Source organism: Lygodium microphyllum, chromosome 13 (genome assembly GCF_053477565.2).
Source record: "Lygodium microphyllum isolate KBCC chromosome 13, Lygodium_microphyllum_v1.1.10, whole genome shotgun sequence".
Taxonomy (NCBI): Eukaryota; Viridiplantae; Streptophyta; class Polypodiopsida; order Schizaeales; family Lygodiaceae; genus Lygodium; species Lygodium microphyllum.
Window position 1 is genome coordinate 136,908,545 of NC_141147.1, and position 72,089 is coordinate 136,980,633.

The following is a 72,089-nucleotide window of genomic DNA, read 5'->3' on the forward strand; positions in this document are numbered from 1 at the left end:
ATCCATCCTGGACTACAATCTTTCTACTTTATCTTGAAACAACGGACATAATGTGGCCTATCTCTAGAGAACTGCCAAGTCCTGTTGAGATATAGAAGGAATCATAGGAACATTGGGGCTTGGAGGAATGGACCGTGACTGCGCCAGTTGGTCCTTTAACTGCTTAATCTGGGAAGCTTGGGATTCCAATGTATTATGAGCAGTCTGCAAAGTTGATAGTTTCGTATCTAAAAGACTCTTAAACTCTTGAGCTTCTTTGGAAATTTTCTCTTTCTCTTCCGAAACTCTAGTGACCTCTAACTGAGCCTCTGCTAACTGAATTTTCAAAGAATATATTCCTTCTCTCTGGGTCTCAATCATTTGTGTCTATTGCTCCATCTGCTTAAACAGATCGACAAGAGTGTCTTTAGCAGAGGCTAACTCTATGGTTGCCTTATGCAACTGGTCTTTGGATTGTATCAATTCTTCGTAGAAAGAAACATATAATTGTTGAACAGATTGGCAAGAGTGTCTTTAGCAGAGGCTAACTCTGTGGTTGCCTTATGCAACTGGTCTTTGGATTGCATCAATTCTTCATAGAAAAAATCATATAATTGTTGAACACAAGCTGTCACTGAGAGTTCAATAGAACTCTAGATGTCGTTACAAAAGAAAGGAATGGCATCCCCTGACACTAAATTGTTCAGCAAAGGAATTGATATTTCCAAAGAACCCTCTCGATGTGCCCTAAATAAGTTGTTGCATGTGAGGTAGGCAAGGAGGTCACTTCCAGAGGTAGCAGGAACTGTTATTGAAGGAATAACTAATGGAATTTTCTCTGCCACACGCTTCAAGCGCTTCCATTGAATGACCAATGGAGGAGGGGAATCAAGTTCCTCTATGTCAATGGGTTCTGAATTCTCTGAAAGTGGAGGCAGAGGAACTTAATCAGATGGAGGAGGAAGCACGCCCTTCTTAAGGCCTGAATATATCAAGAAAGCACATAATTATTAACCATAAGTTACATTGGTAACATTCCTTCTGGTCACTTTGACAAAATGTTGATCCATCTTCGTAAGAAGGTAAGTACTCTAGTCAATGGCAACCCCTTTTAACACCATCTTGGAAGCTGTGAAGAGCTCCTTTGACAAATAGTGAGATGGTGTCTTAGCAAACATAAACCTGTCTTGGAGAAATTGGTAGACTAGCTTTCAGAGAGGATCAGTGATCATTGAAAAAGACACTCCTGAAGTGTTGAGAGTGGAAAAAGACTGAATTTTTGACTATTTTTTGTTATTTTTGAGGTCTGAATGATTGATTTTTAATGGATTTAGAGTGATGTATGGTTGTTAATGGAAGTATTTGAGAGTGTTTTGGATGATATTGATTATGTTTTGAAAGTTCATGATGATTTTTAGTGGAGATATGAAGCTCTGTGATGTTTTGGTAGGTTTTGTTGAGTTTCTGATTGGTTCTGTATACCTTTTGTATAGCTTTTATGAAGAATGGATTGATGATTGATGAAGATTGAGATCTTTTGGAAGCTTATTGAATAGTTTTTGATAGTATAGAATGATTTAAGTATGAGTTATGAGGTTCTGATGACCTTCTGTAACCATTTGTAGACCTTCTGTAGAGCCTCTGTCTCTGCTTTGTCTCTGTATTATAACTGTACTGTAGTTGCTCTGGTACTGTACTGTAATTGTTCTGTAGACCTTTTGTGAGTGTTCTGTAGAATGTATGTGTGACTTTGGAAAAGTTTTCTAACCTTTGGAAAGGATGAATCTAAGTTCAAAAGAGCTAAAACAAGTGGAAGAAGCAGCTATTGAAAACTGAAGAGAAGACTAAGTGACAATGACAGTAGTGAGCTGTGAAAAGATACTCTAGTGACTCTTCATATCAGACATACCTCTTGGGAGGTGCATCCACGACCTAATAAGGATTATTGAGAGTTATTATGAAAGCATTGTAGTGAGGAGATGATGTACTATTGAGAGAGAGAGAGAGAGAGAGAGAGACAGAGAGAGAGACAGAGAGAGAGATAGCTAATTCTATCAAAACAGTGTAACTGTATATGAGAGATTGAGAGAGAGAACTATGGAGACATTGAAGATGAATATTATTTGATTGAGTTCCATTCAAAGATGGTATATTCTTTTGTGTTCTTTGTTCTATTGAAAAATTCTATGAAGATGTTGAAGATTATGGTTGATTCTATCAAATCTGTGTGAGATATCTACTATGATGCTGCATGAAGAATTGTTATTTTCTTTGTTTTGATGATCAAAAGAATGAAATAAAAGCTTGTTGATGTTACAAGATATATTTTCTTGCAAGAGAATTCCCTTTTCCTTGGTGTTCCTCTTGGGGCTCCATGTTTTTGATGCGCAGCCAGGGAAACTTGCCATCAACAAGCACTAGAAGAGGCTGAAAATGAAGGAAATGGCATTGTCAAGAAGAGGAGAATTCAATGGATGTTTGTAAAGTTCATTCTTCCACTGAAGAGTTGGAATTTCTCATAATCAAAGCCACTTTCCACAAGAATTTCATCCCACAATGGCGGAAACATATGACCGTCATGATGTATGTTCTATGTGGTGGACTGTTTCCTATTCCCGTTGAAGCAGCAGAAACTTGCATCTTGGTGGGCAAACTGTTTGGCAACAAACTGAAGAGTAGAAGCAAAGAGAATGACCATCCATGGGAAGATTTGGCATTCATTGAGAAGTTTCCAGACATTACAAGTGGGAGATTGTGAAGAAGCTTCAGGAGTCTTGGTCTGTAGAGGTTCGCGAAAACAAAAAGGAAAAGAGTCGGAATTTGTTTATGGATGCTCAACAGCAAGATACATGGGATGCTTGTGTACTAACAATCTTCTGTTTGTCCAATTGGCAACCCGCTGGAAATTGGTAGACAGAGTGTTTTTCACAACATACAATGTTGAAACCCTCAGAAGCTGGCATTATTATTATGACGCAACAACAATCCTAAGAAGAATGAGTTTTAATACTTTCAGAACGGAATATCTTCCCCTCTGTAATGGTTTGAAAGTTGAATTCAGAGACGTTGAAAAGAACGAAGCAGAGGAGATGTTGGCTAGAGAATCCTCCAGAGATTGAAGCCCTCTCTGATACTATCTTGTTGAATCCAACCAACTGGTTGAAGCCAACCCCCTGATGAATGACGCAATAAAGAGGCAAGCGTTCGAACGAGCCCAGAGGTACGTGAGAAGAGAGAAGGCAAAAATCAAAGCTGAGAACGAGCTCGCAGTAGAAGCCTCCTTTGACACCTTAAAAGAACTCTTTACATAAGTCCCCATGGCGACTCAAGGTCCCCTTCCTAGTCAGATTCATCCTGGAAATATTGATGACAGGCCAGCAAATGTAGTCCCATTGCCAGTTTTTAAGGGAGAGTACAATGAAGACCCTGATCTTCATGTAACAGAATTTATGGTAGCATGTGTGGCTAATAATGCCAAAACCCCTGAGCATTGGTTAGTGATATTTCCCGCCACTTTCAAAGGCGTGGCGTTTCAATGGTATGAGAGACAAGCAGTAGAAACTTTTGGCACATGGGATGGCCTTCATCACTAAATTCAGGCGTGAAGGTTTTGAAGAGCGGATGCGAGAGGAGTTCATGAACCTAAGTCAGTCCTCTGGAGAAAGAGTGAAAGCTTATGTCTCGCGAATGAAATCCATCCTGAAGAGATGGACTAACCATCATTTGGATGAAGGCATCCAGAAAGGAGTGTTTCTTAGGGACCTACAACTAGAAGTTCGCAAGTTTGTGGAATTGAAAAGACCCGTCAATCTGCAAGCTGCAGTGGAAGGTGTAAGATTGTATGACAAAGTTGAAGCAAGGCTGTCAATGACTCCAGGAAGAGGAGTCTTACCTCCTCCCATGCTTGGAATGGTATACCCACCAAATGCAGTCCCAGGGACAGTTCCCTATCCCTATCCCCAGATGCAAACAGTGCCGCTGTATAATGCACCTAATCTAGTGTGGTCACCGCAGACGACAGTGCCTTAAATGATGATTCAACTACAACAATAGTGGCCTCAAACAGTTCCTTCAATGGTGACTCAACAATAGTGGAATCCTACCAATTGGAATCAACAACCCCAAGTCTCAACAGGAGCTCTAAATCAGAGCCAGAACAGAGGACCTTCTGGATTGACCCAACCAGTTTATGCAGTAATTACAGAAGCTTTCCAAAATCCTACTACAAGCACTTCAGGAGGTGAAAATATGAAGGACTATTTATCCAACTCAGTTGCAAGTATCAAGAAAGAGCTTCTGAATGTGATTACAGAGCTGCTATAGACGCTGAAGGTGAATACCGCCAATATATCCACTCCTATGGGAGTTGGAAGAGATGTGATGCGCTCTAATACATGGTGTGAAAAGTGTCATCAAATAGGACATTTAGCCACTGAATGTACCCGAAAACCAACCATTCCTAGAGCCTTCTGTTCCTACTGTTTGCGAAAGAACCATACAGAGGATATTTGCTCTCTGAAAGAGATGCATGAACGAAGACAGAAGGATGAAAATGCAAGATTCAACTTGTTGGAATCCAAAATGACAACACAGGATATTGGACCAAAGCCTAGGGAATTCGGTCCTAATTTTGGTCCAACGAGGTTTCCCTCTCAAAGTTACAGAGGACGATAGTCTGGCGGTGGTCAGAGATCAGAGGTGGAATGTTATAGGTGTGGAGAAAAGAGACATATCTCCCCAAATTATCCAAACCCTAGACGATCTGTGGATTACAAGCCCTTATGTAGCCAATGCAAAGGAGAAGGCCGCACTGCAAAGGACTGTCTAAGTCTAGTCCCTATAAAGGCCAATACCACTGATAGCCAACAAAAGGTACAAGAGCCTGCCTTCAATTTGGTAGAGTTGGAAGTTGCTGCTGTTACGCACACCAAGAAGAAGAAACCAGTGGTTCAAAATGAAAATGAATCTTCTACCAAGACTGTGAAGTTCAACCTATCAACAGAGGGATAGAGCAGTACAGAACAAAACAGTGCAGTATAGAGCACTGTAGTGCCACAGAGAGCTACAGAGACAGGACCAGAGGTCCAGGAGATAGATAAGATAGAAGCACTTCCAAAAATAAAAGAAGTGACGATGATGCAATTACTAGAAGAAAAAGAAAAGATGAAAATGGGTGTAGCTCCCTTCCCCAGCAGGCTGGAAAAGCCTGTGGATCCTATCAAAGATTATGACTTGGTCAAAGATCTAGACACTTTTAAACCAAACTTAACATTCCGACAGTTGCTGATGATGTCTCCTAGCTGCCGAAAGAAATTCAAAAGCATCTTGACAAGAAGACGTGGACTAAGGATTGCTACTTCAACAGCGACCAAGACCAATAAGGCTCTAAAGCCTGTAAAGGAAGTAGATGTGGCTAATGCCTTCCTAGATCCTGGAACCCCAGAGATTAGTGTATGGATAGAATGATACTTTATCTCAAATGCATTGATTGATGGAGGCTCATCAGTCAACATAATGACGGATGTGACAATGAAGGACTTAGGGTTGTAAGGAATTCAACCTACACAGTGGCTTATCAGATTGGTGGACTAAAAAACAACCCTTGTAGGAAGAGACTATTGACTGACATATTTAGTGGTCAAACCAAATTTTTATGGGACCTCATACCCTCTGCTGCTGGGAAGACCTTGGCTTTTTGAAGGAAGAGCCAGGACGGATTGGTTCAAAGGAACCCTAACCCTAGACAGAGGACCCAACAAAGCGGTGTTAAAGCTGTATGGATCGCAAAAAGGCAATGGATCCACATCCATTGAAGTCATAACTGACTCCTCTAATGAGGTAACCGATGGTACATCAGGAAATGAAGAAGCTGTTAAGCAAATCTTTCCTAAGAAAATAGAGGCACAGTCCCTAGCAGTGGGCACTGTAAGCCAACTGCCACGGGATGTAAAATCCTTGTCCATGGGTGAATACCTCCTACCTCAACTAGAATCACCTTCGAAAATCACCTCTGATAGTGAAATAGAAGCATGGATGTATTATTCTCCCTGTTACATGACAATCACATAGATAGACCAGAGACAATACAGAGACAGTACAGAGCAAATATAGAGCGGCTACAGAGAAGAGACAGAGCGGATACAGAGACAATTATAGAGATAGTAGCAGATACAGAGCCAGAGCCAGAGCCAAAGGTAGAAGCAGAGTTAGAAGCTCTGATAGGAGCCAAAGCAGATGAAGAGGCAGAAGATTTGTTCGTCTCCTACAGACAAAGAGCCTCCAGAGAAAGAGGATAAAAATGATGAGGAAGAAAATGAAGCAGATTATGAAAGTGCAAATGAAGAATTTCCTATGATAGAGGATGATCTTTTTGATGTCACTACAAAGACCTCAGAGGCCAAAGATCTCAGGGTATTGGATGGAATGACCATGACTATGGCTCCATTTGGGTTGATCAATGGACCACTTTGTATACAGAATCTGTATAAGCAATGGATTAAAAGCATAAAAATTAAGTTCACTAGTGGCTCTTGTTGCCTTGATTGTTCAGTCCAAAGAAAATATGATGATGATGCCCCTTGTCAACAGAAGCCAAAGTCCTCAAAGCCCCAACCTCTAGCAGGTCTGTGCTATGTGACATTCCTGGACGCATCCTCGAAAGATGAATCCCTAAGTCCAGAAGAAATTACCACTCACACCGAAGCAAACAAAGCTCTGATCCCCTTCCAGCAACCTAAACAGACAAATGAGTCATCTGTACAGAAGGAGGACACGGGTTCTAGTGGGAATACTACTCTCTTGAAAGAGTCAAACCTCTATCCAGAAGCAATCCGTGGGACATTTATCTGCGAAGTGGAAGGTGAAAGACAAGTAACATTCCTGGATACTGACGGTACTGAACGTCACTTGAAAGTGGGTCTCAATCTTCCTGAAGAAGAACTAGTAGTCCTGCGAGACCTACTCAAAGAGAACTTAGATGTGTTTGCTTGGTCATACAAAGACCTGAAGGGGATTGATCCCACAGTATGCCAACATCACATTGACCTAGAGCCCGATGCCAAACCTATAAGGCAAAGATAAAAACGGATGAATCCTAATTATTTTGCTCTGGTGAAGGCTGAATTATTGAAACTTCTTGAAGCAGAGTTCATCTATCCCGTGGCTAACAGTGAATGGGTTTCGCCCATTGTGGTAGTACCCAAGAAGAACGGGAAACTTCGAATATGTGTTGACTTTCGAAAGCTCAATTCGAAGACGAAGAAGGATCATTTTCCAATCCCTTTTACAGACCAACTATTGGACACAGTGGCAAGCCATGAGCTGTATTCCCTCGAATGGATTCAACGGATATAACCAAGTCCAAATTGCAAAAGAGGACTAATCTAAAACAACCTTCACCACAAAATGGGGGACTTATGCTTATAGAGTGATGCCATTTGGACTCTGTAATGCTCCTGCCACCTTCCAACGAGTAATGATGGCTGCCTTCCAGAATCATCTTTATGATTTCATTGAGATGTATCTTGATGACTTTTGTGTCTATAGCTTGATCCATAAGCACTGGGGACACCTAGAGCAATGTTTTGACAAATGCCGAGACTATGGGATCTCTCTCAACCCCGACAAATGTGTATTTGGCATCTCCTCGGGAGTTCTTTTAGGCCATATTGTCTCTGGAAAAGGGATTGCAACAGACCCAGCAAAGATTGAGAAGATTGCCGCCTTAACAGCACCAACAAACCTCAAGCAATTAAGAGGATTTCTTGGCCATGTGGGCTACTACAGAAGATTTATTGCACATTTTGCAACCAAGGCAGCTCCTCTACACAAGCTCCTAAGGAAAGAAGCTGATTTCCTTTGGACTGATGACTGTGAAGAGGCCTTTAATATCCAAGCACCTATTTTGCAGCCTCCTGATTGGACGAAGGAGTTCCATGTGCACACAGATGCATTAGTTGAAGGGCTAGGTGATGTCCTATGTCAAAAGGGCCCCTCTAAATTAGATCAACCAATATATTATGCAAGCCGAAAGTTCATTGATAGGGAACAAAACTATACAATGACAGAGCTTAAGTGCTTGGCAATGGTATTTGCACTGGAGAAGTTTCAACACTATCTATTGTCAACGCATTTCAAGTTCTATGTGGATCATGAAGCCATGTCCTTCCTAATGAACAAAGCATATGTTAAAGGACGACTGATGAGATGGTTGCTCTTATTCCAAGAGTTCAACTTTGAAGTAGTCACTAAGCCTGGACGTTCTCATATCCTAGCCGATCATCTGTCACGAATCCCTCAAACAGAAGAAGAGGAACAGGATGATTCAGACCTTCCTGACGCTTCCTTATTTCTAGTCGAAACAATTACTCCCTGGTAAGCAAACATAGCCAATCTCCTAGTAACTCAACAGTATCCTCCTGGCATCTCAATCCGTGAGAAGAAGAAGCTTTTGTTAGAATCAATCCCCCTACACCTTGCTAGGCGGTGCCTGTACAAGAAAGGCAAAGATGAAGTGCTGCAAATATGTGTTGTTGGAGATGAAATCGGCATAGTATTGAAAGCATGCCATGACGAACCCTATGGTGGACACTTTGCAGGAGAAGAGACAGTCAGGAAGGCTCTGTTAGCAAGATACTGGTGTGGCTGACCCTCCACAAGGATGCATATGATTACTGTAAGAGATGTGATGCTTGTCAGCAAATGGAAAAACCCACCAAAACAAGTGCCATGCCACTTCAACCTATTCTTTCCCTAAAGCCGTTTGAGAAGTGGGGGATTGATTTTGTGGGTCCCATTGATCCATCTACCAGACAGAAGGAGAATAGATACATTCTAGTATGTACGAATTATGCCACAAAGTGGTGTGAAGCTAAAGCCCAATTAATTGATCCCAATTAGTTGCCCCCACTAACTTAACCCCTAGTTAGTTTTCACCCCTACTAACTGAACCATGGTTAGTTGCCTACCCCACTAACTAACCCTGGTTAGTTAGGACTTGACTAACTACCTTAACTTGACTAACCCCATTAGACTAACCTAATTACCTGAAGACTAACTTAGACTAACCTAATCACCCCTGACTAACCTAACTAGATCAGACTTGACTTACCCTGACTTATCTAGACTAACCTGACTTAGTTGACATGACTTGACCTCACTTATCCAACTAACCTGATTTACATCATTTAATTGATTTAGTTAATTTCAAAAATTCATTTCAACTCAGAAAAATTACATAAAAATTTCTAAAAATTTCCCCCTATTTCTACAATTATTTGAACTATTTGTAAGGTGGAAATTATAACAAAAAAAAATTACAAAAAATTAACAATCTGAATATTTATTTAAAATTACATAAAAAATGGATAATAATCATTTAAAATGAGTAAAAATTCAAAAATTAATTTAGAAAAATTCCAACCACCCCCTATCCTTTTTCCATTAATTTCACAATTAAAGATATTCCATAACAAAAAAAAAATCTTTGAAGCCACAAATCCCTAATTTTAATACTACACTTCATAAAAAATCATTTAAAATCCTACAAATCATCTGACCATCATGGTTGAATTAACATAAATTATGGACACTTCCTACATGGTTGAAATTTCATTTTTCCCCTTCATCACATATCCATGTGCTATATATCTTGATTTCATTATTATTATTTTAACAACAAACAAAAAAAACAACAAAAACAAAAATAAATCACAAACCATAAAAACAAAAAAAAAACCAAAAAAAAAACAAATAAACCAAACCACACTATAAAAACAAAATAAACACACTTAAAATAAAAAACAAATAAAATACAAAATTAAAAATTAAAAATAAAATAAAAATCAACAAACACACTAAGGTGTTTTCTTTTTTGTTCAGTCAGTGGTCTTAGATTTTGTTTGACTAGATTTATTGCTTTTGGGGGACTCCTCCATGCGCCTTCAGGCCATTGCATACACACCCCTACCAAGTATTTATTTTGTGTGATTTATTTATTTTCATTATCCCTTTAATCACAATTAATTGCTAAAATGAACTATTTATTCACCCACCTTTTCCATGTGCATTTGAGCTAAACACACAATTTAATAATTTTAAAATCAACCAGTCGTTCACTTTGCACGCGTTACGTACGCTTAAGAGGCACCTTAATTTGTAATAAAAATGAACCAACCGTCACGAAAAAGCATGTGCTAGCAAAAAAGCGCTCCACATTACTATTAATTTTTAATTAAGGAATTTGCATTTAGAGACCCAGTCTGGGAATCGTAGTCCGAGTTGCGTTAAAGCACAGTTTCACCATAATAATTTGTAATTAAAATTTTAAGAAGGAACCGTCGTTTTCTTATTAAGATTTATAATCTAATAAAATGTCACCCATCGTTACTAATTTCTTAAAATGAACCCTTCATTAAAATAATTCCACCTCACTGCACTTTTTTCCCTTTTTAATAAACTTGCTTCGTGGGATGGGCGTGTAAAAATCTTTTAGTTGACACTGATGGTGGTCAAGGTTATGGTCCAGTCTTGAGGTACATTTTTATGGTAGTCTGATTTGTCTATGTGTTACGATTATGGGTGCGGTGTGAAGTTCTTTCTTTCTTGCCTGATATGAAGATTTGGGTGCTTGTTTGTTGCATCGCATGAAGTTTTCGGTCGCATATGTGTTGAGGTCATGCAGAATTTTTTCTAGGAAGTGTATTTTCTGGGGTGGTAAATGGGTTAGTTATATCTATGTATGTATGTGTGTCCTTCTTTTTGATTGATTTCTTTTTTATAGTCCTTTGGTTATTTTGCAGGCATTCTTTGTGACTGTCTGTGTTGTGGTATGTGTATTTACTATCTGAATGGTGCCTCACGCTCCTCCTCATATCCAGTATGTCCCACTTGTTAGTAGGGATTACTCTTCCCTACTGGCTTTTGAGCCTATAGCGAAAGCAGGACTTGCGACTTTCGTGGCTGCTTCCTTCCCCTTGATTCCAGAAGATCCATCCATGTGTGATGAGTTCCTTGCCTCATAAGCAAGAAGTCAGGACTGGCCCATGGTACTTCCATGACATGGACACCCCGAGGGTTAGGTAAGGCTTTGTCTCTTCCTACAAAGGAGAGCCCTTTGTTACAGCTAGACAACTATTCTCTAACGATGAGATTTTGAAGCTGTTACATAAGCAGACCAAGGAAATTCTGGATGTCAAGAAAGTGATCAACACTTCATGAATCTCTTTTTCCATGATCACTGATCCTGTGTGGAAGTTTGTCTGCCAGTTCCTCCAAGACAAGTTTATGCCTGCCAAAACGCCATCCCATTACTTGTCCAAAGAGCTCTTTACAGCTTCCAAGATGGTGTTCAAAGGAGTGGCTATTGATTGGAGCACTTACCTCCTTACCAAGATGGATCAACATTTCGTCAAAGTAACCAGGAAAAATGTTACAAATGTCACCTATGGATCCTACCTGTATGCTTTATTGACATACTCAAGCCTAAAGATGGGTGTGCTTCCACCTCCTCCATCTAATCCAGTACCTCCTCCATCACCTTTAGAAGAGTCCGAACCTATTGATATAGAGGATCTGGATTCTCCTCCTCCCTTGGTCATTCAGCGAAAACGCTTGAAGTGGGTGGCAGATAAAGCTCCTTTAGTTACAATTCTTGTTACATCTGGCAGTGACCTTCCTGCTTATCTCACATGTAACAACTTGTTCAGAGCACATAGAGAGGGTTCCTTGGACATATCAGTCTCTTCATTGAACAGTCTAGTATCAGGAGATGCCATTTCTTTCCTCTGTAAAGATATCCAAAGTTCGACTGAACAGTCACAACCTATGTGCAACAGTTGTATGCTTCCTTGTATGAAGAACTGATGCAGTCCAAAGACCAATTGCATAAGACAACATCAAAGTTAGCCTCTGCTAAAGATACACTTGCAGATCTGTTTAAGCAGATGGAGTAACAAACCCAAATGATTGAGACCCAAAGAGAAGAGATATCTTCTTTGAAGATTCAGTTAACAAAAGCTCACTCAGAGGTCCCTAAAGTCTCAGAGGAGAAGGAGAGGATGTCTAAAGAAGCTCAAGAGTTTCAAACTCTTTTCGATGTAAAACTCTCAGCCTTACAGACTTCTCATGACTCAGTGGAATCACAAGCTTTCCAAATCAAGCAGTTGCAAGACCAATTGTCTGTTCCTCCAAGTCCTAATGTTCCTCTGATCCCTTCTCTCTCAAAGCAGGACTTGGCAGCTCTCCAAAGACAGGCTACCTTGTGTCCTTTATTCCAAGATAAAGTGGAAAGATTATAGTCTAGGATGGATCTGCTATGGTCTACATTTGAGCCTTTCCAGGAAAATGTTCCTCCGGACCATTCTTTCTTTGTTCACTATCAATTGCAGAAGTTGGCATTTTACTTACATGAAGCTTTCAACGATGGATCTTCCTCTTCCAGAGGATGGTTGGAGTGGGGCTTGGTCTCTTGAGTTGCTGACAGAAGTGGTCCGTATGGTGTTTGAAGATTCTGTGATGACGGATACCATGTTGCTGTTATATATGTATCTACGGAGTGATCTATTGATTCCAGATGAAGTAGATATAGCCTGGTATGTGGGGGACGTGGTTTTACAAGCTATTTTGTATGTCAACTATTTGGAGTTACGAATAGATGATATATTCCAGAGTTACTCCTCCAAAGTGGCTGCTTGCCCTGACAATTCCTGGCACTCCATGATTGATTCTGTGGTCTTAAATCAATGTCAGAATACAGCTTCTACTTATGTACAAAGCACTAACCAATTGAGGGTGGATCTCTTAGCTCACCTTTCCAAAAACCATCCATTTAATTCAACCTTTTTTTATGTCTATTATAGAAGATCTACCTTAGGTCCCTCTGTTCCTAGCTTATTGTACTACCAACAAATAACTCACCATTATGATACCTATCTTTTCCTTTATCAAACCAATTCAACGGCAATCTTACACTTTCTTTTCCAACCTCAATATTTTCTTCAAATTCCCATATTTGCCTATTGTTCTTTTATTGAAGATAGAGTATTTTCCCCTTCTCCACCATGCCCTTCTCCATTTATCCATGTACCTTCTATCTTTCCTATTTATCAATTGACACCCTTCCTAACTAATTCCCTAAAATTTTCAGCCACTCTTTCTTTAACTTATTCCTCCTTTTATGATTTTTCCTACCCATCTCTTCATCCTCTTTTACTTATTCCACTTCCATCTCCTGCGACTTCTATCTCTCAACCCCCTCAGTTGGTTAGTAAATATGAAGGGTTTGATCAGCAAATTCCCAGAAGAAGAGGATGGAGCTCGACTGATTCTCTTACATGACCTCAAATTAACTGGCTAATAATTCCATGAGATTGGACAACTGACAGTCAAGCATACTAGAATTATCTTCATTTTGCTCACCAATATTCACAATCTCTAGATCCTTCGATGAGATTGACAACTCATTTTGCTTGGTATCTAGCATACATGCATAGGCATTCCCATAATGATCAAAAGGCCATTCAAAAACTTTGTATGAATGTCAATGTGAACATTGACTTCCACCAGTTGGATGTCCTGTATTTTCATGCCCTATGTCTACCTAGCAGATACCTTGTTTTGCTAGAAAGGATGTGTTGCTACAGTTCTTTCAAAATCCTCCAAAGACATTTGTAGATGAATCCTTCTCTATGGATCGTTTTCGAAACCACAAAGCCTTCAAAAGGGATCATCTTCATTGATGCCTTTGCAATGTATTTTGGATGATTCTTAATGATATATATCTCTTTTTGGAGGTGTCATTCAGATGGTTGTATTAGTGTTTGTGTAGATAATGTAATATTTGTATATGATGAGTTCGTGCTGATTGAGAATAATTTGTTCAAGAGCTCTTTTTAAACGATTGATGGTGGATGAAAAGCCTATGCTAGAAAGATGAAGAGAACCTCTTATATCATTTACAAATTTATTATGGCTTTTAAATGATTAATCAGATGAGTTATTGAATAATGGGAGTTTTCCTTTAGTAGTATTTTCTATCAGATACAGGTGATAAGTTGGGGTCGTGGTTTAGAAAGATTATTAAAGATCCTACGGAAGATAAAACTGAGCTATTTAATGAACTTATATTCTTCTTTTCCTTAGGTCGCAAGGACGCTTCCTTTCTAAGTGTGGGGATATGTTGAGAGTGAAAAAAGACTGAATTTTTGACTGATTTTTGTTGTTTTTGAGGTCTGAATGATTGATTTTTGATGGATTTATAGTGATGTATGGTTGTTAATGGAAGTATTTAAGAGTATTTTGGATAATATTGATTATGTTTTGAAAGTTCATGATGATTTTTAGTGGAGATATGAAGCTCTGTGATGTTCTGGTAGGTTCTGTTGAGCTTCTAATTGGTTCTATATAGCTTCTGTTTTGTTCTGATTGTCTTCTGTATGAAGCATGGATTGATGATTGATGAAGATTGAGATCTTTTGGAAGCTTATTGAATAATTTTTTATAGTATGAAATGATTTAAGTATGAGTTATGAGGTTCTGATGACCTTCTGTAACCCTCTGTAGACCTTCTATAGAGCCTCTGTCTCTGCTCTATCTCTGTACTGTAATTGTACTGTAGCTGCTCTGGTACTGTAATGTAACTGTTTTGTAGATCTTCTCTAAGTGTTCTGTAGAATGTATGTGTGACTCTGGGAAAGTTTTCTAACCTTTGGAAAGGATGAATCTAAGTTCAAAAGAGCTAAAATAAGTGGAAGAAGCAGTTGCTGAAGACTAAAGAGAAGACTAAGTGACAATGACAGAGTGAGCTGTGAAAAGACACTGTAGTAGCTCTGGTGACTCTTCATATCAAACATACCTCTTGGGAGGTGTATCCATGACCTAAGAAGGATTATTGAGAGTTATTATGAGAGCATTGTAGTGAGGAGATGATGTACTATTGATAGATAGAGAGAGAGAGAGAGAGAGAGAGAGAGCTAGAGATAGTTAATTCTATCAAAATAGTGTAACTGCATATGAGAGATTGAGAGAGAGAACTATGGAGACATTGAAGATGAATATTATGTGATTGATTTTCATTCAAAGATGGGGTATTCTTTTGTGTTATTTGTTCTATTAAAGAATTCTATGAAGATGTTGAAGATTATGGTTGATTCTATCAAATCTGTGGGAGATATCTACTATGATGCTGCATGAAGAATTGATGTTTTCTTTGTTTTGATAATCAAAAGAATGAAATAAAAGCTTATTGATGTTACAAGATAGATTTTCTTGCAAGAGAATTCCCTTTTCCTTGGTGTTCCTCTTGGGGCTCCATGAAGTGTTAATCACCTTCTTAACATCAAGGACCTCTTTGGTCTGCTTCTGTAACAACTTGAGAATCTCGCCATTTGAGAATAAATATCTGGCTGTAAACAAAGGGTTCTCCTTTGTAGGGAAGAGACAAAGCCTTCCCTAACCCTCTAGGTGTCAAAACCATGGAAGTACCATGAACCAAGCCTGATTTCTTACTTTATGACGCAAGAAACTCATCACATAGGGCTGGATCATTTGGAATCAAAGGGAGTGAAGCAGCCACAAAAGTTGCAAGGCCAGCTTTCGCAATATGCTCAAAAGTCAATAGGGAAGAATAATCCCTACTGATCAATGGGACATACTGAATAGGAGGAGGAGTGTGAGGCGCCATTCAGATGGAATATACACACCACAAACACAATCACAGAGAATGTTTGCAAAATAACAAATAGCTATCAAAAAGAAATTGATCAAAATAAGCACACACAAATGTAACCAACCAATTGACCACCCCAAACAACCCATATCTTAGAAAAAAATTCGACATGACCCCTACACATAAACGACAGAAAGCTTCATGCTATGCAACAAGCAAGCACCCAAGACCCCGTATCAGACAAAAAAAAAACTACAGACCGCACCCGTAATCGTATCACACAATCAAACCATAAACCTCAAAAACCTAATCATGACATAACCAGAACTTTGATAAACATTATCAGCTTAAAAGACTATACGTACCCATCCCACGAAGCGTATTTATTAAAAAGGAAAAAAAGTGCAGTGAGGGGAGCGATTTTAGTGAAGGATTCATTTTAAGAAATTATTAACAATGGTTGAAATTTTATTAGGCTGTAAACCTTAATAAGAAAACGACAGTTCATTTTTAAACTGTTAGTTACAATTTATTAATGTGAAACGATGCTTTTAATGAAACTCGGACTTCGATCCCCAGACTCAGATCTCTAAATGCATATTCATTGATTAAAAATTGAATGTGTCTGAAGCGCTCTTCTTTTTCAATGTGTGCATTTTTTTGTGACGACTGGTTCGTTTTTATTTAAAAATTAAAGTGCATCTGAAGCATATGTAGTGTGTGCAAAGTGAACGGCGGGTTGATTTTAAGTTATTAGAAAAATGTGTGTTAAGCATGAGCGTGCGTGAAAAAGTGGGCGAATAAAGTTCATTTTAACAATTAATTGTAGTTAAGGGATGGCCAAAATAAATAAAGCACGAAAAATAGATACATGGTAGGGGTGTGTATGTAAGAGACTGAGGGATCACTGAGTAGTCCCAAATGCAAGGAATCCAACAAAAAAGCAAAAACCACTGACCGGGCTGCGTGTGAACAACTGTGTGTGCTCAGGGACAGCACGCACCACCTCATGGAGAAGACCAAATGCGTGTCCTCGTGCGTGAACACCCGCAGGCAGCTCCCGTACACACAAGCACACCTGGACACCCGCGCAAACACACGTAGATACGGAACCACCGGGCAGCAAGTGGCCTGCGTGTGGAGGGTGGGGGTAGAGTGGTGTAGGGGTAGGAAAGGGGGCTAGAAGGGGGAAAACTGGGGTTAGGTTAGAGGGGGGTTAGGTTAATGTGACCAGGGTAGGTTAGGTAAATGAGGGGTAGGAGAGGTAACTAAGTCAGTTAGGTTAGCTAAGGTAGGTTAGTTAGCTAAGTCAGTTAGATTAACTAAGTCAAGTTAGTTAGGTAAGTCAGTTAGGTTAACTAGGTCAATGTGACTAACTAAGTGAGTAAACTAACTAGGTTAGTTGGTGAGAAGGAGGGAGGATGCGGAAGGAAAGGAGTAGTGGAGGGAAAGGAAATCGACAGAAGGGGAGGCGAAAGGAGGGAGAGGGCAATGGTGAAGAGAGAGGGCGATGGGAGGAGAAGAGACGATGGTGAAGGAGGGGAGGCGATGGTGAAGGAGAGGAGACGATGGAGGAGGGATAGGGCGATGGGAGGGAGAGAGGCAATGGTGAAGGAGAGGAGACGATGGAGGAGGGAGAGGGCGAGGGTGAAGAAAGAGGGCAATGGGAGGGAGAGAGGCGATTGTGAAGAAAGAGGAGAGAGGCAACGATGGAGAAGGGAGGGGGCGAGGGTGCGATGAAGAGAATGCGGCCGAATAGGTAAGTTGGTTTTTTTTAAAGGGTGTTCTTTTTTTTTGAATGATGGGGTGTGGAGTTGCCGGTGTTTCTTTTTTTAAATTAAATTTAGTATTATGGTTTTTTGTTTTTGTTTCTTGGGTTTTTGTTTTTTGTGGTAGGGGTGAATTGTTAGGATTGTTTGTTTTTTTTTGTGTTTTTTTGTATTTTTTTTGTTTTTCTGTTTTGAAATCCATTAAAAGGTGAGCGCACCCCTGACCCATGCACAAGCGCTGGGGGGGTTGTGATAAACCTGCACTCATTACGCACTCAACACGGCACAGAAAGGTAACACGATATGAGCTCAAGGTATACTCTTGTATTATTCAATCCAAAAAGCGGGACAACATAGACACATCCCAGGACTACACCCTCGTGACACCGCACATAAGAGGGTTCACCACCACTGGGCATAGGGAATCATACGTAGAGTGTAAACAAGGCAGGGCTTTGAGTCACTACTACTCCCTATATAGGTGCAATTGGTAGCAATGGCATGGTATAGCTACAAAGCCCTTACACTCGCCCTCGCTTACTAGATTACTGACCTCAACAATCTAAGGGTAGCGTTTGTTATTTGACTCATCCGACATCTTAACGCAGCTTTTCCTATCAAGCTGGTCAGTGTCTGCCGGTCTAAGGGACCACCAGGTCTTAACACAGTCTATGCTATCAGACTGGCCAGTGTCTACCGCACTAGGACGTTGGGGCTTTTTATTTGATGGAGTTATTTTTTGATGATTGCTACCATGCAGGTCCACCCTCGACTCGATTACATTTGAGCAGTGGGGGCACGTGTGGGGTCTATGCTTGAGAACCGCATTATTTGTTGAAGTACTGGAAAGGCTCAAGGGTTGTTGGAAGGAGCCGGGGGGTTCTCCTCGAGCCAAAGGGTGCAGGCATCCTTTCCATGTTCGCAGGCCTCCACTTCTGAGATCCAAGTGGCCTCCTTGAGTGGACGCCCGCGCCACTTGGTGAGGTATTCGAGGAAGCCTCTTTGTTCCCGGTGTCGGAGAAATGCTTCTACTTCGAAGGGACCGTTGGAATGGAGCATTGGTACGCACCGTCCCCATTGGTTGTCAGGATAGAACCTGCACAGAAGACGAGCATGAAATGCATTATGAACACAAACACTGTCTGGCAGGTCCACCTTGTAGGTGACTTCGTTCAGCACTTGAGTGATGCGGTAGGGTCCATAGTAACGGTGATTGAACTTGGGGGTCATGTTTTTGGGAAGTGACATATTCTTAGAGCTCACTAGGACCATGTCTTCTTTGGCAAATAGTACAGCCTTTCTCTTTTTGTTTGCTTGCTCTGTCATGGTGATCTTGCTCTGCTCTAGGCTTTGCTTAGCTACTGCATTGCGGTCTCTCCATTTCTTCAAGAATTCTTCCACATCTTGATCTTCCGCTTTGGCCGCTCCGGATGCTAAGGCCAATGGTGTAATGACTTCTTTTCCTGTTGCTAACTCGAAGGGGGTGTACCCCGTTGCCGAGTGTATGGAGCTATTATAGTGGAATTCCAAAACATCAAGGTACAATGCCCAATCTTTCTGGTCCACTCGGGCATAGCTTCGGGGATAATCTTTGATGCCTTGGTTGACACGTTCTGTCTGTCCATCTATCTCTGGGTGGAAGGATGATGAGAATCTCAATTGTGTTTCCAGAGTCTTGAAAAGTTTCTTCCACATGTCGCTCATGAATCTTCCATCTCTATCTGATACAATAGCTAGCGGTAAGCCATGAAGTTTGAATACATGTGTGAAGAAGAGGCATGCTACCTCCTTGGCATTCAGTGGTGGTTTGGCTGGGATGAAGTGAGCCTGTTTGGAAAAATAGTCCACCACTACAAAGATGATTGTGTACCCATGGGACTCAGGTAGTTCCACAATGAAGTCCATGCTGATGATGTCCCAAGGGCGGTTGGGTACCGGTAATGGCTGTAGTAGACCTGCTGGTCTTGATCGTGGTGCTTTGACCATTTGGCAAGTGGGGCAAGTTTTGATGTAGTCTATTACTTCTTCCTTCATGTTTGGCCAGAAGAACTGCTTCCTAAGGGCCTCCAAGGTTTTGCTTTGCCCTTTGTGGCCTCCAATCTTGCCATCATGTATCTCATGCAGTATGAGTTTCTTCAACTCCACATTGTTGGGAATATACAATCTCTTGCATGGAAAGAGAATACCTTCCTCTAAGGTATTCCATGTGGGGTCTTCTCTGCTTCCACATCTTTGATTATCTTGTGCATTTCTTGGTCTTGCTCTAGGGCCTCTTTGACGAGTTCTATGAAGTTGCTACTGACCACACTGACAGCTTTTAGGTCAGCTTTCCGGCTCAATGCATCTGCTATCTTGTTAGTGGAGCCGGGCTTGTGTTTAATCTCCAAGTCGAATTCGGCTAGGAAGTCTAGCCAGCGGGCTTGCTTTGCCGATAACTTGGGCTGAGATTGGAAGTATTTGAGGGAGATATTGTTGGTGAAGACGACTGTATGCTTGTCTTGAACATAATGCTTCCATTTTCTAAGGCAGTGTATGACTGCCAACATTTCCTTCTCATGCGTGCTCCACCTTGTTTCAGCACTGGTGAACTTCTTTGACTCATAAGCAATGGGGTGACCCTTCTATACCAGGACACCTCCTATGCCGTAGTTGGATGCATCTGTGGAAATTTCAAAGGGTTTGGTAAAGTCTGGCACCTTTAGGACGGGAATTTAGCTCATGCACTTCTTCATCTTCTCAAAGGCTTCCTGTTGCGCGTTCCACCATGTAAAAGGGTGATCTTCCTTGGTGAGGTGGGAGAGAGGGGCAGTGATGAGGCTGTAATCTTTTATAAATCTTCGGCAAAACACTGTGAAGCCGAGGAGCTCCCGCACTTCTCTTACATTCTTGAGTACAGGCCATCTTTGGACGGCTTCCACCTTCTTAAGATCCACTTTGATTCCATCTACTCCTACAATAAAGCCTAAGAACTCCAACTCTTTCACTGCAAACTCACATTTTTCCGGCTTGGCATATAACTGATACTGCCGCAGTTTCTCAAAAACTCGGCGTAGGTGCTGCTTATGTTCTTCTAATGTTTTGCTGTAGACTAGGAGGTCATCTATGTAGATAATGACAAAGATATCTATCTCCGGTCTAAAGACTCCATCCATGAGGCCACAAAATGTGCCTGGCCCATTGCTTAGGCCGAATCCTAGTACTAACCACTCAAAACTACCATATCGGGTGCGGAATGCTGTTTTGGGGATCTCTTCTTCGGCTATGCGGATTTGGTGGTATCCTGATCTAAGATCAATACGGCTAAAGTACTTGGCCCCGTGTAACCTATCTAAGAGGTCTTCCACTAGGGGCATGGGGTATTTGTTTTTTATGGTGATTTTGTTAAGGGCCCTATAATCTACATAGAGTCTGAGTCCCCCATCCTTCTTCTTTACAAATAACATTGGGGCACCAAAGGGAGATTTGCTAGGGCGGATGAATCCTTGTTCTTCTAGTTCATGCAGTTGCTTCTTCAGTTCCATTAGTTCAGTGTGATTCATGCGATAGGGAGCTCGAGCTGGTGGACAGACCCTGGGATTAGCTCAATTTTGTGGTCTACATCTCGCCTAGGTGGTAGACCTTTGGGCAGCTCGGCTGGCATCACATCTTTGAGCTCTTCCAGTATTTCTGCCACCTCTGTTTTCTTGTTCTATTGTCTGGGTTTCTTGCCACTTTCTTCTTCTTCAATCGGTTGGATCATACATAGATAGACCATATCTCCTTGTTTGACTGATTTTTCGACCTGCTTGGCACTGCAAGTCATGATACGTGGCCTGATAATGGTCCCCTGGACCGGTGCACTTTGGTTCTGGCCCTTTGGTTGGGTTGTAGTCTGTTTCATTGTTTGGCATGATACTCCTGGATTATTCTCCTTCATTTGCACTTTGATTGGGGTCCTGCCAGCAGGCAGTTGCATTCTTTCACATGGTACTCTGACGCCTTCTCCTTGCATATCTAGCATCATTTCATTTATACCTTTACCAAACATTGCAATGACATACTTGTCATAGAATTCCAATCCCAGTATCACTTCAAAATCATCCATGGGGATTACTAAGAAGTTGAGTTTCGCCTTCCACTTGTCGGCTGCTACTTGGACTGCAAAGACTTGTTTCACCTCCTTGGCTTCTCCTTGTGCGAATGTCACTGTTAATCCTTCTGGGGCCTTCGACAGTTTTAATCCATGTTTTGCTGCACACCCTGGTGTCATGAAGTTGTGTGTTGCTCCTGTGTCCACCATGATAGATTGGTTGCCCTCGCCCACTCGGCCTTTGATGTATAGATGGTGGACTGCTGCTACTCTGGCTGCCATGCATTGGGGTCGGGCACTAACTGACCCTACCCTTGGGTGGTCCATGCTTTCTTCACTCCCATTAGGGATTTCTTGGATTCACGATGGTTGTAGTTCTTCTCCTCCATATGCACTAGTTGCATTCACCCTTGATCCACTTGACGAAGCTGTATCTTCTATTGGGCATTTATTTTGGTAGTGTGGACCCCCGCACTTGAAGCATCTGATTCCGACGGACGGGCCTGGGGGTCTCCACCATGACATGTTTGATCCTGACGGCCCATACGATGTACTAGGGGTTGGCCTATAGTGATTGTTTCCCCATCTCCCTACTGCTCCTCTTGGTACTAAGGCGGTTTGTGATACGGCCGTGGTGGTAGTGGTGTTTTGGCTCGTTGTATCTGTGAATGCCCCTCTAGGAGCATTGGGCCTCTGGTTCCATGAGTTGTTGTTCTTGAAGGTGTTGTTGAACCTATTTTGATTCCCTTGTGCTGTTCTTCTACCTTCCAGGTCCACCAGTCGTTCGGCCATTCTCATGGCTTCTACTAAGCTTGTTGGCTCCTGTCTCTCCACATCTCTTCTAGCCCATTCTTGCATCCCAAACAAAAATCCATGTAGCTTAGTATCTGTATCCATGTTTGGTAGCTGCAGCATGATCTGCCTATATTTGCTGACATATTCTTTCATATTTCCATGTGTTTGCTTGAGGTTCCTCCATTCATCTCTCACTTTGAATTTCTCTAGCTTTGGAATAAAGTAGTCCTTCAGTTCTTCCTGGAGTTCTTCCCATGAACAGATTGTGTGGCCTTGCTCTTGTTCTAGCGGGTACCAACTAGCAGCGTCCTCCTCCAAGTAAATGGCTGCCACCTCCGCCTTCCTGTCTTCGGTAATTCGTTAATACTTTAAGTACGTATCCACCTCTGCGATCCATTTCTTCAGAACCAAACCATCTCTCTCTCCCTTGTACTTGGCGGGTTGGGGCATCTTGAATTTTCCATAATCATCTTCTGAACTACTGCTATCTTCCTCTTCTTTGCGATGGTGCTTCTTCTCCTTCTTCTTGTCTTTCTTTTTGCTTCCTAATTCTACTACTTTCTCCTTCTCCTTCCTTGTATCTTGCGCCCTCCTAGATGTCTCCTCTCTACTCATTCTATCCATCTCCTCTTGCATTTGGTGTCTTTTCTCCTCTTCTTGTTGTTGAATCACCCATTCTCTATAGCCCTGCTCTACTTCTAGTTTTTTTCTCCTTTCTTCCTCCTCTTCTTTCATCTGCATGTTCCTCCATATTGATTCTAGCATGCTTGACATACCATCTAACTGTCTTTCTAGTCTGGCCACCTTCTCCTCTTGGGCCACTTTCCATTCTTGCCCCCTACTCTTCTTCCTCTCCTCCAGTGTTGGGAGGGTGACGTTCTCCCTTTCGTCCTCCATGTGGTTGGTGGTGGTGTCGACGCGGGGAAGCCGCATTTCGCCTGTGGTGGTGTGGGTCGTGCCGCGGGGAAGCCGCGTCATGTCTTCAAATGGTGGGATGTCGAGGTTGGGGCATCACGCCAGGGCGACGCGTCGGGGGGGCGATGCGACGTGGGGTGACACGACATGGGCGTCGCGCTGTGGGTCGTTATGACTTCGATCTCTTCGGGGCACTGGATCTTTCCTTCTGCTTCCGTGAGCACTCATTCACTCCGAGAAAGAGTTGCTCTGATACCAAGTGTGGTAAACCTGCACTCGTTACGCACTCAACACGGCACAGAAAGGTAACACGATATGAGCTCAAGGTATACTCTTGTATTATTCAATCCAAAAAGCAGGACAACATAGATACATCCCAGGACTACACCCTCGTGACGCCGCACATAAGAGGGTTCACCACTGGGCATAGGGAATCACACTCACACGTAGAGTGGAAACAAGGCAGGGTTTTGAGTCACTACTACTCCCTATATAGGTGCAACCAGTAGCAACGGCATGGTATAGCTACAAAGCCCTTACAGGGGAGGGGGGAGGTAAAAAGTTTTACATCAGCGGGATCAGATGGGGCGGCGATGGTGACACGTGAGGCACAGAGGCCACAAGGGCGGCCCAAGGCGCTTAAAACTAAAAACAAGCGCGTTCACGTGTGACACAAGAGACGTGGCCACACAGTAAGAGGAAGAAAAATTAATAAAACCCAAACAGTACATCGGATCGAAAGACCGTAAAAAAGAAAAATGTGCCGGGAGAAAAGGGAAAGATGACATAAAATTGTAACACGGGTTTCGGGGCAAAATCAATGTGTTCACATGGAAAAAACACGAAAAACAGCTCCAAAAATACATACAAGGATTAACATGGAAAAATCTACTCGTCGGAACGCAGGGCAGAAAGAAGGAAAAATGTGCCAAATAATGTGCCCGACAAACCTATAATGGCAACACACGATTGCGACCGAGAGAGGACGCATTCACATGGAAAAAACCCAAAAATTGTATCCGAAAAGAGATTCGAAAATTAAGATGGAATGAGCCGTGCACCAGAATAGAGGACAGTAAAAAGGAAAAATGTTCGAAAAAATATAACCATCGGGACTATCACATCAAATCGCAGTTCGATGGGGTTAGAAGGCATTCGCATGGAAGAAACAAGAAAATGGTGCTAAAAAACACCCAATAAAATTAATAACAAAAAAATTGAATGGCGAAATAGGGCAGAGAAAAAAGAAAAATTGTGCAGAAAGGGTGGACGGACAAGGCGATCCAGTCAGAATGGAATTCCAAAAAGAGTAGGGTAGGTTCACATGGAAAAAGAGCAAAACAATGCACAAAAAAACATGAAAACTCGCAAAAATTAATAACTGACAACCCGTTACAGCGAAAGGACAGGGTGTAAAAAGGAAATGTGTCCATGGGAAGGCGAAACGTGGGATTTGTTTTAGTCTTATTTTCTGCCCAATTAATATTATCTAATTGAATATTTTTAGTTTGAGTTAAGACAGGGCTGGTACATTAGATTATTGTTGGGAAGCGAGAAGGATGTGTTCACATGGAAATATATCCAGTGAGCGAGAATCGCTTCAAAAATTAATAACTCAAAAACGGTAAGCCGGAACAAGGAGATGTAAAAAGAAAAAGTATGGCAGTCGAAGGGAAGAATTGGGTTATGACATTAGATATCAGGTCTAGTGAATGGAGGATGCATTCACATGGAAAACCGTCCATTTTACGATAAATGCTTTAAAAATTAATAACGCAAGAACCATTAGTCCTCGGAAGAGAGGTTGGTAAAAAGGAAAAATGGGTAGTTCGAAGGGACAAACAAGACTATAAGGTTGGATTTGGAATCGTTCATATGTAAAACGTCAAAACAAGGGATAAAGGAAAATAGGGAAGGAACGGCCCAAAGGGTGGGGTAAAGTTAGAAGGGTGGATGGGAAAGGGACCCCATGAGGACAGAAAGAGGTCATGGCATACATGCATAATCAACTTGAGGCATATGAAGGAGGGGGTATGCTTATCAGACGCGTAGGGACATGTCCCCACACTTAAAACCTTAACGGACATAGTAGATTGATCGACATGGCCACAGATTTGTCAACCGACTGGACATTGGCATCCCCACACTTAAGACATCACATACACTTGCAAACAAAAAAGTAGGGTTAGGAACACTTGGCCCATTTCGCGTATGGTCGAAGGAACCGTCACTACTACAGAAGGGTTGGAGTCAGCTGCAGGAGAGGTATCACAGCTCGCTCCAGCATTCAGCCAGCATGGCAGGGACCATGCAGCAGCACCCAGGGAGGTAGCTGGTTGATGAAGCCTGTCGGGGTAGGTGTCGTTGACGAAGGATAGTCACTCAACTCATTGGCACTCAGATGGGATGAGAGAACAGTCGCTCACTCCATAACTTACATCACTCGAGTTAATATTGATGAAAACCCAGATCTCACATGTGATTTAGGAATTGACGAGGGGGTGGTGCAGAGGGAGTATGCCAGGGTGCACAATTGATGGTGCATCAGTGCATCCAACCTGTCTCGCATAGGTGCAAGCAGGAAGGCCAGAAAGCCTTGCAGTACCGTGTACAGAACAGAGTGATGTGTCATGTGCTGATAGCAGAGACCCATCCCGTGGGTGCATAGGGAAATAGAAACGTACCTGACTCCAATGGTCGTAACATCCCTCAATCCTCACCTCTCAATACTTAATTGATGAAACATTTGTCACACTCAATCCACCATCTCTCTCACGCTCTATTGACAGATATAGAGGACAGCCATTCCTGAAACCCATTGATGTAATCCTCACCGTCACTTGTGCAGAGGTTGTATGCCTTGTGCGCTTTTGATGGTGCAACAGTGCATCCTGCACTGTGCTGGCATACAGTGCAAGAAGGAAGGCTAGGGAGCCTTATGGTGCATTGCACATGAATAGATCGTACGTTGTGCATTGCGATGCCCATCCCATGCGTGCAACACTCTGTTCACACATCTCACCTCTCATTTGATTTGAAGGGAAAGACTGGTCACTCACCCCACCCTCTATCTCACTCGCTGATAGACACAAAGGGCAGCCCATACTCACATCCCCATCCTGTTAGGATGAAAGCTCACATCACTCAAGGGGTTGGGGATGAAAAGCATGTCAGATGTTGTTGTCATAAGGATCTTGAAGATGAGATGTACCACCCAGGGAGGCGGCCAACAAGTCTAGTACTTCAATGATTTGTACGAAAGATCGTCTGTTAAGAAGAACAAACAGACTGATATTGCAGAGACAGTACGCCAAGGGAGGTGGCTTCAAATTACTTGTTGAAAAGGTGTGGCTACCTGATGAATCAGTTATCCTGAACTGCGGGATGTTACCACCTTTTCCACAGTCAGCTTTCCGCCCAAGGGTGTTTCTGCCTTTTCTTGGAACGAGGCCTGTTATGACAGGGAATTTCTTCCTTTTCTCCCATAACAGTTTTGTTTCTCTCTCTCTTTTTTTTCTTTTTTTGTTAATAAAGAGAATGGTAGAAATACCATGTGTCAGGACCAACCTTGCCACCGTTATTGGATCAGACGAGAAGAGAACAAGGTGAGGTTGAGAGGTATCTGTGAGGGGCTAACAGAACGAGACCGCCTCATGAGGAGAATCATAAGGGCTATCAAAAGTACGAAGAGAAAGACAGTGCGACACCCAAAAGAGGGAGGGTAGGTCAACTGTGATTGTCAAGATCCCCAAGGAGGAAAGTACTTCTTCAGACGATAGCCATTGATCAGGAAAGGATCATTAGAGGCATCAATGGTCTGCACATGAATAGAGCCGTTAGGATTGATAGCAAGTACCTTGTATGGGCCCATCCACCGTTGTTGAAGCTTACCAGAAAACTTGCCAAATCTTGAATCATAGGCTAGGACAATATCACCTTCTTTGAACTCATTGTGCTTGATGAAACTATCATGATAGGCCTTGCGTCGCGCTTGAGTGGTTTTTCATACACTGTAGGGCCATACACTATATCTCATCCAAGCATTCCAAGTGCAGGAGGCGGCGTTGCAGTGACTCATCATTTCCCAAGCGTTCTTTAACTGCCACTCACAAAGAGGGCAATTCCAATTCAACAGAGAAGACGGCTTCTATACCATACACTAGTTGGAAAGGGGTCTATCCTATAGCTGCCTTATGGCAGGTTCTGTATGCCCAGAGGGCCTTTGTAAGTCGATCATCCCACTCGTGATGATGTGCGGCAATCATTCTTGTCAAGATCGAGCAGAGGATTCAATTGGTGACTTCAACTTGGCCATTGGCTTTGGGGTAATAGGGAGTGGACTTGCGATGATGGATCTTATATAGCTCTGTCAGCCCCTCCATGATTTTATTAAGAAAATGAGTACCTCTATCACTTACCATCTTGAAGGGATTGCCAAAATGGGTGATAATATTTTCGTACATGAACAGGGCTACGATGTTACCATCGTCCCACTTCAAAGCTTTAGCTTCACACCACTTTGTGACATGATCCGTAAATACTAAGATATATATGTTCTGCTTCCGTCTGATGGGTGGATCAATGGGACCCACAAAATCAATCCCCCACTTCTCGAACGACTTTAGGGGAAGAATAGATTGCAGTGGCTTTTTGGTACTTGTTTTGGTAGGTTTTTCCATTCCCTGACAAACATCACATCTCTTACAAAAGTCATGTGCATCCTTATGGAGGGTCAGCCACCACCAATATCCTGCTAACAGAGCCTTCCTGCTTGTTGCTTCTCCTGCGAAGTGTCCAGCACATGGTTCGTCATGGCATGCTTTCAATACTATTCTGATTTCATCCCCTACAACACATCTTCGTAGCACTTCATCTTTGCCTCTCTTGTACAGTGCACCGTCTAGCAATGTGTAGGGGGCTGATTCTAACAGAAGCTTCTTATTCTCATGGCTTGAGATGCCAGGAGGATACTATTGAGTTGCCAGGATCTTGGCTATGTCTGCATACCAGGGAGTAACTATTTCAACTAGAAACAAAGAAGCATCAGGAAGGTCTGGGTCATCATGTTCCTCTTCTACAGTTTGAGGAATCTGTGATAGATGATCAGCTAAGACATGGGAACGACCAGGCTTAGTGACCACTTCAAAATCTAACTCCTGGAATAGGAGCAACCATCTCATCAGTCGTCCTTTAACATCTACTTTGTTCATCAAGAAGGACAAGGCTTCATGATCCACATAGAACTTAAAATGCGTTGACAATAAATAGTGTCGAAACTTCTCCAGTGCAAACACCATTGCCAAGCACTCAAGCTCTATCACTATATAGTTCTATTCCCTATCAGTGACCTTTTGGCTTGCATAATATGTTGGTTGATCTAATTTAGAGGGTCCCTTTTGACATAGAACAGCACCTAGCCCTTCGACTGATGCATCTGTGTGCATGTGAAACTCCTTCGTCCAATCGAGGGGCTACAAGATAGGTGCTTGGATAAGGCACTGTTTTAGGGTATTAAAGGCTCATTCACAGTCACATCAGTTCAAAGGAAATCCTCATCTTTCCTTAGGAGCTTGTGCAGAGGGGCTGCCTTGGTTGCAAAATGTGCAATAAATCTTTTGTAGTAGCCCACATGGCCAAGAAATCCTCTCAATTGCTTGAGGTTTATTGGTGCTACCAAGGCGGCAATCTTCTCAATCTTTATTAGGTCTGTTGCAATCCCTTGTGCAGAGACAATATGGCCCAAAAGAACTCTTGATGAGACGCCAAAGACACATTTGTCGGGGTTGAGAGAAATCCCATACTCTCGACATCTGTCAAAACGTTGCTCTAGGTGTCCCCAATGCTCACGGATCAAACTATAGACACAAAAGTCATCAAGATACACCTCAATGAAATCATGAAGATGATTCTGAAAGGCAGCCATCATTACTCGTTGAAAGGTGGCAGGAGCACTACAGAGCCCAAATGGCATCACTCTATAGGCATAAGTTCCCCATTCTGTGGTGAAAATTGTTTTGGATTGGTCCTCTTCTGCAATTTGGACTTGGTTATATCCGTTGAATCCATCCAAGAGGGAATAGAGCCCATTGGTCTGTAAAAGGGATAGGGAAATGATCATTCTTCATCTTCGAATTGAGCTTTTGAAAGTCCACACATATTCAAAGTTTCCCATTCTTCTTAGGTACAACCACAATGGGCGAAACCCATTCACTGTTAACCACGGGATAAATGAACTTGGCTTCAAGAAGCTTCAATAATTCAGCCCTCACCAGAGTAGAATAATTAGGATTCATATGCCTTTGTCTTTGCTTTACAGGTTTGGCATCAGACTCTAGGTCAATGTGATGTTGGCATACTGTGGGATCAATCCCCTTTAGATCTTCATATGACCAAGCAAACATGTCTAAGTTCTCCTTTAATAAGTCTCGCAGGACCACTAGTTCTTCTTCTGGAAGATTGAGACACGTTTTCAGGTGACGTTCTCAGTATCATCAGTATCCAAGAACGTCACTTGCCTTTCACCTTCCACTTCGCGAATAAATGTCCCACGGATTGGTTATGGATAGAGGTCGGACTCTTTCAAAAGAGTAGTGTCATCGTCTGATGTTCCACTAGAACCAATGTCCTCCTTCTGAACAGATGACTCATTTGTCTGTTGAGATTACTTAAAGGGTATGAGAGCTTTGTTTGCTTCTGTATGAGTGGTGATTTCTTATGGACTTAGGGATTTATCTTCAGAGGATGAGTCTAAGAATGTCACATAGCATGGACCTTCTAAAAGACATGGCTCTAATGGCTCTGGCTTCTGTTGGTAGGGGGCATCATCATATTCTTTTCTCTGGACTGAACGGTCAGGGTGACAAGAGCCACTAGTGAACTTAATTTTTATGCATTTGATACATTGCTTATTCAGATTCTGCATACTTTGTGGTCCATTGGTCAACCCAAATGGAACCACGGTCATTCCCTCCAACACCCCGAGATCTTCAGCCTCTGAGATCTCTACAGGGCCATCAACAAGATCTTTCGCTGTCAGAGGATATTCTTCATCTGCACTTTCATAGCTTGCTTCGTTTTCTTCCTTATCATGTCCATCCTCTTCCTTTAGAGGCTCTGTCTCTACTTCTATAGAAGCTCTGTAGTAGGAGAAGAACAAATCTTCTGCCTCTACGTCTACGTCTACTTCTGCTTCTGTCTCTGGCTCTGTCTCTGTTACTGTCTCTGCGACTGCCATGTAACAGGGAAGAGAATAGTATATCCATGTTTCTATTTCACTATCAAAGGTGATTTCAGAAGTCAATTCTAGTTGAGGTAGGAGATATTCTCCCATGGACAAGGACTTTTCTTCCCTTGGTAGTTGGCTTACATTGCCCACTGTTAGGGACCATGCCTCTATTTTCTTGAAAAATATATATTTAATAGCCTCTTCGTCTCCTTATGTACCATCTGTTATTGTAGGGGAGCTACGGAGCTCTAACCCAAGACCTACGGACTGCTTATTGATCAAGCGTTTCAAGCCGAGCGGCCATGGCTACCTCTCACATAGCCAACGTACAATGCCTACCTTGCGGGTGTAGTGAGCTTACCTTGATGCTCGATCGAGTTTCCTCCTCTCTCTCACACTCCGGTAGCTCCATGATCCTTGTGGCAAGTTCAAGCAACCTCAAGCCCTCTCCGTCAAGCTCCATCCTCCATAGCCATGCGAGATGAGAGAAGAGAAGAAGGGAAGGAAAGGTGAAGAGAGAAGATGGGGAGCTTCTTCTCCACGATCCCTCACTCTCACACACTCACTCCCTCACACTCCCTCAATCCCTCACTCAAGGACAAGTAAGAAGGTAAGAAGCAAGAGAAGAGGAAGAAGAAGCTTTAGCCACACCCAAGAATGAGCTTCTCATTCACTTTGAACTTTATATACCTGCCCTACCTTTTGGGCGGTTATCTACACTTTTTACATGGTCGGCCATTAGCCTAGGACCTCTTTTCCTATTTCCCACCGTTCCCACCCAGCTTATTCCCACTATTGCATACAATTTGCACAGGAGTGAGCTCGGTGCTCTTTTTTACAAAGGTTCGAAAGTGCCTTCATATCTAATGGCGCACTTTTACTTTTTTCTCTTTTTTTTTTGAGGCGACATCGTCGTTTAAATCATTCAAATTTTCGAGCTTCCATTTTTTCGCACCTCTGCTCCATTTTTCGTTCCTCTGTGCTGTGGTAAACATTACCCCCTCCTAGCGAAGTGCCAGTCCCGTGGCACTGGGGTGGGGGACAGCAACAGCGCTGGAAATGATACTAAGTGGGATTGGTGGGTAGATGACCCTGATAAGATGGTCTTGCTAGGAAAGAGACATGATGGGGTGGTGATTCGTGATAATTTGGAGAAGTTCCGGCTCACTTTGATCTTTTGGAAGGTGCTCGGCCTTTATTACCCAGTTGGAGTCAGCATTGGCGATGACTGTCATAATCAGGGCTCCATAACTATGGATAAACACGGGGTTCCAAGGTCTATGCCAATGGTGGGCCCCGTCTGAGTTAAAATGGCCTGCAAGAGAAGGTTTTGCACTCCCTAAGGGGTGTGTCTGCCTTTCGGTGAGGTGTAAGTGCATGTGCAATGGAACTGGGAGATGAGTCGAACCTTGGGCAAGCCCTTGGTAATGTCTCACACTTGAGGACCCAGTTTGTGCATTGTTGGAGATGCAGTGCAGTGCAGAGCTTAGGGTGACTGGTCTGAAAGTCCTGCCCTTGATGTGCCCTAAGCGTGAAGTGGGGAGAGGGGCTAGGGATGAACCCTAGGTGTAGTGAGCAAAGTTTTTTTTTTTGGGCAATATACATAGAAGGCCTTTGGCTAGTGCCAATCACCATCAGCCGAAGCGCGGGGAGGTCACAGGCATTGGGAAGAAAAGGCACGGCTTTGGAGATATTCTTTAATTGCAACTCTGGCCTTCAGAGGTGTGGATGACAAAAAGGGATGGTTACACCTTGTGAAGCGGGTGTCATTCATGTTTTCTAAGAGTTCCAAGTAAAAGGAGGGAAGGAGGGATGCCCTCATCATTAATCTAGTCATAGCGCTACTATCGATTCCTAGATTGATGTCAAAAAAGAGGGGGGAAAGTGAGCTTCTTCAGCGGTAGGCTTCTATATTAATAGGAATTTGAGCAACCTAAGATAGTTGCAGGTGGTTAGGGAGGCAGGATCCAGGCAGGAGGAGAAGTTCGCGAGGAAGCCGGTGATGGATGGAAGGATATCCTGTTGTCTAAAAACTAAGCATTCCTCGGGAATTTGGGCATTTACATTATATATTTTAGGAAAATCAAAATCCCCATGAATGGTGCGGTCATAAGCCACCCCATGCCGACAGGGGTAGGGCATGTAGGAGGGGTCATTTCGTTCCTCGGGGAATGAGCTGCAGAAGGCGGTCCAGGCGTTGAAATTGGCATCCCAAATCCTCCTCCGCCACTTCGGCTGTGCCTCATAGCCTTGGATGGATTTAGAAATCTAGTTCATCTTATCCTTCCCAGTAGTCTGCAGACTCCTGCCTCCACCTGGTCATAATTAGGCTCCTTTCTTCCACCCATCTATTCGCTAGGTCATTGGCTAGATCCTTGATTTTGGATAGGATACTGAGCGACAATGCCCGGACCAGCGAGCATGGGTAGGAGAAGGACATCTCAAAAGGCCTCATCTAGAACTCCTAGTCACGCCAGATGACCAATTCTTGCGGCCAATCAATGGGGTTGGGGTCCCTTCCTAGTAGTACTAGCTCGTCAGAAAATTGTCTGGGTATGATCGGGCTCTGCGTTGTGCATCCTCTGCCAGCTCCTGCCTCCTTCTTGTGCCACAATGCACTCCGGCATGTGGGCATCTTCAGGCTCGTCTGGTGGGAGGTCTAGTAGAGGGGGACTGGGCGCTTTCCGTAGTTCTTCGTTGGCCTCTTAGTCCGAATTTGGGCCTTCCTCGGTATCTTGTTCGGCCATGGCTGGGATTGTTTGCGGTGGTGGTGCGGGCGGTTTCTGCTCTTCGAATCCCAGGTCCTTGAGCTCAATAGTGGAAAGGCTGACACTACGCAGGTAGCTGAATTGCTGTTCCTTGGTGAGTCCCGTGGTGCTGGTGGGGAGCTCCCATTCATGAAAGCAATACCTTAGCGCCCGTGTAGTCAATTCCAGTTTTCTTCTCACCCTTTTCACTGAATCATTGCCCTGTGCTTGGGTGACATGTAGCACGGTGCTGAGAAAGGCTTGCCTTTGTGCGTGGGTGCATACATTGGCTGCTTCAACTCTAAATTTGGCAAGCATTCTCTCGCACTCTACCACCGCCAAGCGCTCCGTTAATTGCCTGATTCTGTCAAAGTTGTTTGCTTCCCAAGCGTTGGCCCTTTCATCCATCTTTTTTCTTTCCTCTTTCATCACACTCGCCAGTGTGGTCACCACCTGTTGTTGTTCGTTCGTTAAAGCCCAGAGTTGGTACCACTCCCTGGACTTCCGAGTCAATTGTTCTTCGGCGATTTTCTTCGCTTGAGTTGAGATACTGAATTTGTACTCTGCCTCATCGATTCGTTCTGATCTTTCCTGTGCTAGCTACCCGTGGCTCTGGATCTCTGCAAGGTGCAGTCTTCATTGCATGAAGGCCATGGCCATGAGGGCCTTAGTGTCTTCCTTGGCAACTTCCAACGGACCTTGCAGTAGTTGTACCTCTTGTTGTTGTTCTTGCACTTCCGTTGCAAGGGTTGTGGACCGGCCCCATGCTAGGAATTCTATCTCTCTCTCTAGCCTATTTTGCTCCTCGGGCTCATACTGAAGCTTTGCCATGGTGTCCCCCTGCCCCTCACTCGGTTCACCTTTTTGAATTGCCAATAGTCCATACCCCTCCAGTCTAGCCATTCTCTGCTCTAGGTCGGCATACTGCTACACCAGCAACTTTAAGCTCCGTTGCTCGGTCACCAGGTTTTGTTCTTCGTCCTCTAGCCTTTGTCGTAGGGTGTCCTGGGCCTCCTTTTTTGCCTCCAACTGGTCTTGTAATGCCTTGACCTCCCTTCGCCGGTTAGCCTCTTTCTTTGAAACTTCAAGCTTCAGGGCCGCTGAGGTTTCCCTTTCCTTTTCCAGGTCCAGTAGGGCCACCTTCTTTTCCTCCTTTGTAGCCTCCAGCTACGCTAGGAGCTCAGCCATGTAGGCATCGTAGTCTGCTCCCAGTGACAGGGGGATGGGAGTTGTGGTGGTCGATGCTTCGAGTTTTTGCCATTTAGGGTCTTTCATGGATTCAGCATCAGTGGTGGTAGGTCTTTTCGCTCCAGGTTTTGGGACAATCTCTGTCACCTTATTGATGAGCATCTGCATCATGCTCATCAGTTGGGCCGTGTCCAGAGAATGCATGGGCTGTGGGGCATTTGGGGTGTCTATTGGCGTCGGCACGAAGGAGGGAGGCAGGGGGTGTAACAACGACTTTCCCTTGCCTGCGATCATCGGGGTTGCCCTCATGCTACCACTCACTTCGGCTTCATGGTGAGGACCATAGGGGTTGATTTCTTTTGTTCTGTGAGTTTCTTCAACAGACTTGCAAGTGGCCTCAGCCAACTCGGCCAGTTCCTTCATGCTCAGCTTGTGGGCTTCCTCTTCTGCCCTTCTTTGTCGTTCCTCTTCCGCCCTTTTTGACTCCTCTTTAACTCTTGCGAGTTCTTCCTCCTCCTCCTTCCGCAATTGTTCTTCCAACCCACATGACTCTTTTCGAGCCCTCTTCACCTCGGCCTGCTTCCCTTTGCTCAGTGTCTTCGCCTTCTTTTGGCCCTTACCGTCCTTCATTTGCTTTTGAGGCATGGTCTTTTGCAGGGGTGGTACTTCATGATCTCCTTCATCGCTAGCCGTCCTTTCGCTCAAGCCTTCCTTCTCTCGACGTGGTGAGCCTTGGTGCTCAATCTGCTCTCCCTCCATGCCGGCACCCTTGATGGCCTCGTCAATGATTGTTGTAACTATACCTCCGTACCTAATCGTAGAGGCCTTGATGGCAGGTTTTTTCCTCATGGATCGTGCGGTGGAAGCTGGGGATTCTCCACCGACTGGCGTTGCGGCTAGAGCTAGAAGGGCGGCTGAACTCTTTATATTCTTCTAGATGAAACTGTTCCAATCCACCTCCTCTGGGACTCCTACCGCAATGCTTTCCAGCAGTGGCACACTGATCCTATTCATGAGAGCATTGTATCTCTGGCTGGAGAAGAGAGAATGGATCATCTTAGCCTGCATTCTTGTCGCCGGGTCTGGAATGTCGACTAGACTAATTCCATCAACCGTATGCACATCTTCCTTTTTGACTCCCAGCATGGCGTACACATCCCTTTTTGGGCTTCTTTCTTTTTTGGGCATGAGTCCTAGGGCTCTTTCGACAGTGGCTGCATTAAGGGGCACCTGTACCCGTCTTTCTTGATTACCTTCCCTTACCATGACCGTGCTACAGCTTCGTCCTTCATTGAAATTTCTCAAGAACTCTATGCACGTGATGTAGTCTATAGCATGCCTTACTTTCTCTATGTACTTTTGGAGGATGCATTTGTCCACCAGCTCACTTACAGCCGGCTCCTCCGAGATAGCTTCATCTAGATTCATAGTATGCTTGAAAGTGAATTGGCTGAATCCCCGTGTTTCGATACTGATTCCATATTTCGTCATCTCTGCTTCCGTAAATGGAAGTCTGCCTTGTCCTGCCATGGTAGGTGCCTGTCATTACCCAAGTCAACGTTAGAGTTACGATTTGATTCATTCCTAGCATATTCCAAGAAAAAATATGTGTGCCAGTTTACCGGGCAAATTTAAGGAGATGAAACTTTTTAGAAATAATTAACAACCAACATATTTTCCTCCTTGCTTTCTTTCGTATTTGAATTTAGTAGAGCGTTGTTAGCCTTTACACTTTTGCTACATCACTTGGTCAGTCCCTTGGTTGTCACTGGCTCTTCCCCCCTATTTTCTAAGTGGCACGAGGAGGAGGGAAGACTCACATCGGCTGTGTGGGGTGAGCTACTTGGCCATAAGCCATGTATGCAGGTTAGGGTTGTATTCAAACTGGGCATGGTGATCAAGTTCACATGGTTGCAGGGAAGCTTGAGTGATGTAGGTTAAAACGTCATGAAAGATGTATCCTGAGTTGAGGCGACTAACAATGTGCAACTCCTCCTCTGTGAGGAATTGGTCAATGTACAGATGGGCCAATACCTGATCATCTAAGTGTAGGTTGCGTGTAATGGCCATAACTCTGAATGAAAGAGGTGCCACGTACGTAGGGTCACGTTCAATTGTTTTGATTGCCCTCCTTTGCTCAACATTAGTCATGATCTGCCGGCCTTTTTTCTCCCATTGGAGCCGTAAGGCGTACAATAGTTGCATGAATGGAGAAGCAGAGCTAGCAAGCTGCACAAGCTCCTCCAGTTCACGTTCCAGCGTAGAGCGAGCGGGCTTGCAATATGAGGTGACTAGTCATCTAAGAACAGCTTGTTCCTTCGAGATCTCTCCATTAACGATTAGCTTGGCCGCAACTTTGGGAAACTTGATGGTCATGAACTCGTAGTCCTCCCAAGTGCATAGCAACGAGCGAACATCAGAAGTGAGGGGTTTGTCAAGAAGTCCTAGGTCAAGTCTCTCGTAGCTTCTAGCGAATGTAGTAAAGGTGTCGTCCAACTCCTTGATGCATGTCACTACGTCATCCCCGGAAGTCACAGCGAGATCCTTGGATCGTCTTTCGTATGAAGGTTTCAGACTTGTTGGTGGCGATGGAGCAGTTGGGCTAGACAGTAGTGACTCCCTTGCAGGCGCCGTTAATGGGACTGTGCACTTTGGATCATTTGGAAAGGCTATGGGGGGCTCCCGTGCCATAGGGAGCGTGCTGCAATCCATTCGAGCGGGCATGGGGGTGTGCACCTCCTCTGACCTAGAGGGTGCTGGATCATCCGGTTTGGGACACTGAAGGTGTTGGGTGGCCTTAACCATCACCATTGCTAGTTTGACGTTCCTTGCAACTTGTACTTTGCCTGTGCTGGTATGTTCAGCTAGAGTGGGGTTGCCCACAGTTGGCTCTTTTGGGTGTCTGACCTTAGGCACCCATATCCAGGGGTTGCCCTCATAGTATCCTTGCGCTCGCAAGAGATCTTTTGGTATCCATCGTGGCGTGGCGGTGCGCCCATGTCGATGGCGCCTAGGTTGCCTCTTAGGCTGCGACTAATAATTTTTGCATTTAGAAGCGTGTTTCTGTGGTCTACCAGGAGGCGGTGCTCGCCGTTTCGGCACCCATATGTGTGTGGGCTCCCTGGCCATGTGGATGGCTTGGGTGGGTTTGCTTCTGGCGGTTGGGGTACAGGGTAAGATATCCATACCCTTCAAACCTTAGGCTTAGTTGCGGGGGTCTCCATCAGTGGCTCTGCAGTTGTAGAAGGCGCAAGATGGCCCTTGCTGAAAGTAGTTACTATACGCACATTGCCCACGGTCAGGTGAATGCGGTCTAGGTTGTAGTCCACATTGCAGCTTTTCTACTTTTTGAAAGTGCGCCCTAGTAGTGATTTATCACTAGCCCCCTTTTGTGTTTGGTAACACATAAAAGATGATTGGGATACTCCCAGACTCGACGGAGACAGCCGCTCAGCATTTCCCTAAGAGAGGGTAAGTGTTGCCCCCAAATGGGCTAAGTTTCACGTTCGTGGGCTATAATTTAGGCTGACCAATGCATGTCCAATGGTTGTGTGTCAAGACATTACGATCGGCCCCTTCATCAATTAGGGCATCAAAAGAATATGTCCGTTCTGTAGTGACCGTGATTCGAATGTAGGCGAGTGCCACTGCTTCTTCATCGTGATTGGTTAGTTCGGTGATTGTGACCACACAGATAGCGACGGGGGTTTTGCGCATTGGTGGTTTGTGCAGTAGATGGGAAGGGGGATAGTACTTTTTCTTGCAACTGCCATTGAAGAAGCCTATTCCTTCCCCTTTGAGCATCTCCAACTCGACATTTCCCGTTCTGCTAATTGCACGCACCCGGAAAGGCCCCAACCCTCGAAATTTCATCTTCTGTTTGTGCCCTTTCACGAGTAGAGTAGTACAAGGTCCCCGTGATCAAAGTTGCGCTGGTTGATGTGCTTGTCATACCACAGCTTTTGTCATGCCTTTTCACAGATTAGAGCGTAGGTGGCTAAAAGCCGAGTTTCTGTGAGACGCTCTAGCTCCTCTAAGCGGTTAGTCCAAGTCTCTCTTCCCTCCCAATGCTCCTGCGCTGCTATTCTTAAGCTAGGGACGAAGAATTCTAGAGGTAGAATGGCCTCTGTCCCGTAGGTCAGCCTAAAGGGTGTTTACCCGACAGCCGTCTTATAAGCCATCCGATAAGCCCACAAGGTGGCCATCAGCTTATTATCCCAGTCTCTTCGTGATGTGGACACTACCTTAGTAAGCACGTTGACCAAGATTTTATTTGTGGACTCCGCTTCGCCATTTTCCTGAGGGTAGTATGGGGAGGACCTTCTATGAATGATTAAAAAAGTTGAGAGCAGGTGGGATATCACTTCATTAACGAAAGTGTGTACCTTGATATCCCACCTGCTCTCAACTTTTTTAATCATTCATAGAATGTCCTCCCCATACTACCCTCAGGAAAATGGCCAAGCGGAGTCCACAAATAAAATCCTGGTCAACGTGCTTACTAAGGTGGGACAACCAAACCGTGAAAAGACCTGTTCCCATAGGAACTTCGCAGTGATCCTAGTGTTGTTCCTTCCGGTGGCTCGTGCCTCCACCCACTTTGTCAGGTAGTCTGTTGCCACAATGATGTAGCTCACCTGGGAGTATTGAGCTGCTGGACTGATAGGTCTGATGAAGTCAATGCCCCATTTTTCGAAGGGCTGTCGAGCTATTATGGGGGTTAACTCCATCTTATCTTTGTGCATGGGCATCTTAGTCATCTGGCACTCGTCGCAATGTTTGACGAACTTAGCAGCGTCTCAAAATAGGGTGGGCTACTAGAGTTGGGATTGTAGTACCTTATGGGCAGTCGTGTCCCCACTAAAGTGTCCGCCAACTATCCCGCCGTGTGCCTCTCTCAATACATCATGCATCTCGTGCTCGCACACACATCTACGTAGCAGCCCGTCCTGTCCCAACCTATAGAGTTGACCAGCAATTAGTTGGTATGGCTGGATTTTTAAGATAAGTCTCCTTAGCCTGGCTTTCTCAATAGGTCTCTCTGGCAGGCCATTTTCTAATACTTGGACAACATCGTCTGCCCAGTAAGGCATCAAATCAGCTCTAAACAAGTCTCCTTTGCTGGACAGGCCAAAGAGGTGTGCGTCCGGTAAATCATCAGGGATGCCTTGGCTAGCAGCTTCCCCTGTGGGTATGCGGGAAATGTGATCCGCCATGTAGTGCTGCTTTCCTTTATGCACAATCACTGAGAAATCAAACTCCAGCAGGAGAAGTAACCACCTTGCTATGCGACCTATGGCGCATGGCTTATTCATGAGACACAGCAGGGCTTGATGATCCACGTAAAAGACAAAGGGTGTGGCCAACAGGTAATGCCTAAATTTATTTACAGTGAACATCATGGCTAGCCCTTCCCTTTCTGTAGTGGAGTAGTTCATTTCTGTTTCGATGAGCTGCCTGCTAGCAAAGCTCACGGCGTAATCAAGACTACGTTCACCAGGCTGGCATAGAATGGCTCCGATAACAAATTTGGAGACATCTATGTGTACATGGAATGCTACACTCCAGTCTGGGGCTCGTAAGATTGGTGTAGTGGTGAGAGCCTTCTTTAACTGTTCATACTCGCATTGGCATTCCTCAGTCCACTCAAATACAATCAGCAACTTGTACAATGGTCTAGCAATCAGCGCGTAGTTTAGTACAAAGCGTCGGTAGTATCCTGTGTGGCCTAAGAAACATTGGACGCCCTTGTAATTGGTGGGCAGTGGGAGGTCGATAATGGCCCTAACTTTTGAGAAGTCAATGTCAATGCCATTAGGTGACACTACATGCCTTAGGATGCATCCATGCTTCACCCAGAACGGGCACTTCAAGGGGTTTAGCGAGAGTTTGTATAGTCGGCATTGTTCGAAGACAACTCTTAGCCTCTCTAAGTGTTCGGTCCAACTAAAGTGTATGCATAGGTCGTCTACAAACACCTCTAGCTCGCGTCGCAACATATCCTTGAAGATCGTGCACATTAATCGTTGGAAGGTTGCAAGAGCATTCATTAGCCCAAAGGGCATAATGATGTAGGCAAAGACACCCCACTCCGTGGCGAAGGCAGTCTTATGCATGTCATCAGGATGCACTTGCACTTGATTGTAGCCTAAGAATCCATCCAGAAAGTTGTAAGCTTCTTTGCCTGCTACTCTCTCCAGCATGTGCTCGGTATATGGCAAAGGATAGTTGTCTCTCTTCATAGCGGCATTCACCTTCTTGTAATTCATGCACATTCGAATCTTGCCATTCTTTTTCATAACAATCACTATGGGCGATACCCAATCTTTGTACTTGATCTCATATATAAATCCCGCCTTCATGAGCTTATCGGTCTCTTCCTTCACCACATGAGTGTGTTTGGGATTCATAGGGTAAGGTCGCTGCTTCATTGGCACCGCTTCTGGGACCATGGGAATGTTATGGATCACAACCCTAGGATCGACTCCTCTCAGTTCCTCCAAGGACCAGGCGAACACATCGACATACTCTCGCAGAAGAGCAACCAGTCTAGCCTCCTCCTCCTTGGTCAGGTCATCAGCAATGAACACGGGTCGAGGTTTCTTGCCTTCCCCTGCCAGGTCGACTTCCTTGACCTTGGCGGGTCCCTCAATTGGTTCCCTGGCTTGCCCTTGTCTCTTTGCTCCTGGCAAAACCACCACTCTATCACCCTTCTTAAACTTCGTGAAGCGTTTGGGTAGGTCCTGTGGTTTCTTATGCTTCTCTTCTTTTGAGTCTCTAGTTTGCTTCTTGGTCCCCTCCTTAATCCCCTTGCGCCTTAAGTGGACTAGCAAGTCCCCTTTAGTGCGTCTGACCTTAGAGGGTTGGGGTATTTTGGGATCACTCTCTGTACTGACTTCAGACTCCGAGTTAAACTCGTATCCCTCGCTTGAGGAAGGGGTTTCGCCCGGAGGTCATAGTTCAGTAGATGTGACTTCGTCTTTAGTATTGGGACTACCAGCGATTGTGCCACCCCTGCCTGCTCATAATCCATAGCTCCCACTTTCTCCAGCCAGGTCCTATCGCATTCCATCCACACAACTCCTTTTCCATCCTTTCTTGCTTCGGCCTAGAGTCTTCCTCGATCTGCTCAATTGCTCTCCCTTCAGTGTCATAATCTATCATGTTAAACCCTTACTCACTCTCATCCATCTCAGAGCGATAGTGCTCGTACTCCTCATCACCAAAATCTTACCCCTCCGACTGCTCATCATCCCCTAGGTTTTCCTCTCCGATCTCCTCTTCGTTGATGATTAAAGCCCAGTTGTATGGTAGGTCAGATCGTGCACTTTGGTCCATTCCCATTCAGGCCGAGCCAAGAGATAGCTTAGGGGTTTTAGATTAGCCACTTTGCTGCCTTTCAGTTTAGTGGTTAGGTACCCTATGATTAGCTCGAGCTTGTTCGTGGGGATGTGGAACGAGACCGGTCTCCTTGGATCCTGCGAGCTTCCCGCCATCATGCAAAGTGGCACAGTGGGTTCCTCTGCTCGCATGCTTGGTGACTTAGCCACTTGCTTATACAACTCTTCCTCATCTGAGAATGGCAAGTCAATGGTTTCCAAGACATGCATCCAATCTCTCTCGTCCTCAGGGCAGGGAATGTACTTGGTCAGCGTCCCATGAGGCTTGCGTGCTTGGGCATCACCTTTTAGTATGGTTGAGATAGCATCGAGGTTGGATAGGGTAGTCTTCCATGTGTTCATCTCAACCCTTACCGCTTCCGTCCTATTCCCCAAGAATATGAGGTTGTTTCCCCAGTGTTGCCAAGAATAGAAACAACCAAATTTAGTAAGCACAATCAGAGTACAGAACTTACTATTTTTAGAATGACATCCCTATTTTTTAGGACTAGCATTTTTAGGCTAATTCGAGGCTCCTAAAATTTAGGGACCTCCTAAAATTTAGGGATCTCCTAGAATTTAGGGACCCCCCCAATATGGGTATCATATGAAAGCTTTTTCCGTGTACATCGCAAAAATGGTATCCGAATCTTCATGTGACTTTCCTATACAAAGAAATGTGCATTTCAAGCTTTCAGCCCATACATGCACATTATACAAGCATTTCATGATCATGCCATCTTGTTGATTGTAACTGTCTGTTCTGGTGGATCTAGCCCACACTTCAAGGCATCAATCCTTTCTGTGTGCGAGTCTAACCCTGATATGCGTGAGTTCTAGTCACAGGCGCCCAATCGGGTCATATAGGTGGAAGTGTGAACTATCTTTTCTCTAACCCACCGTGTGGGTCCACCATAACCTGTGACCACTCATCAGTGGCCAGCTCCAATGCACTTTTCTTTATATCTAATTAGTGCAAAGGCAATAAATTTAATAAATCATTATGTAGACAAATTAATGAAAAAGGATACAAATTCTGTTTCTATAGAGTTGTGACAATTTCTCACTAAATTCAGGCGTGAAGGTTTTGAAGAGCGGATGCGAGAGGAGTTCATGAACCTAAGTCAGTCCTCTGGAGAAAGAGTAGAAGCTTATGTCTTGCGAATGGAATCCATACCGAAGAGATGGACTAACCATCATTTGGATGATGGCATTAAAAAAGGAGTGTTCCTTAGAGGCCTACAATCAAAAGTTTGCAAGTTTGTGGAATTGAGAAAACTAGTCAATCTGCGAGCTGCAGTGGAAGGTGCAAGATTGTATGACAAAGTTGAAGCAAGGCTGTCAATGACTCCAGGAAGAGAAGTCTTACCTCCTCCCATGCCAGGAATGATATACCTACCAAATGCAGTCCCAGGGACAGTTCCCTACTCCTATCCCCAGATGCAAACAATGCCACACTATAATGCACCTAATTCATTGTGGTCATCACAGATAATAGTGCCTCAAATGATGGTTCAACCACAACAACAATGGCCTCAAACAGTTCCTCCAATGGCGACTCAATAATAGCGGAACCCTACCAAACTGGCCCAAGTCTCAACAGGAGCTCTAAATCAGAACCAGAACTGAGGACCCTCTGGATCGACCCAACTAGTGTATGCAGTAATTATAGAAGCTTCACAAAACCCTACTACAAGTACTTCAGGAGGTGAAAATCTGAAGAACTACTTATCCAACTTAGTTGCAAGTATCAAGAAAGAGCTTATGGATGTGATTACAGAGCAGCTATAGACACTGAAGGTGAATACCACCAATATATCCACCCCTACGAGAGCTAGGAGAGATGTGATGATACGCTCTAATATGTGGTGCAGAAAGTGTCATCAAGCGGGATATTTAGCCACTGAATGTACTTGAAAACCAACAATTCTTGGAGCCTTCTGTCCCTACTGTTTGAGGAAGAACCATACAGAGGATATTTGCTCTCTGAAAGAGATGCATGAATGAAGATAGAAGGATGAAAATGCAAGATTCAACTTGCTAAAATCCAAAATGGAAACACAGGATATTGGACCAAAGCTTAGGAAATTTGGTCCTAATTTCGATCCAAGGAGGTTTTCCTCTCAAAGTTACAGAGGATGATAGTCTGGCGGTGGTTAGAGATCAGAGGTGGAATGTTATAGGTGTGGATAAAAGGGTCATATCTCTCCGAATTGTCCAAACCCTAGACAATGTGTGGATTACAAGCCCTTATGCAGCCGATGCAAAGGAGAAGGCCACACTGCAAAGGACTGTCCAAGTCCAGCCCCTGTAAAGGCCAATGGTACTAATAGCCAACAGAAGGTACAAGATCCTGCCTCCAATTTGGTAGAGTTGGAAGTTGCCGCTGTCACGCGCGCCAAGAAGAAGAAACCAGTTGTTTAGAACGAAAATAATTCTCTTGCTAAGACTGTGAAGTTCAACCTGTCAATAGAGGGATAGAGCAGTACATGACAGAATAGTGCAGTACAGAGCACTGTAGTGCCACAGAGAGTCACAGAGACTGTCCCAGAAACAGGACCAGAGGTCCAGGAGATAGAAGATACAAAAGCACCTCTAGAAACACAAGAAATGATGATGATGCCATTGCTAGAAGAAAAAGGAAAGATGAAAATGGGTGTAGCCCCATTCTCTAGCAGGCTGGAGAAGCCTGTGGATCCTATCAAAGAATATGACTTGGTAAAAGATTTAGATACTTTTAAACCAAACTTAACATTTCGACAATTGCTGATGCTGTTGCCCAGCTGTCGAAAAAAATTCAAAAGCATATTGACTCGAAGACGTGGTCCAAGGATCGCTTCCTCAATAATAATAAAGTCCAACAGAGCCGCAGAACCTACAAAGGAAGTAGATGTGGCTAACGCCTTCCTAGATCCTGGAACCCTAGAGATTAGTGTATGGATAGAAGGATGCTTTATTTCAGATGCATTGATTGATGGAGGCTCATCAGTAAACATAATGACAGATGTGACAATGAAGGACTTAGGGTTGCAAGGAATTCAACCTACACAGTGGCTTATCAGATTTGCAGACCAAAGCAGAATTAAACCATCGGGTATCCTTCCATATGTAAAAACAACACTTGCAAGAAAAGATTAATGGCTGACCTATCTAGTGGTTAAACCAAATTCTTATGGGACCTCATACCCTCTGTTGTTGGGAAGACCTTGGCTTTTTGAAGCGAGAGCCAAGACAAACTGGTTTAAAGGAACCCTAACCCTAGGCAGAGGACCCAACAAAGTGGTGTTGAAATTGTATGGATCGCAAAAAGGTAATGGATCCACATCCATCGAAGTCTTAATTGACTCCTCTAATGAGGTAACTGTTTACCATAGCACAGAGGAACGAAAATTGGAGTAGAGGTGCGGAAAAATGGAAGCCCGAAAATTTGAATGATTTGAACGACGATGTCGCCTAAAAAAAAAAGAAGAGAAAAAAGTAAAAGTGCACCATTAGATATGAAGGCGCTTTTGAACCTTTGTAAAAAAGAGCGCCGGGCTCAATCCTGTGCAAATTGTGTGCAGTAGTGGAAACAAGATGGGTGGAAATGGTGGGAAATAGGAAAAGAGAGCCTAGGCTAATGGCCAGCCATGTAAAAAGTGTAGATGACCGCCCAAAAGGTAGGGCATGTATATAAAGTTCAAAGTGAATGAGAAGCTCATTCTTGGGTGTGGCTAAAGCTTCTTCTTCGTCTTCTCTTGCTTCTTACCTTCTTGCTTGTGCTTGAGTGAGGGATTGAGGGAGTGTGAGGGAGTGAGTATGTGAGAGTGAGGGATCATGGAGAAGAAGCTCCCCATCTTCTCTCTTCACCTTTCCTTCCCTTCTTCTCTTCTCTTGTCTCACATGGCTATGGAGGATGGAGCTTGACGGAGAGGGCTTGAGGTTGCTTGAACTTGCCACAAGGATCATGGAGCTACCGGAGTGTGAGAGAGAGGAGGGAACTCAATCGAGCATCAAGGTAAGCTCACTACACCCGCAAGGTAGGTATTGCGTGTCAGCTATGTGAGAGGTAGCCATGGCCGCTCGACTTGAAACACTTGATCAATAAGCGGTCCGTAGGTCTCGGGGTAGAGCTCCGTAGCTCCCCTACATTTTGGTTCTGTTGCCGGGACCAACAAAATCGAGCTTTGAGCGCCACATGCATCAGATTGAGCATGGCAGTAGGGTTTGCAGCTTGAACTGGTGCTCGAGATAGTTAGGAGGATTAGGAGGTTTTAATCCCTGGAGCAAGTAAGTATTTTGATTTGCTGCTGAATGTTAGAGTAGGACCATCTGTCTTTATTTCTGTTTTTGATTTCTGTTGTAATAGGTTAAGGATAGGATAGAAAAAAGAAGGGAACAGAAGGGTTTTGCTGCTACTGGAGACAGGGAAGTTGGGGCGCAGATTCAAACATCTGGCTATTGGAGTGTATGAGATTAGTCTCTGAGTCTACAACAGACTAAGGGAGGTAATAAGGGGCCCAGGAGACCAGGGTACCCACATTTGACACTGTGTTTTCTGAGAAGACTATGAGCCTGAGAGCCCGGGAGAGAGCGAGAGAGGGAGAGAGCTGCGGGAGATCGTGAAGTGCTGACCGATCGAGCGCCCCATCGCTTCGAGGTATGCCAGATGTTTCTCTCTGTTGCTCCCATTGATTTGGAAAGTGTGGCATGATTTGATAGAATAGACATTGACCTGAAGGCGCCGTGTGCAACTTGCGGGCCATCGGTCATGCCGTCGGACTAGACCATCCGATTTCGAGATTCGGACAACCCGACTCCCATAATCGGACCAGTTGAATCTGACTCCTATAATCGGACCAGCCCACTAAGTCGGGCCACGTGTCCGAGTCCCAGACTTGAGCCACTCGACCCATTGCAGTGGTCAGACCATCCCCGTCCGACTAAGGGAAGCTGGACCAGAGTAAGACTGGACCCGCCCGTTCGATTCCTAGAATTGGACCAGCCCGTCCGATTCCCAGAATCGGACCAGAGCACCAGAGCTTGAATAGAAGGTGGTTCACCTAGGCCACAGTCCTGGGTACCCTGGTCACGTCTCTGATCCCCCAGGGAATCCAATTTAATCTTGGAAGTTGGAGACCAGACAAGGTGACCGAAGATTCACCCCGAATAGCTAGACACCAGGTAGACATAATTTGGAATTGGACGTGATGTTCAATGACTAGTTAACCAACTAACCAACCCTGAAGCAGAATAGGGAATGCAGCAAGGTCTTTCTGTAAGACTTTAGATTGGCCAGAGCCTGCACCAAGAGCCACATCAGGCCACAACAGTAGGTAGTGGGGTGGAGTCTACATCAGGCATTTAGTGCATCCTCACCTCACCTTTTGATTTTATCACCTAGGGTGCACTACAAGGAAGGGAAAAGCCTCCTTCCACACTGAGCACTAGAAAGCATGAAGCACAAGTTGTGGATAAGATTAATGACGGTTTCTAGTAACAAGGAGCTTAATAGGAAACATAATAATATCAAGGAATCCACTACTAGGAGAGGATCCCAAAGCATAGCGGGCTACTAGGAAACTCCATTTGTAGGGCCCTAAGAGGACACGAAGATCCGAAGGACCACAACATAGAGAATCGGATGCTGCTAGAGCTACTCAAGTTGATCGACGACCTAGTGAAATGGGAAGTGGAAGCAATGTCAGGATCCCAAGGCGGACAAGGAGAGGACCGACTGGACTTGGGAGAATTTCCAGTCATGGTGCAGGAGTTAGTCAACGAGTATGACTTGCTGGCGAGGACGGTAGTTCAAGGTAGGCCAGTAGAGGAAGTGGTAGTGACCCTAGAAGAGGAATGAAAGGTGATCAGAAGGGTGCTAGAGAGCATGATCGCCTATAACCACGAGCAAAAGACTAGGAAACTTCAACAAGACGTGGATATGTACGAGGCCCAGCGCGTGCTAGCCTTAGCTGGAGTAGCAAAGGCAGGACCAAATGTGGAGAGAGAGCATACAGTGGAGGCTGACTTGTCATTAAGTGAACTGGTAGCCAGGCGGCTCATGGACAACACGTCCGCCGCTGAGCAGGGCGTGGCAGCCTTAGTCACAGCCTTACTCTCAGGATTAGGGGTCACACAAGGGGCAAAGGGGCAATCTAGGATCCCTATAGTGGCGAAACAACTGGACAAGTATGAACCTAGCAACGACCCATATAGCTTTGTGGAGCAGTTAGAACAAGTTTGTGAAGCAAATGGCCTCACAGACCCTGCACAACGCTCCCAAGCTTTTGGGCTGTGCTTAGGTGATAAGGGAAGGGTGTGGTACACTAGCCTGGATGCAGCCGAGCGCGGGAACTTTGCCCATCTTAAGGACCACTTTATCAAGAGGTTCTCTGAGACAAGATACTCTGACAACCTCATCGTCCGCTTGATGAATGTTAGTCAGAGAGAAAAGGAGGACGTAAGAGACTACGTCACACATGTATGTAGCCTCTTCAAGAGGATCCCGGCCAATGAGCGACCTAACGAAAAGGCTGTGTCTACAGTGTTCATGAATGGAATCTGTAGCAAGGAACTCTACAAGGCCTTGGCTAGTAACTCCACCCTACAAAGAGATGGGCTAGCTAGGGTTTTTGATGAAGCAATAAGGGTAGACGACCAGCTTAGGGAGTGAAGCATGAGGAACACTAGTCGGGACGATACATGCGAGAGGGCTTCAAAGCAGTCAATGATATCGGGTGAGAGAGAGAGCTCTAGCGCACGGGATAAGGGAAAGGGAGTCGACCAAGTCCAGGACCTAGCTGAGGTGAGGATGGAGCTTGCACGTTTGCAAGAACAAATAAGGAAGCCTACGCGAGCTCATGTGCAATGTATACACTGTGGGGGGGAAACCACCTTCCAGCCGAGTGTCAAGATCCTAGATCTAGGTCCTATTCGAATTGTGGTAGGTTTGAACATGATGCGTTGCACTGCAGATTGCCCAGGAGGTTTTCATATGTGCAGCAGTACAACCCTCCTTACTTAGGCAACAGGCCATCTAACTTCCTTGGCAGGGGAGCCCAACTGGCACTTCCAGCACTAAACGACACGAGACCAGCCATCCCTAGGCTAGAGATAAACCCAACAGGCATACCCAGACCACCAGGACCCTACGTAACCCAACCACCGAGTGATGCTCCTGTTCATTATGTGGAGGAACCTAGTGAAGAAGAGAGCTACGTAAACCCATACATCTCCTATGACGAGGAAGGCAATCCAGTCCTGATGGACTATCAACCGGTGCCGGTGACGGCGCTGGCAGAGGAAGAGGTAGAGGCTTTGGAGGACCAAGCCAGGACCCAATGTCATGTTGGACCTACGGTCATCCAGGCCATATATCATCACGTTGCCTAGAAAGGGAACAGGAAAATCAGGACAAGGCTGACCTTCGATGCGCCGAATGTGGGATCACGCACTTGCTTCCTGACTGCCCTAGGTGGAAACCATCAGCCAGTCCAGCTAACGTGTCCTCTGTGCCCTTGGGGCTATTTGGGGTAGAGACCTTTGGTGGGGAGGACACACCCATCCCACTGCATGTCATGACAAGAGCGCAAACAAGATGAACAGGCATCTCACTACCTGGGCCAAGTAACCTGGATGTAGCCTTACTAGGAAAGAAAAGCCACAGGAGAAGGAGAAAGAGAGCATATGCAAGGATCACTCTTAAGACTGAGGAAGCTACAACCTTAGTGGTGGGAAGGGGGGTCACAGATGCTGAGGCAGAGACCTCCGCCCCCAAGACGACGGAACTAGGTAGTGCCAAGGTGGGGGAATACCCTCATCCCAGGCAGAAACTCGAGGCTGTCGCCAAGGTAAAGGAGTGGGTCAAGGATGCCCAAGAACACCTTAAAGATGTAGAATCCATATTGGAGGATCCAATGGAGGACCTTTCTAGTGCATGCACACCAGATTCACCATCACGACCTCCATTGGGGAATGCGCTAATGCCACGAAAGATGCCACAAAGGCAAGACCATGGAGAAGCTTATCAACAAGCTAGCCACGACATGTGGCCGAAGAGTGGTGACCAAGGAGGAAGCCAACTACCCAGCAACCTCCTCACCACCTTAGTAACCACCCTAGTGACCGTTAATTTGGGAGACCTGCTTTGGCAGCACCCTCCATTGTGGCGAGAATTGAGGCACTGGGTGGAGGGGAAGGGGGAGCATGCTGCCACTGAGTTGCACGAGCAGGACGTAGTCACGCAAATTCCAAGCCTAATGCTGCACTCGGCTCCAAGGTCACTACACATCAACGCTTTCTAGGAAGGCACAGAGATGCATGCAGTCCTACTTGTTTTAGCCTTAGGGGACGCAACATAGAAAGGAATTGTGGACACCGGCGCAGGGGTCAGTGTCTTGAGCCACGCAGTTCTACAGACCTGGGGAAACCCACCTGTGAAAGCGGCTAGGTTTAATGTTACATTGGCCAACCGAATGAAGGTTAGACCATTCGGGGTCTTAAAAAACTAGCTAGTGAAGATCGCAAGGGTGTAGCTTTCTGTAAATTTCATTGTCATGAAGGGAGTGGACTACGACATACTGCTAGGCCGGCCATGGATGAGGAATGCACGAGTGGTTGAAGATTGGGTGGAGCCCCAAGAGGAACACCAAGGAAAAGGGAATTCTCTTGCAAGAAAATCTATCTTGTAACATCAACAAGATTGTTTATTAGGTTTTATATGATCACAATGAAGAAAATAACACTAGGCACAACAAATCTTCATGCAGCATCATGTAGATCTCCCACGGATTTGATAGAATCAACCATATTCTTCAATATCTTCACAAAATCCATCAATGTAACAAAGAAAGCAAAGGAATACACCATCTTTGAATGGAAATACATCACATAGTATTCATCTTCAATATCTTCATAGTCTTCTCTCTCAATCTCTCATATACAATCACTCTATTTTAGTAGAATTGGCTATCTCTGACTCTCTCTCTCTCTCTCTCTCTCCATCAATAATACATCATCTCTCACTACAATCTCTCAATAATCACCCTCAATAATCCTTCTTAGATCATGGATACCCCTCCCAAGAGGTATGTCTGATATGAAGAGTCACCAGAGCCACTATAGTGTCTTTTTATAGCTCACTACTGTCACTTCACTCCAGTCTTCACTTGAGTCTTCAGCAGCTACTTCTTTCACTTCTTTTAGCTCTTTTGCACTTGTATTCACCTCTTTCCAAGGCTAGAAAACTTTCCCAAGCTACACTCTCATCCAAAAGAACACATACAGAAGCATACAGAACAGTCACAGTACAGTACCAGAACAGCTACAGTACAGAACAGAACAGAGACAGAAGCTCTACAGAAGACCTACAGAAGGTTACAGAAGGTCATCAAAACCTCATAACTCATACTCAAACCATTCCAAACTCTCAAAAACTATTCAATAAGCTTTCAAACAATCTCAATATTCATCAATCATCAATTGGCAAGCTCAAGTTTCAAATTCAAGGCTACAGTGACGAAGATACCTTCTGTATTGGAGACCTTGATGGTTGCGATGTGATTCTTGGCATGCCCTGGAATCATAGAGTAGATTCAACCATCTTCTCTCAGAAAAAGAAGGTAGAACTCACCAACAAAGGCAAGAAGTACGAGATCCAAGCTGGAGTTTCTGGAGACACCATACCTATGGTAAGCCATATGCAAATCTCTAGAGCAATTAAGGATTGTGTTCAATGTTGTCTGCTTTATGTCACTGATGTAAAAGATAATATGAATGCTGAAAACCAAGAGCAACTTCAGCTCTTGGAAAAGTATAAAGATTATTTTTTGGAAGATCTTCCTTATCAGCTTCCCCCAGAAAGGCCAGAAGACCATCATATTGATATTATTCCGGGTAGTTCTCCTCCTAATATAGCACCATACCGTGTGAGCCGTCCTCAACAAGAAGAAATCAGAAAGCAAGTCGAAGACCTACTCAACCGTGGGCTAATTAGGCCAAGTAGCTCACCATTTTGTTCACCGGTTCTTCTTGTTCAAAAGAAAGATGGCACATTCAGGATGTGCATTGATTATCGAGCCCTCAACAAAATCACCGTGAAGAATCGGTTTCCTATTCCCAGAATTGACAACATTTTGGATCGTCTAGGAGGCTCAAAGGTTTTTAGCCGCATTGATCTAAAGAGTGGTTACCATCAAATTAGGGTAATACCACAAGATGTACACAAAACTGCTTTCCGCACTTCATACGGTCTTTATGAATTCTTGGTGGTTCCTTTCGGATTAACCAATGCACCAGCCACCTTTAATCGAATGATGGAGCGCATCTTTAGAGAGCATCGACAATATGTTGATACTTTCTTTGATGATATTCTTGTCTTTAGCAAGAATGAAGAGGAGCATCATCAACACTTGGAAATTGTTCTACAATTACTACAACAAAATCAACTCTTGGTAAATGGTAAAAAGAGTGAATTTTTCATGCATAAAATAAATTACCTTGGGCATGTCATCTCTTTTGAAGGGATTCAGATGGATCCTGAAAAGATCAGGATAATCCAAGAATGGCCTCATCTTCGTGATGTACATGAGGTGCGATCGTTTCTTGGCTTATGTTCTTATTACCGCCGCTTCATCAAGCATTTTGCACATATGGCTTCTCCACTTCATGACCTTACAAAGAAGAAGATCTCTTTCCAATGGAAGGAAAAAGAGAAGGCAGCCTTCATAAGGCTGAAAACAGCTCTTACTTCTGGACCTGTTCTTATCATTCCAGATCTGGTAAAACCATTTGTGGTGGAAGCAGATGCTTGCGGTGATTGTATTGGTGCAGTGCTAAATCAAGAAGGCCATGCCGTAGCCTTTGAAAGCCGCCGTCTAAATGATGTGGAGAAAAGGTATGACATTTATGAAAAGGAGCTCTTAGCAGTGGTTCATGCTTTAAAGATATGAAAACATTATCTTTTAGGCAACGAATTCCTTATTAAAACCGATCATCAAAGCTTGAAGTATTTCAAGACTCAAAAGCATTTGCAGGAGAAACATGCAAGATGGGAAAATTTCTTGTCTATGTTTCATTTTCAAATTATGTACACTCCAAGGAAACAAAATGTAGTTGCTGATGCACTTTCTAGAGTACCTCGCATTGCAACTATTACAGTGGCTCATCATGAAGATTTTCAAACGATGAAGAATACTTATGATGAAGATACTGATTTTGCAGCAATTTGGTCAAATTTACAGCAAGGAGGTTCTCATCCAGATTATTCCATCAAAGATGGTTACCTTCTCATGAACAATCGCCTTTGTGTCACTCTTCCTATTCGACAAAAGGTGCTTAAAGAAAGTCATGAACCCCCTTATGCAGGGCATAGAGGGAGGGCAGCCACTCTAAGTGCAATTGAGCGCTACTTTTATTGGCCAACATTATGAAAAGATACACATAACTTCATTGAGGCTTGTCTGGTATGCCAAAAATCCAAATATGATAGGCAGAAGATTCCAGGATTGTTGCAACCTCTTCCAGTGCCCAAAGATCTATGGGAATCTATAACAATGGATTTCATCTCAGGTATTCCAAGAACACCTCAAGGTCATGATATGATTTGGGTCATAATTGATAGATTCAGCAAACAATCACATTTTATTCCATGTCATAAAACATTGAAATCCGCACAAGCTGCAAGACTTTTCATTCAACATATCTTCAGATTACATGGTATGCCTTCTGAGATCATTTCAGATAGAGACTCCAAATTCACAAGTAACTTTTGGCATGCTTTATTTGAGAATTTGGGAACCACTTTAAAGTTCTCCTCATCTTTTCATCCTCAAACTGACGGCCAAACAGAGGTGATGAATCTCACTCTTTTGGATATGTTGAAAGCTTATGTTAGTGAACATAAGTCACAATGGGAGAAATATCTTCCATTATTGGAGTTTGCTTACAACAATACAGTGCACTCATCCACAGGGAAAGCTCCAAATGAAATAGTACAGGGTAAAGTGATTCCCCCTCCAATTATTCGCACTAAAGATAAGATTTTTGCTGCTGATGAGTTTGCTTCAGATTTAAAAACCACAATGGATCAAGTTCGAGCCACTATCAAAGTTTCCCAAGAGCGACAAAAGAAGCAAGCAGATAAACAAAGAAGACCTTTGGCTTTTGAAAAAGGTCAATATGTCTTGCTAAAGTTTGATAAAAGCAGGCTCAAACAAGGTTCTGGTCAAAATTCATCTTTTCCAAAGCTCTCCAGTAGATACTTTGGACCCTTCAAAGTGATTGAGAAAATAAATGAAGTTTCTTATCAACTTGAGCTTCCTACTCATTGAAAAATACACAATGCTTTTCATGTAAGTTTGCTAAAACCTTATATAGGACCAGAACCAAAGGAACCCATTACTGAAGATCCCCCAGAAGTTGAAGAAACAGAGCAACTCTTGGAACCTGAAAAGATTTTGTTTCTCAAGGATCGAACCACGAGAAGTGGCCTTGTGACACGAAAATTCTTGCTAAAATTCAAGAATCTACCCACAACAGATGCACAGTGGGTAGATGAAAAATTCATGAAGGATTACCCAAATATTCTACAACAATATCAAGAAGCTTTTCAGCTGAGGACAGCTGAATAAAAGCCAGAGGACTGTCACAACTCTATAGAAACAGAATTTGTATCATTTTTCATTAATTTGTCTATATAATGATTTATTAAATTTATTTCCTTTACACTAATTAGATATAAAGAAAAGTGTATTGGAGCTGGCCACTGATGAGTGGTCACAGGTTATGGTGGACCCACACGGTGGGTTAGAGAAAAGATAGTTCACACTTCCACCTATATGACCCGATTGGGCGCCTGTGACTAGAACTCACGCATATCAGGGTTAGACTCGCACACAGAAAGGATTGATGCCTTGAAGTGTGGGCTAGATCCACCAGAACAGACAGTTACAATCAACAAGATGGCATGATCATGAAATGCTTGTATAATGTGCATGTGTGGGCTGAAAGCTTGAAATGCACATTTCTTTGCATAGGAAAGTCACATGAAGATTTGGATACCATTTTTGCGATGTACACGGAAAAATCTTTCATATGATACCCATATTGGGGGGGTCCCTAAATTCTAGGAGATCCCTAAATTTTAGGAGGTCCCTAAATTTTAGGAGCCTCGAATTAGCCTAAAAATGCTAGTCCTAAAAAATAGGGATGTCATTCTAAAAATAGTAAGTTCTGTACTCTGACTGTGCTTACTAAATTTGGTTGTTTCTATTTTTGACAGTATTCAACCCAAAAAGGAAGGCCATAGAGAAGAGACAAGTGTCAAGACACCTGTCACACAAGTTTCCAAGTGTCCCACCACTTGTCACATCTCATGACATGTGGCTGGACACTTGTCTTGTGCTACTCCACTTTCCCCTTTTGTACTAGCTCTCCCCTCTCCTATAAATAAGAGCTCGTTTTTCTTCATTGATCATCATTTTTCTTTGCTGTAAACTCATGTACAACACCCACAAATAGCCAGAAACTGGTCCCATCCATCCCCATCATCATACCCCACTTCTCCATTATCAAATTCTTCCATATTCCCTCTTCTATCACTGTTGTTTTACAAGATAGCAAGCCTGTAAATTCATTATAGCACCTCCTTCTTGAGCTCTTTCTTCAATTTTAGCTACAAGAAGCAAGCTCTATCCATGTACTGCTGATCAACGATGGAGAAATGCTGAATTCCCCTTTTTCTTCTCTCATACTGTAAAGAAATCAGTTCTTATCATTGCATAATAGATCATGCATGTGTGTTTGTACATCTTTGCATGATCTTGTGAGAGTGAGAATTACTTATTCTCACTCTCGAGTTGATTGTAACTGAGCTCTTCCCTAAGGGACTTGGGTTGAGCAGAAATACATTCCTTCGGGGTGGGGTTGCCCATCTTCAACCCTCAATCTTGTCTCCATTACTTTTACATTTTCATGGCTGTAATTTTGTGAGTAATTTTTATTTTCAGCTTTAAGTGTTCATTCTCTTTTATATTAAATCTCGAAAACAAGCAAATATCATAATTGTTAAGCATACTACGTTGTTCGGGGCGTTTACAGAAATGCCAACTTCAAGTTGTCCCATGTGTCAAAAAGTACTACTGCTTGTCTCTCATACCACTGAAACACTACACCTTTGAAAGTGGCCGAGAATATTGCTAACCAATGCTCATGGATTCTAGCATTGTTAGCCACACATGCTACCATAAACTCTGCTATATAAAGATTAAGGTCTTCATTGTACTCTCCCTTAAAAATTGAAAATGGGACTACATTTGCTAGCCTGTCAATCATCAATATTTCCAGGATGAATCTGACTAGGAAGGGGACCTTGAGTTACCATGGGGACTTCTGTAAAGAGTGCTTTTAGGGCGTCAAAGGAGGTTTCTACTATGAGCTCGTTCTCAGCCTTGATTCTTACCTTCTCTCTTCTTATGTACCTCTGGACTCGTTCTAACACTTGCCTCTTGATTATTCATCATGGGCTTGGCTCCAACCAGTTGTTCAGTACTCAATAGAATAGAATCAGAGAGGGGCTTCAGTCTCGAGGGGATTCTCTGGCCAACATCTCCTCTACTTCATTCTTTTCAACATCTCTGAATTCGGCTTTCAAACCACTACAGAGGGGGAGATATTCCGTTTTGAAAGTATCAAAACTCATTCTTCTTAGGATCATTGTTGTGCCAACATTATAACAATGCCAGCTTCTGATGGTTTCAACAGTGTATGTTGTAAAAATTACTCTGTCTACCAACTTCTAGTGGGTTGCTAATTGGATAAACAGAAGATTGTCAGTGCACCAAGCATCCCACGTATCTTGCTGTTGAGCATCCACAAACAAATTCCAACTCTTTTCCTTCTTGTTTTCGTGAATCTCCATTGACCACGACTCCTGAAGCTTCTTCACGATCTCCCACTTGATTATGTCTGGAAACTTCTCAATGAATACCAAATCTTCCATGGATAGTCATTCTCTCTGCTTCTACTCTTCAGTTTATTTTCAAACAAATTTTCACCAAGATGCAAGTTTCTGCTGCCTCAACAAGAAGAGGAAATAATCCACCGCATTGAGCATGCATCATGATGGTAATATGTTTCCACCATTATGGGATGAACTTATTGTGGAAAGTGGCTTTGGCAATAAGAATCTCCAACTCTTTAGTGGAAGAAGGAACTTTGCAAGCACCCATTGAATTCTTATTTTCTTGGCAATGCCATTTTCTTCATTTTCAGCCTCTTCTAATGCTTGTTGATGGCAAGTTTTTCGCGCACCAAAAACATGGAGACCCAAGAGGAACACCAAGGAAAAGGGGATTCTACTGCAAGAAAATCTATATTGTAACATCAACAAGCTTTTATTTCATTCTTTTGATGACCAAAGCAAAGAAAATAGCAAATCTTCACGTAGAATCATAGTAGATATCTCCCACGGATTTGATAGAATCAACCATAATCTTCAACATCTTCATAGAATCCATCAATAGAACAAGGAACATAAAGTAATACACCATTTTTGAATGGAAATCAGTCACATAATATTCATCTTCAATGTCTTCATAGTTTTCTCTCTCAATCTCTCATATACAGATACACTGTTTTGATATAATTGACTATCTCTGACTCTCTCTCTCTCTCTCTCTCTCTCTCTCTCTCTCTCAATAGTACATCATCTCCTCACTACAATACTCAATAATGACTCTCAATAATGCTTCTTAGGTCTTGGATCCACCTCCCAAGATATGTGTCTAATGCGAAGAGGCACCAAAGCCACTACAGTGTCTCTTCATAGCTCACTATTGTCACTGTCACTTCAGTCTTCTCTTTAGTCTTCAGCAGCTACTTCTTCCATTTGTTTTAGCTCTTTTGAACTTAGATTCATCCTTTCCAAAAGCTAGAAAACTTTTTCAAAGTCACACATACATTCTACAGAACACTTATAAAAGATCTACAGAACAGGAATAGAGCAGAGACAGAGGCTCTACAGAAGGTTTACAGAGGGTTACAAAAGGTCATCAAAGAACATCAAATCCTCATAACTCATACTAAAACCATTCTAAACTATCAAAAACTATTCAATAAACTTTCAAAAGATTTCAACCTTCATCAATCATCAATTCATGCTTCATACAAAAGAAAATCAGAACAAAACAAAAGCTATACAGAATGTATCGGAACCAATCAGAACCTATCAAAACATCACAAAGCTTCATATTTCCACTAAAAATCATCATGAGCTTCCAAAACATAATCAATATCATCTAAAACACTCTCAAAAACTTCCATTAACAACCATACATCACTTTAAATCTATCAAAAATCAATCATTCAAACCTCAAAAACAACAAAAATCAGTCAAATATTCAGTCTTTTTCCACTCTCAACAAGCACCTTGAGGGCTGTCGTATCACCACTGAAGTGTCCTCTTGTAATCCCACCATATGCCTCTACCAGTACGTCATGCATTTCATGCTTGCACACACATCTACGCAGCTACCCGTCTTACCCCAGTTTATAAAGTTGACCTACTATCAAGATAGGGTTGGATTTTAAGGATGAGTCGCCTAAGTCGGGTCTTCTCGATAGGTCATTCAGGGAGTCTATGCTCAAGCACTTGGACTATGTCATATGCCAATATGGCATCAAATCAACTCTAAATAAATCTCTCTTGCTAGACAGGTGAAATAGATGCACATCTGGAAATTCGTCCGGGATACCATGTCCAACAGCTTCTCCTGTGGGTATGCAAGACATATGGTCAGTCATGTAATGCTACTTTCCCTTGCGTACCACCACAGAGAAGTCAAATTCTAAAAGAAAAAGTAACCATCAAGCAATGCATCCCATAGCGCAAAGTTTATTAACAAGATAAAGCAATGCCTAATGGTCAACAAAGAAGGTAAAAGGCGTGGCCAAAAGATAATGTTGAAATTTATTTACAACAAATACCATGGCTAAGCCCTCTCTCTTTGTTGTTGAGTAATTCATTTCTATATTTGTGAGTTGTTTGCCAGTAAAGCTCACTGGATATTCTAGATTGTGTTCACCATATTGGCACAACACAGCTCCCACAACGAATTTCGAAACATTGATGTGAACATGGAAGTTAATTGTCAAGTCTGGGCCTCATAGAATTGGTGTAATTGTTAGAGCCTTTCTCAATGCCTCATATGCGCATTGGCATTCCTCAGTAGACTCGAGTATAATTAGCAACTTGTATAGGGGTCTAGCAATCAATGCATAGGTCAACATAAAGCGCCGATAGTTTCCCATATGGCCTAGGAAGCATTGAACTCCCTTGTAATTAGATGGTGGTGGAAGATTAACAATAACCCTAACTTTCGAGAAGGTCATGGCATTTCCGTTCCTCCACACCACATGCCCTAGGATGCATCCATGCTTTACCTAGAACTAGCACTTCAAGGGGTTCAACGAGAGATGATATAATTGACATCATTCAAAGACTGCTCGGAGCTTATCAAAGTGTTCCTTCCATGTAGAATGAACACACAAATCATCTACAAAAACCTCTAACTCCTTCCTAAGCATGTCTTTGAAGATGGCACACATGAGCCTCTGGAAGGTAGATGGTGCATTAGTCAACACAAAGGGCATGACTATGTAGGCGAAGACACCCCACTCAGTGGTGAATACAGTCTTATGCCTATCATCAATGTTAACCCTCAGACAAACAAGGTGAAAATTTTGGAAAATCTAAAGCAGAAGACAAGGCCAAGGTAAAAGTGAAATGGAAGACAAAGGTGCTCCAAGAAAAATATGGAAACACAAGAAGTGCAAAAAAGTCCCAAATCAAGGAGAAAGGCTCACAAGAAAAAACGCAAATCAATACTTTTGTAAAAGAACACAAGGCACAACATAATTTATTTTAAGAGTGTGGGCTCTCACCTGTGCAATTTGTAAAGGTAGATAGACGGTAGGAAGGAAGCTAGGAAGATAGGAGAACAATGGGAAAAATGGCCTAGGTCGACCCTATAAAAAAGGGGATAAGGGGATGACCACCCAAAAGGGATTTAGGATTTTGTATATAAAGTTGAAAAGTGAATGAGAAGCTCATTCTTGTGTGTGGCCAAAAGTAGCTCTCTTCTTCTTCTTCTTCTTCTTACTTGAGCTCGTACTTGAGAGAGGGAGTGTGAGAGTGTGAGGGAGTGAGCATGTGAGGGTGAGGGATTGTGGGGGAGAAGCTCTCCATCTTCTCCTCTTCTCTTCTCTTCTCTTCTCTTCTCTTCTCTTCTCTTCTCTTCTCTTCCTCGAGGCAATGGAGCTTGGAGCATGGAGCTTGAGGACGGAGCTCGCTTGAAGCTTGCACTTCAATTATAGAGCTACCGAAGTGCTCGGGAGAGAAGGCAACTCCATAGGGTATGGAGGTAAGCTCACTACACTCATAGAGATGGATAGCGCATCAGCTATGTGAGAGGTAGCCATTAGTGCTCAGCTTGGAACGCTTGAACAATAAGCGGTCCGTGGGTCTTGGTAGTTGAGAGCTTGTGCTCGCCTCTACATTTTGGTTCCATTGTTGGGACCAACGGATTCGAGCCTTGAGCACTTGCACACTTCAAATTGAGCATTGAAGTAGGGTTTTTCCCAAACCGGTGCTTGAGATAGATAGGTAGGAAGCGAGGGAGTTTGAAGAGGTATTCGATCTCCTTAGCAAGTTTTTGGTTTTTTGGATTTGGAAAGGTAGGTTGGAGTATTGTAGATGTTTTCTTTGTGATTTTTGTTTACATTTAGGCAGGATAGGAGCAAAATAGTTGAGCACAGAGTAGGGTTTCTATTGTTGTATAACAGTCTGAAACAGGGGAAAGAAGGGCAAAAAATAAAATTTTGGGTTAAATGTTGGTAAGGGGAGCAAGAGAAGGTGAATGCAAACCTGGGCAAGGTAATAAGAGGCCCAGGAGTGGCAAGGAAGACCACATTTTGCATTGCAGGGATTTGGGAGAGTTGGAGAGAGAGAGAGAGCTTCATTATGTGGACCTGCTTCGATTTTTTCGTCGAGGAGTTCTTTGCCCATTATAGGTTATCCCACACCTTCTCCTGCATGAGTAGCTAGGATCTGAAGATACTCGACTAGCCTCAATTGTTTGGCGCAATGAATTATGTGCAAGTCTAACGAAAGACGCGTTGCATTCGGCCCATTTGAGTGACAATGATTTTGGGTCGAGTCCCAAAATCGGCCCTCGGCCCACCTAACTTGGACCACCTAATCACTCAGCCCACTTGATTCGGCCCTCGGCCGTTCAGCCATTCGTTCCAGTTGACTCGAACGCCCACCTCTTGACTCATCCGAGTCAACCATTTCGACCAACCCGATATTCGACCCTCGACCTTGCCGACTCGGCCCTACCCCATTCGGACAAGCTAACATTCGACCCAACCGAATTCACCATTCGAACAAACCGTCCAATCGGATACCCAACCGTCCAATCGGGCAATTTTTCCCAACCGGACCACGCATCCAGTTGGACACCCCATTTGTCCAGTCGAACGTGTACAAAAATTGGATCACTCTATAGTCCGGTGGACCAACCATTAGACTCAAACCCAACTACCAATTGGACCACTCTTCGAAATCAAACCCCGACCCCGGAATCAAACAGTCCGATTCTGGGAATTGGATCAACAAACCAGAACAAGAGAATACAGAACCAGAGGCCATATAGATCCAAAAGCACATTATAGATCTATCACTGGGCTGAAATCTAGAGTAAGTAGTTCAAAACTTGGCTACGAATGGTCCTTCAAATCATGCATGGTCTTTAGCATAAGAACCTTGCAGGCCGGGGGAGAGAAAACGTGCATCGTGACAGGTCCTCCAAATTAGATCCTAGTGTAGTAAGGGTTCTACATAAGCATAGATTCTTACGTGCAAAACAACAACCAAAAGCCCATACTCGAACAAAGACAAACAGAGACCCTAGAACATCAATGGGCCAATCTAGCCAATAAGGAAAAAAAGGCCATACCACAAAAATATGTATAGGTTGCGTCTGGATTGCATCTAGTCAAAACAGAATGCAACAACATCAAGCTACTACAAGGATGGCTAGACATGACAGTCCTGATGATAGATGCACCTTGAACGACATTGCACATATGACCTAAGATATCAGTGGAGAATCCACATCAAGTTGTGTAGTTAGGGACTCTAAGGCATGTATTAGAAGGATTGAATTTACAAGCCAAGACCTGAAAGATGAAGATATAGTACCGCCTGCTTATCTTAGGGTCAAACTCACCACGAAAAGAGAGCACACTATCAATTTTAATATCTTGACCTATGAAGCATGGACCCTACTAGGCCAACCAGAGCTCACACTGACTAATGCAACTCTTAGGCCTTACGGGGGACACTCACAAGTACTTCTAAGGAAGTGCAAAATCCTTGTAACTATTGAAACGGAAATCTTACCTATCCTCTTCCATGTTCCTCTAAATAGTGCAAATTGTGAAAAAGAAACCCTCCTAGGAAGACTCTTCAAAAGGGTGATAAAGTGTGAGGGCGATTACATAGCACAAATGCTACACTTGACATTATCGGGTGTGAGGACAATCGCAACCTTTAGTAAGGATGACCTCATCAAACCTCGAGGGAAGGACAAGGAACATTCTGACATACCAAGCAAGTCTAGTGATGAGAGTAAGGACTTGTTGAAAGAGTTGATACAAGTGCATGTTGAACAAAGAGAACCAGTGAGCGAGGCCATGCTTAAAACAAGGTCAAGAGATAATGCCAAGGATAGGCTTTGAACTTACAAATATCTTAGAAGACCACAAAATAAGCCCAAGCCTTATAGACGAAGGTATAGATGGAGAGCCAGCACAACGCCATGATGGATATCCAAAGTGTTGCTCCATGCTCAATGGTATTACACAGGTAATTGATGGATTTGGATACCAAAGGCCCCTGCTAAACCACCTCTATTGGCTGAAGGCCAAATCGCATCAAAAGCAAAGAAGAATAGGAGGAAATCTAAATGAAAATCCAAGCCTCAAGTCAACAACATTGGAGTGACTGAGCCCCTCACGATTGAAATCAAGAAACCAAACATGGCTGCTCGAAAGGTAGATCCTCAGCCTAGTGTGCTTAACAAGTGGATAGTGAATGTAACCGTCGAGTGTGCACAAAATCCACTAGTGCCCAAGGAGCCTTTCATCCCAAGAGGATAATAAGCATCATAGGCACAACATTGCTCATGGTAGGGTTGATTTCTTAACAAAGCAAATAGCAGAATCATCCAACAGCCATAAGTAGATCTTCCAGCCACAGTGCCAAGTCCACCTAGGAGTCCCAAATCTCCTACACCCTCTTTCCCTAAACAGACATAGGAAGCACAACAGTAGTCATCAAGTGCAGCTGCTCAATCCCAATCTCCATCTCCATCTAAGCTTCCAAATGTCCAAGAGGTGGGACATGACACCACCCTGAGCTCTCAGCCTAAGGATATGCCTGTGCAATCCATCTTGACTAGCTCAACTAATGCTCAATCTGCACAAGTGAATGCGCAAAGGGCAACAAAAGACATGACCACTTCTAATCTGCTTAAGGACTTGACACTGCAATCTACCAATAGTAGCCAATCCATTGAACTAGCCACTACCAGAAATCACTGCCAATTCAATCAAATGAGGAGCTAAACAAAGGTGAATTGGTGGACGAGCTAGACTCTCCAAAAAGAGAGGTAGTTGTACCCTCACAACCTAGGGAGGCTGTTCAGCAGGCCACAGCTACGTCCCATGAGGACATGCCAGAAAAAGAGAAGGTTGAGGCCCAACCAACCACATCAATGACTAACCTAGTTCAAGGTCCTGAGTCTTTAAAGGATACATCTCAATTTCCCAAGAAAAAGAGAAGAAAACAATGAAAGTAACATCAGTTGCAAGTGGTTGTAGACACCAAGAAGATTGAGACTAAGAGTGCTGAAGAGGAGCTGAGGAATAAAGCATCAAGTCCATCTACTAATGAGCCCATTGCCATCTCTCCTAACAGTGGTGAAACCTCTAACGCATCCGTGTGTTTTGAAAAATCAGAGCAACCATTACCATCAATGGTTTCTTGCAACACTCAATCCATCGATAACAATAGAACTTGCATTGACCAATCAAGAGTGGATACAACACAATCACAACAAGGTGACAAAACTATACTAGCCACATCCAAGGAGAACCATGACACAATAGCAGCAAGGCCTCAGGAGAAACATGAAAACCCCAAGGATATAAGCAATCCTAGCATTGACCAATCTTCCTCATCTAGGCCCAACCCCCCAACTATGCTAAAGCCTAGAGAAACTCCTAGAACCTTGCATGAGATAGCGACCGAGAAAGGCTTCATAAAACATAGAAGTGTCACAAAGTGCTTGACTGAGTTGGATGCTAAACTTAAATTATTCACACGTGTCTACATCCCTGCAGACACGGACAGATTCCCTAGGGAGCAAGCAACTTGAAGAATACTTGCCAGGTCATCTATCCTAGTAAGAGCAAGAATATCTTAGCGACCACTATGACACACTCCTACATAAGCACATGCAACTCATCTCTAATGAGGAGGTCGGAAAACTATGCCTAACTGTGACATTCAATGAAGCACTTTGCCAACCAAATCTCTTAGTGATGGAGCAACTAAAGTGATAAGCAAAGGATCGAAGTCAATTTCAAAAACTTTGGTTTGAAAACCACATTACAATGGCCCAACTAGGAGCCTAGATTATGACGATAGTATTAGAGGAGCGACTGGCCAAATGGTGGTCTCAAAGAGACCCAACCTATGTGGCGCTGACTTCCCTTTGAGTATTGACTGCCATTCGGGGTATGGACTTAGCTAGAACTAGCCACGAAAACTCTCTGGTTGATACAGTTCTCACTGAGGAGGAGGTGTTGCAAGTAGACTCTGACAAGGCACCATGCTACTCGATGTGGCAAAATATATGTTGTTATTGAGTAACCTGCCACGAGTATTGGATGTGTGTGCCACACTCCAGTACAATCCCGTGTTCTACAATTGGTTCTTATCCTCACGAAGTAACATGGGTCCATAAATATGTACATAAATAAACAATGCATTTGGTAACTGTGTACAGATAATACCAACACACACACAAGCAATGGTAATCAAGTGCAAGGAGAAAAGTTTGGGTTTGACAAGCTGAGTCCCTAGGGTCCTCCTCTCACCACATGTCTAGAAGTTGTGGGACCGCTCCTGCCTCCAGGTGGAGGGCATGTAGTCCTCATGGCCTCCATGGGAAGCCCTGACCAATAGCTCTGAGGGTGTACACAAGGCATCTCGTCCCCTTCTACAAGCTTTCCTCTGTTTTTGATCCATCCTTCTGAGGACGAGACTTGCCCCATCATAACTAGTCCGTCCAACTAGGAGTGAGCAAAAATCTGCTACTAGTTGGAATACGCCCTGCAGTAGAGGCAGGACGAACATCATCACGGGGGCCGTCCCTCTACAACGACCACTGCATGCCTCACCTCACCCCTTTTCGTCATATGCGCTTGATAATCCACTGTTTAATCCCTTTCATGCAAATAATTCTATCTTGCCTCAGGGCCTAACCCTTTGTTCACATTTTGCATGTTTCCCCATAGTAGCTATCACGGAGCACGCAATGCAGTTGGCCTATAAGGAAGCTCTCCGCCATCAAAGGGAGCATACGGCACAAGCTCCTCCACCAGAGCACTACGTACCTACCCTAAAGAGGTATACACTGAAACGAGGCCTAAAGTGACACCCTGCGGGATGCAGGCCGCAAACTCCCTAGGCCAGGAAAAGGAAGGCAAAAGGGAATACCCGAAGGGTAATGACCCCTACCGTGCAGGCCCTCCCCAGACGCTCGAGCACCAGGTGCTCGAAAGAGGAAAAGGCAGCTAGAAACAAGAAGGATTTTGCTGAGTTATTCTAGAGAATTCTTGATACCATGGCAATCAAGGACTACACCATTTGGGTCCCAACCAATGTCTTCCCTACCCAACCTAACAAGAGCCCACCGCCAGCACTACCCTAATCACCCATACTCACCCGCCTCATACAAATAGAATAGTCCCTATGTTGTATAAGTTGCTTACCAAATGCCATCTTGCCATAACTTTTTGTCCTTAAGTGGTTAAAGGGGCAAGCTCCCCAACTGTACAAACTTTCCTTACTTGCTACTAATACATGTCACGTCTTTAACAAGCACTGATGATATGCATCGGAATCAACACCATAGGATTTAGATAAAGTAATGTATTTTTGTGTTGCATCTATTCATTAAAGTTGACGCATGTGACTTGCATATACTCTCATGAAGTATCAGGTGGATGCAAGATGACATAGGTCTTTGTACGAAAGTGTTCAATGTCCAAGTCACCTTCAAACCACCAACCTCACAAAGAGCCATGATGAAAGCCTCACTGTTGGAAGAGAAAATCACCCTTGCAGAATGCCCACACTGCATTTGAGCATGGCCCAAAGCATAGTCATTGGCTACTCTTTCTTTCTGGGTCAGACTCTACATTTGGCTCACGACAGTTGTTACCTCAATTGTACCAACATTGCATGTTACAAAGAGGTTTTGCAAAATCTCAAGTGTTTCTCCCCATCCTCACAACTGTTCCCCCATCAACAAGGCTAGTAACACAATCATCATTGTAATATCCATTTTCACAGTGTGTTAAGATGTCGATGAGTTCAATTATGCTACATTGTGTTGTCACAGTGCAAAGGATGTCTCATGCACCTTTATGTGTACTTCTCCTCAACATTGACAACTTTGCTTCACCCACGCGTTGCTACGAGGCACTAGACCAGCAATCTTCTACTTACGTAATACCTAAGTATCCACGTGCACTCACATAATATCTGCACCACAATCTCTACATAGTTTGGGTCCTCAAGTGCTGGACATTATGCTTGGCTCCCCTAGAGTTCATTGACCTATCTCCCAAACTAATCAAACTATGTCATGTGCATGATAAGAAGACTAACATTAACCCCTAGGAAGCAACCATATGAGAGGTTTTCAATTGCAGGTGTATTGATGACCCCAACGAAAGTACCGTCAAATCTTCAGCAACACTCAACTCTAAACTCTTGTATGTCATCATCATGCAAGCCCACCAACAAATTGTCATGTGTAGAACCCCCAAAAATCCAACACCTATGCCAGCCATCAATGCAATTTCCAACAAAGAACTGCCCTATCACCAACTCCAACAACCCTACTACCAACCACCCTGGCCAAACAATGTACCCCCAACGACCTTCATCCACACCACCACCAAAACTTCTCCAATGCAAACCACAACTGTCCCTTCCACCCATGTCTTCGATGTATACCAAAGCCTGCTACCTACGACGATGAGTGCCATGGGACCCGCACTCGTCTAAGAGGGGGGTAATGATAACCCTCTGAAGAACAAGGTGGAAAATCTAGAAAATATAAAGCAGAAGACAAGGCCAAGGCAAAAGTGAAATGGAAGACAAAGGCGCACCAAGAAAAATATGGAAACACAAGAAGTGCAAAAAAGTCCTAAATCAAGGAGAAAGGCGCACAAGAAAAAGCACAAATCAATACTGTGTAAAAGAGCGCAAGGCATATCGTGATTTATTTTAAGAGCATCGAGCTCTCACATGTGCAATTTGTAAAGGTAGATGGACGGTAGGAAGAAAGCTAGGAAGATAGGAGGACAATGGGAAAACGAGCCTAGGCCGGCCATGTAAAAAAGGGAATAAGGGGATGACCGCCCAAAAGGGATTTAGGGTTTTGTATATAAAGTTGAAAAGCGAATGAGAAGCTCATTCTTGTGTGTGGCCCAAAGTAGATCTCTTCTTCTTGCTTGCTTGCTTGCTTGAGCTTGTGCCTGAGAGAGGGAGTGTGAGAGTGCGAGGGAGTGAGTGTGTGAGAGCGAGGGACCATGGGGGAGAAGCTCTCCATCTTCTCCTCTCTTCTTCTATTCTATTCTATTCTATTCTCTTCTCTTCTCTTATCTTATCTTATCTTATCTTCTCTTCTCTTCTCTTCTCTTCTCTTCTCTTGCTCACGGCGGCAATGGAGCTTGGAGCGTGGAGCTTGAAGATGGAACTCGCTTGAAGCTTGCACTTGGATCGTGGAGATACAGAAGTGCTCAGGAGAGGAGGAAACTCGATGGGGCATGAAGGTAAGCTCACTACACTCGCAGAGATAGATAGCATGTCAGCTATGTGAGAGGTAGCCATTAGTGCTCGGTCTTGGAACGCTTGAACAATAACCGGTCTATGGGTCTTGGTGGTTGAGCTTGTGCTCGCCTCTAGAGTCATGATATACTTACACCCGATTGTATCTCAAGAAGCCATCCAGGAAAATATAGGCTTCTTTACCATCCACTCTCTTGAGCATGTGCTCAGTGTATGGCAATGGATAATTGTCTCTCTTCATAACAGTGTTTACCTTCTTGTAGTTGATGCACACCCTGATCTTTCCATTCTTTTTCAGCACGATCACTATGGGTGAGACCTAGTCCATGTGCTCAATCTCATAAATGAATCCTACTCTCAATAGCTTATCAATTTCCTCTTTCACTGTGTAAGCATGCTTGGGATTCATTGGATACAGTTGTTCCTTGACTAGCATTGCATCTAGAGTCATGGGTATGTTGTGAGTCACTACACTCAGATCTACCCCTTTTAGCTCATCGAGGGACCAAGCAAACACGTCTATATACTCTCACAAGAGAGCAATGAGACTTGCTTCCTCTTCCTTAGTCAAGTCATTGACTATAAAGATAGGTCGAGGTGTCTCTCCTTCCTTGGCTAAATGACCTCCTTGACCTTGGCAGGTCCTTCTACTGGTTCATCCGCTTGCCCCTGGCATTTGTCTCCCAACAAGATCACCACCCTACTCCTTCAGCCTTCGACACCTTAGGTTAACGGGTAGGTTCCCTTTGGTACATCTAGTCTTAGGAGGTTGAGATATTTTGGGATCACTATCTGAGCTTACTTCTGACTTAGAATCAAACTCTTCGTCTTCGCTAGAAGAGGGAGTCTCTTTTGGAGGTCACAGCTCAAAGGGTGAATCCGTCTTGAATAATGGTGCAGCACTTGGTTGGACTAGGCCTGCTTGCTCATAATCTATCGCTCCTATGTGCTCCAACCATGTGCAGTCGCAATCCATGTGCATGACTCCTTTCTCGATCCTAACAACATTCTTCTTGCTTGGTTTGGAGTTTGCTTGTATCTGTTCTATTACTCGTCCCTCAGTGTCTTATCTTATCTTATCTTATCTTATCTTCTCTTCTCTTCTCTTCTCTTCTCTTCTCTTCTCTTCTCTTCTCTTGCTCACGGCGGCAATGGAGCTTGGAGCGTGGAGCTTGAAGATGGAACTCGCTTGAAGCTTGCACTTGGATCGTGGAGCTACAGAAGTGCTCGGGAGAGGAGGAAACTCGATGGGCCATGAAGGTAAGCTCACTACACTCGCAGAGATAGATAGCATGTCAGCTATGTGAGAGGTAGCCATTAGTGCTCGGTCTTGGAACGCTTGAACAATAACCGGTCTATGGGTCTTGGTGGTTGAGCTTGTGCTCGCCTCTAGAGTCATGATATACTTACACCCGATTGTATCTCAAGAAGCCATCCATGAAAATATAGGCTTCTTTACCATCCACTCTCTTGAGCATGTGCTCAGTGTATGGCAATGGATAATTGTCTCTCTTCATAACAGTGTTTACCTTCTTGTAGTTGATGCACACCCTGATCTTTCCATTCTTTTTCAGCACGATCACTATGGGTGAGACCTAGTCCGTGTGCTCAATCTCATAAATGAATCCTACTCTCAATAGCTTATCAATTTCCTCTTTCATTGTGTAAGCATGCTTGGGATTCATTGGATACAGTTGCTCCTTGACTAGCATTGCATCTAGAGTCATGGGTATGTTGTGAGTCACTACACTCAGATCTACCCCTTTTAGCTCATCGAGGGACCAAGCAAACACGTCTATATACTCTCACAAGAGAGCAATGAGACTTGCTTCCTCTTCCTTAGTCAAGTCATTGACTATAAAGATAGGTCGAGGTGTCTCTCCTTCCTTGGCTAAATGACCTCCTTGACCTTGGCAGGTCCTTCTACTGGTTCATCCGCTTGCCCTTGGCATTTGTCTCCCAACAAGATCACCACCCTACTCCTTCAGCCTTCGACACCTTAGGTTAACGGGTAGGTCCCCTTTGGTACATCTAGTCTTAGGAGGTTGAGATATTTTGGGATCACTATCTGAGCTTACTTCTGACTTAGAATCAAACTCTTCGTCTTCGCTAGAAGAGGGAGTCTCTTTTGGAGGTCACAGCTCAAAGGGTGAATCCGTCTTGAATAATGGTGCAGCACTTGATTGGACTAGGCCTGCTTGCTCATAATCTATCGCTCCTATGTGGTCCAACCATGTGCAGTCGCAATCCATGTGCATGACTCCTTTCTCGATCCTAACAACATTCTTCTTGCTTGGTTTGGAGTTTGCTTGTATCTGTTCTATTACTCGTCCCTCAATGTCATATTCTATGGTATCCATCTCTCCTTTGCTTTGGTCACTAAAGGAACAATAGTCCTCGTATCCATCATTAGAGCTATCTTCATCTGACTGTTCATCATCTCTAAGTCTTGATATGGCTCCTACTTTTCATTAGTGACTAAGGTGGCCCAATTGTACATCAAGTTTAAGTCATGCACTTTGGTCCATCACCAATTAGATTCCAAGAGATCTTGGAGAGGTTTAAGGTTAGTAGTTGGATTGCTCGCTAGTTAGTAGTTGGGTTTTGCTAGCTTCTTTGCAAATGCTCTAGGATCTCAAAGGGTTCTCGCTTATTGCTGGGGATATGGAATTTGACATGGTTTGGTCATTCGTTTGGTCGTCTCTAGGCTTACCGACTACCTTACCAGCTTGCTCGTACTCCTCACCATTTGAGAATGGCAGATCCATAATGGCTAGAACATGCATAATGACTACCTTACCAGCTTGCTCGTACTCCTCACCATTTGAGAATGGCAGATCCATGTTTGATTTCTTTAGGCCAAGAGGGCCCTATCTCTATTTGGTGCATGTACCTTTAATGCTTTGTTGTTTTAGTGATTGCGACATACAGGTTGACGAAGTCGCTGGAGGAAGCCTTTGCTACGAAGGAGCTTCTTGTGGCCAATTCCAGGTGGTTTCGTCCCCTTTTCGAGTTTTTCCCTTAAGCAATTAATGATACATGTGCGGGTGAGGGTTTCTTTCTTGTTGGGGACCGGCAATCAAGGCATGAAGTCCCAAGTTTAGGTTAGGTATGTCTGGGGGGGTCTGAGTAGTCATTGCCTCCTGCAAGGCATTGAAAGACATGTTTTAGAAGGCAGTTCTAGTAACCCTGCTTTGCTGACCTGCTAGGCGGCCATTCTAGGAGTTCCTGCTAGCAGTTAGAGAAGCCTACTAAAATAATGATGGAAAGAGACAAAACTCTAAAGTTCTGAAAGACAATATATGAATATATGAAGGTGTGTAAAAAGGGGTTTTAACCCCTATATCAATAGAAAAGGAAAGCAACAAAAATCATTGAGCTGTTGTTTATCTCCTTGTGAAGGCCTGGTAGGTTCCTAGGGATGAGATAAGATCCGGGGCCGATGCCTTGTCTTCCTAGGGGTGGCATCTAGCAGAAAAATAAAGAAAGGAAGGTTGGAGCGAAAATAAAAGTGAGCGTTAGAAAAGGATTAAGTGTCACCTTGCGAGGGCTTGGTAGGTTCTTGGGTATCGATATAGGACCTGAGGTCGATGCCCTGTTCTCCTTGGGTCACTATGCTCAGCTCCCTCCTTTTTACCCGCCCGAGTATGGAAAAATAAACACCTAAAAGAAGAAACTGTGCTAAAAGAAACTATTTCTTACTCAGGCTATAGGAGTCCTCGCCTAGGAGGAGCTCTTGGTTGAGTTGTCCTCAGTTAGGTAGGTAATTGAGACCACCACTTAGGGCGACCTCTTTGATATTCCTTTTTAGTTTGGCTGTGTTGGAGTAGTTGGTTAGTGACTAGCTTTAGACTTTCTGTCAGATTATGTTGGGCCTAATCCTCGTGGATTGCATGCCTTGGTTTTGTCAGGGGGTAGGGTGTGAGCTGTGATGTATTGTGTTGTGTTTTTTTTTTTGTATTAGCTTGATGATCCTTTTTGTTGTTTATGTGCAGATCTATTCGTGGGATTCGACGGGCTTAGCCACCCTATCCAATGGTTCCCAATGACATATGATTTTTTATGCCGAGAAGTGCTTAAAAATAGCCAAAAATCACGAATATCTAGGGGAAAAATAGACTTCATCGAAGGCGGTGGTGGCAATCAATACGATTTTAAGTGACAAGTCCCT